The 72089-nt window shown below is 39.1% G+C and overlaps 2 protein-coding genes across 7 annotated transcripts in view; one reads left to right on the top strand and one right to left on the bottom strand.

Annotated features, from left to right (window-relative positions):
• Nucleotides 1-1588: 1588 nt before the first annotated feature.
• tnrc6c1 (trinucleotide repeat containing adaptor 6C1) lies at nt 1589-52347 on the bottom strand. Of its 6 annotated transcripts, none has more exons than XM_079618840.1 (22): nt 51679-52347; nt 42198-42300; nt 41459-41480; nt 24079-24399; nt 12754-15141; nt 11883-12068; nt 11388-11551; nt 9810-9887; nt 9530-9587; nt 9298-9446; nt 9057-9188; nt 8808-8951; nt 7751-7870; nt 7526-7609; nt 7132-7378; nt 6539-6703; nt 6252-6437; nt 5534-5683; nt 4395-4610; nt 3141-3211; nt 2904-3043; nt 1589-2776 (listed from the first exon to the last, which is right to left on the bottom strand). In XM_079618840.1, the coding sequence occupies exons 2-22, from the start codon at nt 42258-42260 to the stop codon at nt 2401-2403; spliced, it is 5460 nt and encodes a 1819-aa protein (XP_079474966.1). In that variant the 5' UTR covers nt 42261-42300; nt 51679-52347; the 3' UTR covers nt 1589-2400. The 6 variants fall into 6 exon arrangements, with proteins under 6 accessions (XP_079474966.1, XP_079474964.1, XP_079474965.1 ...); XM_079618838.1 differs by having other exon boundaries at nt 3141-3214; XM_079618839.1 differs by lacking the exon at nt 51679-52347 and adding an exon at nt 51172-51190 and having other exon boundaries at nt 3141-3214.
• A 16783-nt stretch (nt 52348-69130) lies between these two features.
• The window catches only part of LOC306995396 (uncharacterized protein), a 6283-nt gene continuing 3324 nt past the window's right edge, over nt 69131-72089 (top strand). The window contains exons 1-3 of the mRNA XM_079606973.1: nt 69131-69295; nt 70846-71055; nt 72047-72089. The exon at nt 72047-72089 is cut by the window's right edge and continues 123 nt beyond it. Of these exons, the coding sequence (XP_079463099.1) occupies nt 69170-69295; nt 70846-71055; nt 72047-72089 (379 nt within the window). The 5' untranslated portion in view covers nt 69131-69169. The remainder of the gene's footprint in view (nt 69296-70845; nt 71056-72046) is intronic.

A 72089-nucleotide genomic window follows, 5' to 3' on the forward strand; every position in this document is an offset into this window, starting at 1 on the left:
CAGTGTGTGGCCTGGCAGGGCTCTGATGCCGAAGCGGAGGAAAGTGCAGAGGAGAGGCAGAAGACAAACTGAGCACCATCAACCTACTCTTCGTTACGCCAACTACGTGCGCGACCGAAAACAATCCGTATTCCGTATTTCAAAAGCCATGGCGACATTAGCGGCCGCCATTTACGCTGAGGTGTGCCTCTTAATCAGAGTGTTTTCTGCATATGCGCAGCAAGAGGGGCTGGTGAGAGCAGCTACCGTAGAGACCACTGCATTGAGACACACACACACACACACACAGACCAAAAAAGCGCAAAATAACGATATAACATCAACAACAGCAATGACGATAACAACAGCAATGTTGACACACAAAAAAAAAAACACTGGCAATTCCAGAAGGGAAAAACCCAATTGATCATAAAAAGTACATGAAACGAACCTGTCCACTTCCAGCTAAAGTGATCTTTGCATGAGAGGGAGAAAGAGAGTCTATGAGAGTGAAGTTGAGACGAGGTCGAGTGCTGGCGCAGTAGTAGTACGTACTGATTGGCCAGGTCTGAAGGAGCCACTGCTCCGGCCCAGGCAGGTCTGTTCTGGCATCTGGTGCGCCGGCCTGGCACAGCGGGTCAAAAGTCAGAGCGTGGGCACCTGAGGCGCCACAGCAGATAGGCACTCAATGGCCACACTTATCATACAGGTAGGCAGGGCCACCAGGCCAGGGGGCCCCACAGAATCCATTAGAAACATTACAACACGTCTAGCATCTCCAGACAAAAAGGCTAATGATTTTGGAGTACTTTAACAGTGATATTTACTTTGATATATATCATCTGGGAAAACAAAACAAAACACGAGAACACTTCAGTCTTGTTGTGGTGTTTTTCCCCCTCATCAGACATCCCTTCGTTTTGCTACCATTTTCGAAATGTCTGATTTCAAAGTCGAAAGGCTGTGGAAAGACGAAGATGAAGAAGAAATGAAACGGCAAAATCCGTTTAGAGTTCAAAAAGGAGCATGGAGGAGAAGTTCGGTAGATTGCTTTTCATCGTTGCTTTTTGTCAGTTTCACACGTACACGTGTAATTTGTTGGCATTAAAGTCGGAGCTTTACGCTCTTGCTAAGTGCTATGAAGAAACCACGCCGCCTTTGTTCCATACTTTTGTACCAAATACAACAACAAGGAAAAAAAAAATGCACTTTGTCTACTGGGTTACAAGAAACACCTCTTATTTGGTTTGAAGCCCCTGTTGCCCCTGTAGTCACACTTGTCCTTGAGTGTGTAGAGGAAGTGCTAGTGAATGTTTCATCACCATGGGCTTACACACTGACAGAGTCCTCTTCTGTTCAGTCCCATGCTTGGTGGTGGAGCTGGAGACGAGTCTTTGATCCCTCCCGTCCCCAGATGAGCGCCGACCGTTTCGCCAGCAAAAAAAGCACTGCGTAAAGGACGGAAAAGTCTGTGGCATATATTGCACGTCAGACGAACGACAATGAGGACTTGTGTTTTTCGAGAGACCGAGGTCATTTAGGAAATTTAAAGAAAAAAAAAAGAAAGTAGTCCATCTGAAAAAGTATTTCCAGTACAGTTTTTTTTTTTGTGATAAGTGGTTAATATATTCCTCAGCTGTCCACGTGTCCTCTCAGTTTAAGAATAAATACCTCAAATGTGCAGACGGGTCATATACATGTCCATCCTTTTGAGAGTAATGAGGACAGGATGGCAACCGAGGGAAACAAGGAGGACGAATGCGCGTATGCTGCGGCTGACATCCAACCCATGACAGTCTTGGCTCAGAAATGAGAAAATGTGCAATTCTCAAGATGTTTCTTCAGAGTACAAGTGGAGTGGGACTGATCAGCAGTTAAGGCTAAAGTTTAGTGCTGTTAATTAATCCGAACAATCCAAAAGGACAATTGAAAGAAAAGAAAAAAGCCAGTCCAAAACACAGGGAGTGGGGAGAGTTGGTTTGGAATGATGCATATTTCTTCGGGGGGAGGGCATTATGCTGTGATTGGGCTGACAGGATGTGCTCGAGCCAGAGGAATTTAAAACAAATGGCAGCTTGTCTCATCGGTTTGTAGTAAAATACACTTTTCACACTGGTATCAGATAATAGAGAAAAGTTTCTGTAAAGGTTCACTTCTCTTTTAGTCACGGTTCTTCATAAGAAGTCTATAGAATACTGTAACCCACTCCTAATGATCAAAATAACACATATGACAAGACGCAAAACCAAACAAAAAAGTAGATGAAGAAGGTCAGCAGCCTCTATGCAAGTGTGGCCTCAGCCTCCTGTCTCTTGGTTTTTCACAGTTCCACTGACGCTGATTATCGCCAAATGATTTGCTTGGTTTTTGCTCTTGAAGTTTCATATTTCGCTGCGGTAGGGGGTTGAGCGCTTGGCGCTCTCACATGGACTCTCCGCTCAGCAGGTCTCCAGGAAGCAGCGTATTGATTGGGGTGGGGCTCCCGACCACTCGACCGTCCTCGCCGCTGGGCGGCCCCCACAGGCTGGAGTACTGCGGTACACCCCCCCACAGCAGCTCGTTGCTTGCCTTACCGCCGGACCCCGTCCCACCTGTTCCTCCTCCCAGACCGCTGCTGTTCCAGTGGCCGATGGGGTGTGTGGCCGCCGTCCCTCCGCCTCCCAGCCGAGTTTGATTGGTGCCGGGGTTGGCCTGCCAGCTGGTGGTGTGCGTGAGGGACTGACCCTGTGCAAAGAAGCGGTTCACCTCCTCTTCTCCAGCAAACTCTGCCAGTATAGTGGTGTTTCCCAGAACACACCTGAAACGCAAGTATTTAGAGAAAGAACAGACGTGTGAATGTGAAGAATGTGATCATATTGTTGAGGTTGATTCCCCCCACCCAAAAAAAAGAGAGAGAAAAAAAGAAAGGTGAAAAATGTATGTACATGTGTAGGGACTTCTGGGCCTTGGCAGCCTCCTCTTTAGAACTGTAGCGCACCACGGCATTGCCCTGCGTCAGGTTGAGATGGAATGTGATAAGCGGGCCGTGCTGCAGGCACAGTGTCCGCAGTGTTGAACCATCAATCTAAATATCACATAACAGAAAGAGCAGATTTATAACACTGCAGACAATTCACCAATACATTTTAGGGCAATGAACATAACAGTAGCCACAAGAATACCTGTGGTGTGAGGTTTCTCAAAACCAACCAGCTAGTGCTCCTGCTGGAGCTGTCTGTACTCCATGTGGTGCCTACTAAGAGAGAAATTAATACTTTAAGGCCAAACATTTAACAATAGTCCATTAATATAACCATTACAACATAGTCTAAGAATAAAGTAACAAATTAAAGTTTGGGACAAGCAAGAATAAAAAAAGAAACAAATATTTTTATTTAGCAAGGATGCATTAAATTGATGAAAAAGTGACAGTAAAGACATTTATAATGTTACAAAATATTTATTTAAAATAAATCCAGTTATTTTGAACATTATATTCATTAAAAAATCCTGGAAATAAAATATATCACAGTTTCCACAACAATAATATATAAGGTCACCTCTGTAAACATTTGCTTTTATTAAAAATGTATCAAATATTATTTATATTATATATACATATTATTTCTATTTTATTCTATATTTTTCCATTACTTTTATTTAGATTACTATAATTGCCATCATCTAACGTACACTAATTTTGAATAACATTGTAAATGTAATTCTTAGCATATCTCAAAATTAATAAACATTGTTAATGCTGTATATGAATGTAATGCCTTAATCCACTAGTAAAATTGTAACCGTTTTCATGGTTTTCATTTTATTTAGACAAAATAGTATTGAGTTTATCATTGGCCATAACCTGAAAACAATTAACAGATTATCGTTATTGACCAAAACATTCACCCCTATGTCATGATGCACAACCCGAGGTCAACCCTTCACTTTAATTGTACGAAAAGAGAGTGTGAACATTATGCTGAACATCATAATATGAAAGCCATATGGGTTTAGAATTACATGAGAGTAATTAATAAAACATTTATTTTTGGTTGAATTGCCCCTTTTTAATGTTTCGGCATAACATTTTTTTCCTACAGCATAAAATGCACTGTAAACAACTGCTTCAGTTAAAAGTCAAGGAAGTGTGATAAGCAACAACATGTGAATGTTGACTAACACAAAATATATGCGAAACCACAAAAGAAAAAAGAGCCTGTGCTTGCAACCGCTCCAATCCTCACCACATTTAACCCCCAACGTTTTGACTAACATTCACACCCACATAAAACAGTCAACTGACAAAATTCAACTGCTGTTTCAATATGCCCACACCTTCGCCTACGAATAGCTGTGCAAATACACATCCGCCTGGGATTAAATTGCGCCTTTCACATACACATACACAGAGACACACACACACACACACACACCTGAGGAGTAGGAGCCGCTCCAGCCAGCCACGAGGCCCAGGGTGTTTCCGCCCCACGTGGACGAGGACTTGGTGTTGGTCAGGCCCGGAGGTGGCCGTGTGGGAGCCGTTGTGTTCCGGGGTCCTTGTGGGACTTTCCAAAGCTCGTGAGAGAGAGAAGGCTGGGTGTGTGAGATGGGCCCTGGGGACCAAGTGGACTTCATGTCAGACAGCTTGCCTGTAGATCAGAGGTGTGAATGTGTGAAAAGGTCAGAAGAAGAAACAGATATGCTGACAGACATCTTATTTCCTGTTCCTAATTCTGTGCACCCCAGAATTAGATATACTGTGGTGAAATGTGTTCTCACAGCAGTCAATAGTCATTGAGGCACCACCGCAAACAGGAAAGAGAGGGTCCAGGCCCATGTGTGACATCATAAGAGTAGATGCCTCACAAAAAAACAAAAAAAACAAACAGTGGTGGGTGGTGCCCTCTCACCACTTCCACCTCACAAAAATCACAGACAGCAGGTGACCATGCTGCACAAAGAGACAGTGTGTGACTAACACCACCGAAGGGATGTACGGATGAATGTAGGCGGGACAGAGCTCTCTAAGGGGTAAAGGGCCACTCTTGAGTCGGATGCACTTGATATACAGGAATGCGGCCACCGTTTTGGGGCCACATGCTAGGTTGAACGGTAAGAAAAGGCTATGATGGGGAGGATTGAGGGCAGGAAGGGGATTCTGGGAGTTGTACCTGTGCTGTCTGCCTCGGGGGAGGACAGACTGAAAGAGATAGTGACTGGCCAATCGCTGGAGGGAGGCAGAGCCTCACCCTGTGAGGAAGTTGGGGTGGAACCTACAACGTGTCCCGAACAAAGCAGGCAAGAATTCAAAGTGGAAATCAGAAAAATAATACATGTGAGAAAAAAACAAAACAAAAAAAAACTTAGTGGTTGCTTTATGTAAAAAAACGTAATAATTCTAAACAAAACAATACTGCAATACGCAATACCTTTTATCTAAATAAATACTATTTTTACTAGAGATAAGATAGGATAATGGGATTTGTTCAGGCTTTGTGGCTCCAGTGTCATCTGAAAGCAAGTTCACTGAAAGATCATTTCTTTGAGGAGAAAAGGTGATTGGTCCTCTTACCTCCACTCCTGTCTCTCAGCAGGTAGCGGTTAACATCCTGAATGGTGGTGTTGATGGTGGGCCCACTGGGAACACTCCCTGGGGTCATATTGGGGTCAGTCTCAGGGTCAATGTTCTGCAGTCCTTTCCATGGCACTCCTGGACAAAACTCTGAGGGATTTCATACAAATCAGATCATGACAGATATGATACATTGTCTGATACATAGTATTTGAACACAATTAAAAATGTGGGATTATCTTTGCCTTATATAAACATTTCTCATCAGCTGAATCATCCTTTATGATTTAATTAATTTTTAGCTAGTTTTGAAAACCCCAGTTTGGGACACTTAGATCGAATCAATAGCATTTATTAAAAGAAATATAGCACAAACACACAAAAACAAAGTAAAGTTTGTTAACTTTTAAATTATAAAATAATAGATGTATTGTTCAACAAAGTATTTCACTATTTTACGGTTATCAAACGTTAGTGGATGGTTAATGTGAAGACCTACGCCTGTAGTTATTCTGCTGGACACCTAGGCATAAGTCAGTTGAAAAATGGCTAATTATTCATGTATTTATTTTTTGGCAGAGGCTACATGGTTTGGTATTTTGTAATCCAGTGTAATGACATTCAGTTCTTTTAAGTATGACCTAATGTCCAATGTCCAAGAGTCCTTTCATAATACTATAACTAGTCCAAAGAGATTTAAGAGATGCCAGTTAGTCACCTGGAGGCCAGTTGATATTGGTCCCGTTGGAGATCTTGTCATTGGTGTTCTTTCCCTGGCCCCAGCTATCATGAGGTGCCAGAGGGCTGGCAGGAGACTCGGAGCTGGGAATCAGATTGTAGGGACTGTAGGAGTCATCCAGCTGGGGCTTACTAGGGTGACCCAGACTGGGTCCAGCAGAGTGCCCTATATAAAATAGGTGGTATGGAATATCATCAGTAGCAGGCCTGAAATTAACCACTATGCCACATATTTACAATACTGATAACTGTAACAGCGATGCATACCATGCTTACTGTAGTTGGACTCCATTGGAGAGGAGTTCCCAGATAGGTTCTCCATGGAGTTAGGGTGTGTCCACTGTGACAGGCGTGACTGAGGCTGAGGAGAGTCCTTAATGGACAGGCCACCCAGCTCCATGCAGTTTACATTCATGTTGGGATTTAATCCAGCTGAAAAAAAAATTCCCATGACTTTTTGATGACCTTTCTAGTCATTTGTTACTGAATAGGAGTTTTTAAAAATCATTGTGATTTGGACCTATTGGCCAATTTATCATTCAGGTCAATCATTGTGAACCGGTGTGACTGATTCAAAATAATGGATAATAAAAAAAAGAAGATTTGCTCACATGTTGAACCATCAATATGGCTTGCAAACAAATTGATCTGTAACAAATAGCACTATCTAGCTAATGAACCAGTTTAAAGCAGAAAAAAAATATTTAAATATTGAAATTCCCATGATTTTTCTAGGACTTTAAAAATCCCATGGCAATTCCAGGGTTTCTAGGACTGTGGGAACCTTGTATAGAATAACATTTGGATCTTTACTTGTCTAAACACAAAGAATACAATAGCAGACAGTGTTGGCAACTCACAAATAGGGTAGGGTGAGAAAGAATTTGGAGAAGACTGTGGCTCTTTGGTCTGAAGGTCGGAAACAGAGAGGCTGGAGATCTGGGGATGGGATGGAAATGTGTCCAGAGCTGATTTGCCTGCGCTGGGATGCAGGCCCGGGTGTGAGGGGGGTGGCTGCTGCTGCTGTTGTTTCATCAGCAGAGCCTGAGCCAGCTGCCGCTGGTGCTGCTGGATCTGTTGCTGCATGTTATTGATTGTACGTGCAACCTGCAAGAGGACATGCTTGTGAACAAAGAGCAGGCTGTACTTTATAGGCGGCTGAGATTTAAAACAAAAACTACAAACAAATCAGTATTGAGAATCATGAGATTCTAATGGTATCATGATGACATTAGTTGGAAGAGAACTGCTCACTTGCTGCTCTTGCTGTCGGATGGGGCCAGAAACACTGCGCTGTGCCTGCAACATCTGCTGCTGAATTTGTAAACGCTGGTACGCCTGCAAAATCATCGAGACAAATTTACATTACGATGAGACATTATGAGTGAAATTTAAGATTATATGCTGACAAATAAAAATACATTCTTTAAATTACAGATGAAAGTATCAACAATATGTAAAAAAAAAACTGGCACTTACCAGTTGCAGCTGATAAAGTTGGTTCAACAGGGTCATATGCTGAGGGTTTATTGGTGAGGTTAAAAGTGCAGGGTTGAGACCAATGTTTTTTGCTGCAAACTGTAAAAGCTGTGCTTGAACCTTTCAGTGAAAAAACAGTCAAGAGGTCAGCATGATTTCATCACTCCTACACAATACTCAAGTGGTGAAAAACTGTGTCACCAAATGAAATCAGTGTCACAGTAAGGCGCTAAATAGGGGTGGGAAAAAAATATTGATAGGGCAATATATAGTGTTTACCAGCTTCCTTAAAATAAACCTGGAGAGGAATAGTGTTGTCAAAGGAAACAACTTTTTACATAGCATTGACACTAGCATTTCCCCCTTGCATTTTGAGCGCTGTTGAGCAGATTCTTAAACACCTCTGATTAGCCTTTGTGTTCACGCGCTCAACATATGTCTGTGCATATATGCATCTATTATTTTACTCGCACTGCTGTCCGCCATCCCGTTAAAAAACTTTTTCTTAGGCTAGTTAACTTAAGTTCACTTTTCCTTCATTCATGTGTTGAGCGCCAACTCGAGGAGCCATGAATTAGCGACGCTGGGAGCAGGGAAATCTATTTAGAGCACCTTATTTTATTAATTAAAATATCAATATTTGGTGCCAGCGTATTGGTCAATTTTTGAAATGTACCAGGTTTATATAAAACAAGTTGATGAGCAGTTAAATGTGTCAGTTTACACACAAAGAAAAGTTGAAGCTTTTCAAAAATATAAGCATAACATGTTTCATTCACTTAAAATGGTAAATTTAATTTACAGACTGAAAAACATTTTGTGCTGTTTTCTAACAATTTGGAAATATGCACTTAACCTTTTCACAGGCATTTTGTTTTCATAATTAGACATATGTATCATTATAGGATTGTCTAGCAATATACTGATTATTGCAGAATTGCTGTATTGTGATGATATCGGTATCGTGAGCCATGTATTGCGTGTCGTATCGTTTCGTGAGGTACCCTGTGATTCCCACCCCTAGTGCGAAACCAATTGTGTCCATGTCTGTGCACACCTGAGGGCTGAGAAACTGAGGCACTTGAGCGCGAAGACTAGGCTGGGACGAGTTGAGAGGTGGCACTGACGGCTGGGGAGGAGGCTGCTGCTGCAGGGCCCGGGCTTGTGCTGCTCCGCTACTACCAAACACTCCACTCTGCATCTACACAAATGCACACAAAACTACTCATCCGGAATCTGACTTCATACAACATAAAAAACAGACAGACTTTAAAAAAAGAATAGATATGGATCCTAATAGACCCACCTGTCTGTTGTTCAAGTTTTGCATTGCAACTCCAAGGCTCTGGCCAGGGAGTGAAGCACTACCCAATGGGAGCTTCAGGCTCGGAGAAGGCATAAACGGTGAGGTTTGGGCATCATCTGCTAGCCCAGCATCCTAAGGAGGAAAGAACGAAAAAACAAGTCAAACAATATCCACCACAATGTAAAGTCTTCTTGATGTAATAACCACAATGTGCTGATTTTTAATTGTGAGAAGCACAAACCTTGTCCAAGAAGGGGGGGCGATCTGAAGAGGATTCTTTGGAGATGACTGAAGGCCTGCAGCCCATTGGTTTATTGACTAGGCCGTTGTTATAGTCAGAGATTGCCATCCCCCGTTTATCTAGTTCGGTCTTCTTCTCCAAAAGGGCGCCTACAATACAACTAATGTTTAAATACAATATTCTAGCAAATAAACTCTGAAGGAATTGAAGATTTTGAAGGTATAACACCTACTCATGGCCTGATCCAAGTTCATGTTGTTGCTCTTGAGAGCCTCTTCTGCAGGGTCTCTCTGCAAAGGCAAACACAAACACAGTAAAAAAACCATATATTAACCATTTGCATGAATAAATATTCATTTTAAAAAGCCAATACATTTGTAACTAGACATTTATAGCTATATGTAAGGGATAACCTACAACTAGCCAGTCAGTATCACAAAATAAACCCCAGGCACAACAGTCAAATATACAGAGAATTATTTGGGATATTTACAGAGATAAACAGCACTTACAGGGAAGCCCATGTCAGTCAGCTGCTTGATGAGACGATTCATTATCCAGGTATCATCCGGTTTGTTTGGGACTTTTCCCTTTAAACAAAAACAGAGATCAATGAGCTCAATCTGCAGCATGTAATGTGACTAACACCTACCATATTTTCCGGACTATAAGTCACACTTTTTTCATAGTTTTGCTGGTCCTGCGTCTTATAGTCAGATGCGACTTATATATCAAAATTAATTCATACTGACTGAGATGAACCAAGAGAAAACATTACCGTCTACAGCCACGAGAGGGCACTCTAGCTAGCGGAGTTGTTCAGAAGCGACACCGAGGAAGAATTCAATGGATTCAGTGTTGTGGACTGAGATCGCAGTCTTGGTGAACTTACTGACCGGTAACTTGTTGGACTCGCTGGCTTATTCAGCCTGACAGGTATATGTTCTTTAAGCTATTGTGTAGGGTTTCCCGCAGAAAATTAACTTTGTGTTAGCCTACGTGTCGCCACAATACACATCAGCATAAATGCTCCTGATAAATGATTAGTTATTAAAGCATTAACATTCACAAACCACTGTTCATTTAACATAAAAGCAAGCAGGCTGCGTGCATGGTTTGCCATGACTGAATCCGCGCTACCCGAATAATTCTTAAAAAGCTGACATCAGTTCATCACGATCTCATACATCTATGTTATTATCAATGAAGCTGAGTGCACAATGAATCTTTCATGATCAGAGGATTTGTCAGCATGCAGAATTCAGCACTGAACAAAAAGTCAGTTTTGAGCGGTGAGGGGATTCTATCTTAAATTCTTCTGATTGGCCATTGCGTTCAAGAAATCAACACGTATGTCTGTGATTGGCTACATCGCTCAACGCTGCAAACATGTTACAAATAGAAACTCTCACCTGTAAATCATTTCTATTTTGTTTTAGTTGTTCTTGTTGCTTTTCTGCAACAGATGAATAACAATTTATTCGTTTGTATATGTTTTATTCATAGATATTTATATTAAATCATTTTATTCTCCCACAGCCCGCACACACAGAGTGAGTGCATTAGGCTAACGCCCGCGCTCACACTCGGCCATCAAATCTAGTCCCACGCCGCACGTCTCTAGATCACGGGCCCGGCCCGAGTATAGCCGCGCGTAAATATCGGGCTCGGGCAGAGAATCTAAGATCTAAACAGGACAGAGTAACAACGGATATCGATCATATACATTTTTTTGATGGCGTAGTTAAGGCGACAGGCGTGTTGCTTAGGCGGCCGCCTTTAGTTCCATAGTGCTGCGGGAAACCCTGTGTTACGTTAACATGCCGGACACCTATTCAGCCTGTTGTCCTGTGTGCTATTGTGTAGCTGAATAACTTGCCTTTCCAGATTAAATGTCTGTTCTTGGTCTTGGATTTTGTGAAATAAATTTCTAAATAAATGCGACTCATAGTCCAGTGCGACTTATATATGTTTTTTTTCCTCTTCGTGATGCAGTTTTTGACTGATGCGACTTATACTATGGAGCGACTTATAGTCCGGAAAATACGGTACATTAAACTCATGTAGGTTTTTTTTTTTTTTTTTTTTACCTTTGGTAGACTCTTTTTGGGTGGGTTGCCCCAGGAGTTGCAGGAGGAGTTGCTCTCCTGAGATGCAGTGCTGTTCCACATGTCACCATCATCCTGCTCCCATTGCCCTGCAGACATGCCCATGTCCTCACCACCTCCCCAGCCATCTTGCATAGATTTGGGGGCTGGAGGATGAAAAAGATAGATTTTTGGAAGCGTCCATAGTACAGATCAATATTTGGAAATGGTTAAGTTTACTATTAAAAGAAACAAACTAAATTGTCCTTGCTGACATAGCAAAACATGTACAATCCTGCAATGCATTATTTACAACAACAGGGGGCCCTGTTGTTGCACATTTCAAAGCTCTGATAACTAGCATCTGACCAACATCAATTTCCAACACTGTTAATTTGCAACTGGATAATTGCACGTGTTTTTTTTTTAAATCACGCAAAATCATTTAAAGCCCAAAAAGTTCTTATATTCAAATACATGTAAACGAATAATACTAACCAGGTTTGCAGGGGGCAGGTCCAGGGGGTCCGTTGCCTCGACCATAGACCTCAGGGCCATTATCACCCCAGCCACCTTGGGGTTTGCCCCATGCAGAAGTGCCATTGTCCACACTTGCTGCAGGGGCAGCTGGCTCCCCCCATGAGGGCTCAGGTTTTGAATGGACATTTGTCATCTCACCCCATCCTGCAGAGAAATATTGCAAACTTTAGAACAAGTGCACCTTAAGTTAAGAGTAATGCATGCACTAAATGCTTTAAAGGTTGGCACCATGTAGTACATAGTACAAGTTTTTGAAAAAGTGCATTTTTTCCCCCTCTACAAATTATATTACCAGCATAACACATGGAGTAGGAAGTTGAAAAAAAAAACCCTGCACAAATATATTACTTTTAAAACATATATTGTAATTAAAGCTTTTATTTAAAGCTGTTTTATAAAAAAAAAAATGTAACTTGGTAAGCTCCACTGTCTTAAAATTGAATAATAAGTTACAATATTAAATGTCTGTTTAGTTCTTGGCACATTGGAGAACTGAGGATGCCATGTTAAATACAGCTTTGGCACAGGGAGTGTAAAGCTACAAACAAACAGCAGAGGGCGTCGGGTCTGTTTCCAAGTATCCTGCTGAGGAACAGTGATACTCCTCACAGATGGCAACCCAACTAATTACACACTTCCTCCTGGCTCAAACACTATGTTGAACTTCACTCATAGACTGAATGTAAACACTATTCTGTTAGCATGAACTGTTACTCAAATTTTTTGTATCTTGATTTGTATGGCATTATAATCAAAAGTATAGTGATACAGCTTTACTAATTAAAGGTCATTGACAATAAATGCCAAAGTAAAGAGTCTTGTTTCTTACCTGGATTCATGTGGGTTGTTCTACTGTGAGGCGGTCCCGTTTGATGTGGGCCAGCATTATCAGGGGAAATGTTATTATTGTTTGAGTTTGGCCCTCCATGGCTGTGAGCCTGCATGGGAGGTTGGTTATGGTGGGGATGATGATGATGATGGTTGTTGGGTACATTGTTGCCATTGCCAGGTCCTGGTTTGCCTTGGTTCCCAGGGTTATTCCTGTCCCAGAGATTGACTGTCTTGTTGTAAGTGGTTGGGTCCCCCCAAGCTGAGGTACCGTCATCGATCTCCATCTTACGGCGGATGGAGGGTGGAGAGGGTTCTTCCCATCCAGTGGGGTCTCCAGTATGGTCAGGTTTAGAACCTCCACCATTGCCTCCACTCCATCCAGAGCCACTCTGCTTTACAGAGCTAGAACCTCCCCAAGAACCCATGCTTCCACTGCCACTATTGCCATTGTTGACCTCTTGAGGCTTGTTATTCCATCCTTGTGGTGGTACACTGGGGCGTTGTGCATCTCCCCAGTTTCCCCCTACTCCCGGGGCAGGCTTTCCCCATCCCCTGGATCCCTCATTCCAGCTGGGACCCTCTCCCTCCCAGGTAGAGCTGGAGGGACCATTTTTCTTTCCATCTCCAGGTTCACCCCATTCTCCTCCAGACCCACTTTCTCCACCAGGTCCATTGCCCCATCCGTGAGATTGTTTGTGCCCCTCAGACCAGCCCTGTGGTTTGGCTTTAGAGTGACTGTCTTCCCAGGTAGGAGACTTCTCCTCTGGACCCCAAGTCTGACCACTTTTTTGCAGGTTGCCACCTGGGCCTCCGGCTGGGGTATTGCTCCAACTTCCAGGACCACTGGAAGGTTTCTTGTTGCTGGTTGGTTCAGCCCAACCAGAGCTAGCTTGAGGTGATGGCTTGGCTGTGGCCCATCCAGGTGCAGCTCCAGTACTAGGACAGGGGCCCTCATTCTTGCCTCCAGAGTCAGGTCTGGATGTAGTGCCAGAGTTTGGGTTGGCACTGCCAGAAGTTGGTGTTGGTCCTACTTTGACTGCATTTGATGACGAGCACCAGGCTTCAGTTCCAATGTCATTCTTGCGCTTGGAGCGTGCAGCTTCTTCAATCTCCCAAGCTGTGTGCTGCCGCACTGGTGTTTGTCCCCAGCCTGTGTTGCAGAGAACCCGAGGGTCCATATCCTGGGCTGGCAGAATAGGTGGAGCCTCATCTCTTGATGAGTGGTCCCTCATGCGAGGATGGCATTCCATGCTGTCACTGCTTCCCTCACTAGCTGTAGCATTGGCCCCACGGGCCCAAGAATTGAGCTGCTGCTCTTGGGTGGGAGAGCATGAAGAATCCCATCCTTTGGCCTCACTGTTGGAATGCTTACTCCAGTCCCCAGTTGAGGCAGCTTGTCCCCAGCCAGAAGTGCCTGAGGCCCCTCCTTGTCCCCAGCTGCTCCCTGAGTCCCAACCAGAGTCTTTTGAGCCACCACCAGACTTGGCATCTCCATTACTCCAAACAGGTTCCCCATCTCCATTGACTTGCGAGGCTCCTCCTGGAGTTTGAATAAACGAGCCCATGCCTGCAGGGCCAACGCCCCAGTTAGACAGGCTGTGGCCTGGGCTTCTGGGCTCCTGCTTAGTGTGATTTGGTCCATCAGTGTTAAGGTTCTGAGGTTCGGAGATGAAAGACACATTCGTGGATGGGGTGGAGTGTGGCTCTGAGGAGTCACTGTGCACAATGCTACCCCATGTGGTACTGCCATTGCCATTGCCACCATTACCTGCAGAATTTCCATTGGCACCACCCATACTGCCACTGCTGCTAGAGCCCTGGCTGGGCAAAGTGCCCGGTGGGCTACAGAGATTAGGAGGAGGAGGGTTGCTTCCTCCTGAGCTGCCGCCACCCATGCCGGTCCCTTCATGTCCCAAAACTGGCCAGGCAGAGGGGTTGGCGTTGGGGTTTAAGTTCAAGTTAAAGTTGGAGGAGCCCCAACCCCTGGCTCCCACTGATGTGCTGGAGACTTCATTCTTCCCTTCTCCTCCACTGGCAGGAGAAGGGCCAGAGCCCCAGCCTCTGCTGGCCCCACCCTGACTAGAGAGCAGACCTCCTGAGTGGCTGGCATTGGCTTTGCTGGGGTGATTGGTGGAGAAATGGCCTTGCTGGCCAGCTCCTGTGGCCATGCTCATGCTGCTGATGTCACTGATACTTTCAGTGTCCAAGGGGCATCCTGCAGGTGCTCGGCTTTCTTTGCATGAAATGGAAGGCCACGCCTCCGTATCGCGCTCGTCAATAATCAGTGGATCCCAGCCGCTGCAGCTGCTGGTAGAGGCTGTAGTGGCACTGCGACTGAGGGATATATTCTCATACTGGGCAGCCAGGCCACTCTGTGGGGGCAGCTCTACAAAAATAATTGGAGAGAAAGAAACAAACTATTAAGATACTGTGACTAATATATATTAATTTAATTAGTTCATGAGATTATCACAACAAGGCATATTTTTCTTTATAGACTATGTGTTACTACAAAATACATTATACGTATAAAAGCAGTTATTAATACTGCATTCGATTATAATTAGATTTTGGAAAATCTATAATTTTTTTTATATAAAAACACTTTTCTTTACAAATACAAAGTACTCAGATAATGCATTTTTTTATTTGCATTCAAAAAATAAAAACACTTCAAATCATGACTGATCAAAACATTTTTTTTTCTTGGCTTCCTTTAAGACAAATTGGGTTTTACATCAGCACAGTAGCCATGGTCATAACCTACAAAAAGATAATAAAAATGCAGGTTCATATGCATGTGCTAGCCTGGAGTCATTATTTTTCACTGCTGTCACCACAAAACCTTCTACTAACCACAACCATCTCCCTCTGCTGGACTGACAGGTTACAACCGCAGACTTTGGTTTCAAAGATATTCATTCTAAATCTGATCTGACACATTGAGCTCAATATATTGAAAGCAGTGCAAATGCCCACATATGGATAATAGGATCCTGTTGTGTTCATTCGTTGGCAAATTCTGCCCAGCCTCCTGGCACTCACTCAACTCTGTTGTTGTTTTTGTGTGGCTTTGCATGTGCAGACAGCTCAGTCGGTGTCAGATCTGAGCAAAGCAGCAGCATCGTTCGTGCACACAAAGCTTTGTCTCGCCAATCACGCAAAAAACCCTTTCAACTAAAGATGAAGAAGAGGGAGTGTATAACAGAGAGGATAGTGCATTTCCAACACAAACGCTGTCCTTCTAAAGAGTCACTGCGTAGTAAAGGACGCCATTTTATCAAATCTGAACTGAAGCCAAAAAAGCTTAGAGCTGCCGTCACCATTCTAACAGTGTCTCGCTACAGAAAGCTTATTAGATGAGCACAGCAAACCTCTGCCCTGCATTAATCTCTAACAAGCAATGCAATAGCTTTAAGGATTTGCGTTTTATTTGCAGTTATTTGAATGGTACGCTTCCAAATCAAACAGCAGCAGAACAGCAGCGAGCAAAGCAAAGGAAATGCCTGTTATCAGCGCGTGGAGGATCGTACTATGAGGTTGGAGGGGGTGGGGTCGCAGAGAAGTGGAAAAGTACCTGAAGAGAGATGTCGCCCGACCATCCTGAGAGAAGCGCTAGGCTGCGTGCAGAGCACTGGCCATCCCTGTTACAATATGTCTGCTGCTCGAGAGGCTTCTGAGGCTCATATTTGAAATTCTGCCAAGGAGCTGCAGCTCAGTGCACGAGCGACCGCCCCGTTCGTCCCTCACAGCTTCGGCAGGATCCGATCTCTGTTCCCTCACCCGGGCTTTATTTATATCTACCTCTACTCCTGATTCGGAGAGGAGACTCTCGTGAGGGAGGGGAAAGGGGTTGCATGGGAGTTGAAGGTTAAAGCCAAAAGCATTCCGTTGTGCCATTAGGAGGAAGGAAAAACAAAACAAAAAAGAGAGATTCCTTTTCTTGTGCACCCTTCTCTTCTTTCATGCTTTCAAACTGTCACAAAACATTTAGCCGAGACCATTCAGACTGCAATTAGCACCGCTGCTCACAATAGAGCGAGCTGAATAGATGCACAAAAGCAAGCCAGCCTCAGAGCATAGGCTGCACTGCAAGGACTGCAAACACACACAGATCCCTGTCATAATGGCTAATTTTTAGTATAGTCTTCTTGTAATATGAAAAGTACAGTGGGTGTGTGAAGTTGTAGCTCTGCATACTAGAGGTGCGGTCCTAAGTTTAGAGGAAAACAACACTTCAATGGCTGAATGGGAAACAGGATAAACACACCAAATGAGGCTCACATGTAGGCGGGCAGGTGGCCAAGGGCTAAATGTCTGTGCAGAGTGTGCCCACGCTTTAATGATGCAGAGGAGACAAAAAGACGACCGGAAAGCATGCATGCTGGGAGAAAAGAAGGGATAGCTCCAGTACAGGAGAGATAGAAACACAGAAAATGAGATGAACACTTACAAAAGCACACTAGCTCTTGGCATCAAGGAGGGCATTGTTTACAAATGATCCCAGCGCCTCCTATATACACAAAACACCAAAGTCCGAAGAGAACAGACTCGTATTATACTCCAACTCAGAGCCAGCTTTTTCTAGCCAAATATGCAATGATGTAATCAAAGCCTCATTATTGATTATTCCCTTTTCTCCAAATGACCCTTTTATGAAAACCCTCACACAAGTAGATCTAAATGCTAGATTTTATTTAGGTTTTACTACCTAAATAGTTATTGGTTGGTTTTGTTAGTGTCTTTCTGTAGTAACTATTACAGTAAGAGTGCCGGAGTACTATCCAGGCAGCATGATGCAGCCGAGAAAAGGGGAAAGGAGTGAGTTTACCATCCTGTGTTGGAGACAAACTAGTCCAGTCAAACACTAGACAAACAGAAGAACAAATGCACACTTTCTGAACTCAAAATAGAATAACCTAAAAATGTATTGGCAACATTTATGAACACTTAAAAGTAAAACAAAGTGGATGTAATTTGTTACTATTAGAGGTTGTTATTTTTACATTTTGTGAATAATATACAATAAAAAAAGTCTGAACTTTGCCATTTCCTCAAATTGGAAGGAAGATTCCAGTGTATTAGCAACGTTAATCTTAAATTAAATTGAACACATCAGGAGTGTAAATGTGTAATTTACCTAAATATAAATTACCCATTACTATATTCATACCATGCTTAAAATGGCATCTTTGCTATAATTAAATGGTCTATATAAAAATGCACTAAATGTGTTTAAACCAGTGTTGTTTTAGTATTTTTTCTATACCTACATCTTGCTGTTTTTTTTTTTTTTATGGGATAAATCTAAATTCTCAGGACCTCTGCATTCGATTCCTTTCCACTGCAATCCATCTTACTGTTTTAACTAAAACAAATGTATCCCATGTTAATGGAAGCGTAAACTGTGTCATGCAGAACAGCACCATATGCATCCTTAACATTTTCTGCCCTGTGTTTGTATAATGCATTCATGTACAAATCAATAGCAGCGATACTGTGGGGCGAAGAACAGAGGGCTTTACTGATGTTGCCATTTGTCAGTTGTTGCAAAGATGCATAGTAGGAGAGAGGAGGGAGGGGCCAGCATGCATTAGGGTCTTATGCAACAACCATCCGTCTTGATCTACTATACCACACTCCCACTCATCCACGGCAGGAAGTGACATCAGGAATAGGCAGAAACTAGGCGACCACCAGCATTGGACAGCAGGGGGCGACTAGAACAGATGTTAGCAGAATAACACAGGAATGACAATAAGAACTCAGGACCAGGCAATACAATAGTACAGAGCAGCGTATTGGTATAGATTGCTGACAAATCCTTTTTTCTGGATCTCAATGCCACTATGTGCATGTGTTCTTTGTAAACCAAAGAAACAGAAAGCTAGCTGTACTGGCTTGAAGCAAACTACACTACCAGAATATTTTTTCAGCTCTTGATTACATTACTTTTAGGAAGATGAGAGGCTTCTCTCCATTTTACATTGGAAAGTTCTATTGATCATTTCCTAAGCTGGGCCTTCTCAACTTCACTTCCAGGTCACAACAGTGTTGGCGTTGGTAGGATGCATGCAAGTTGTATGGGTGTGACAGGAAAAAAGAGAAAGAGAGAAAGTTTGTATGGCCGGGAGCAGTGCCAGCGCTCAGGTCTGTTTGGTGGTTGGGGGAAGAGAACACAGGACTCAGTGAGGCAAACAGGCCCATAATGAGCTGATAATTCCTCTGCAACAGCAGGCCTGTAAGTTGTAATCCACTCCACAGAGCAGCCGGCCACACTGTGCAACATAAACCTCAAATATACATTCAGAAACAAATACACTAGGCCTTAGAGGCACATCAATTACACACTTCACCTTTAACAACGACAAACCCTACTGCTAAATAATGACTCAAGACCCTGGCATTGTGTTTTATTCAGTTGTGCTCTGACTAGCTGTTACCCATTCACACCATTACAGGCGTGATTGTGTACACAGACACATGAAAATGGGGCATGAGGCCACACAAAAGTAAAAATGCATCGACTTCTACAATTTCTGAGGATAGAAGGCAAAGCGTTTCTGACCCTTGGGCTGTTTTACATTAGATATCCATGTGACGACTGTAGGAAAGCAAAAGAGACAAGCTAAATGAATACAGCCTCTGTGCTGCTGCTGCTTCTGGCTTAAAGCAGAGCTGTGGGCCATTCGGCTGCATTCCAGCGGCTTCCTGTAAAAACACACACACAGAGAGAAAGCTGGGAGCTCCTATTACTTGCTAGGCTCCCAATGACCGTTAAGTAACATTCAGCGGAACCACAGCTCAGTGCACGTGTCGACTCAAAACAACCCAAAAGCAAACTCAACAAATAGAGACAGAAGCAAGCAGGAAAAGAAATGCAAGTGTAGGTTTTTAAAAAACATCACAATGCATTTCTGGAACATCCAAACAGGCAATGCACACACAGTCATGCTTGTTGATCTCTTGAACACAATGGCCAATCAGAGGTGTTTAATTTAGTCAGAATCCACTCACCACTTAAAGGAACACTCCGACTTTTTGGGACTTTAGCCTATTCACCTTATCCCCCAGAGTTAGATAAGTCCATACATACCTTTTTCATCTCCGTGCGTGCTATAAGTCTGTTTGACGCACTCACCGCTAGCCTAGCTTAGCACAAAGACTGGATGTGAATGGTTGCAGCTAGCATACTAATCCAAATAAGTGACAAAATAAAACAAACATTTTCCTATTTACATGTTGTGATTTGTATAGTCACAGACTGTACAAAAAACAAAGTCACATGAGACACAGACATATTTTAACCGTATAAATACTGGGAACTATATTCTCTGAAGGCGAAGCACTGCTACTTGGGCGGAGTGATAACCGCAGCACCTGAGACGCGCCGTTGTTTCTTCTGTCAACAAAACCAACGTGACTATACCTGAGTGACTCTAGCTCCGCTCAAGTGTTACTGGGACGACAGAGCGCGTTCGAGGCAACAATACTAACATTACAGGGGATACATGGAGCCCGTAAACAACTGCAATAGTAGTTACCACCCTATTCATATAATATCCCAGATAGCAGACCGATGTCGATTCAACGTTGATTTTTAGTTGTAAAGGTTAGTATCAATCATCAATTAAATTTCAACGTTGAATCAACTTCAGAACGTTATTACACCGAAAATAAAACATCGATTCAACATTGAAATGCGGTTGAATGGCGTGTCTGACGTTGATTCAACGTTAATTCGATGAGCAAAACGATGTTGTTTCAATGTCACGAGAAACGTTGTTTCCACATTGATTCGATGTCAGTTTGCTATCTGGGAGTGTCACTAACGTTACATTAGATCTAAGTTAGCTAATGGCACTGTTACAGTAACGTTAGGCTAAACATTTAAAAATATAACGGAACACTTACCGCAGCCGCTCCACTTTGTCCTGTAACGTTATGTGATATCGATGGGATGGCCGTATCCTTCAGCACACGTTTCATGGTCCTTGTGGCAAATAAAATTCCATTTTTTTAAAATAGTCGTCCTCATTGAAATGTACCGAGCAAACATAATGTCCCTTGATAATCTCATTAGGTGTGTTTTGATCAATATCCAGAGCAAGTAGCCATTTCTTCATCCGGTCAGCGTTTTTAGTTGGAATTCTATGAAACAACATGATATTACCTGGTCTCCCCTGTTTATTGTCACAGCTCTTTACAATACAGCGAAAATCCATGATTGTAAACTACGCTTTTACTATTTATAAATTGCTGACTCTGTTACCCAAACTCTGAACGAACTCTCTGCTCCTCACCACGGCGCGTCTCAGGTGCTGCGGTTATCACTCCGCCCAAGTAGCAGTGCTTCGCCTTCAGAGAATATAGTTCCCAGTATTTATACGGTTAAAATATGTCTGTGTCTCATGTGACTTTGTTTTTTGTACACTCTGTGACTATACAAATCACAACATGTAAATAGGAAAATGTTTGCGTTATTTTGTCACTTATTTGGATTAGTATGCTAGCTGCAACCATTCACATCCAGTCTTTGTGCTAAGCTAGGCTAGCGGTGGGTGCGTCAAACAGACTTATAGCACGCACGGAGATGAAAAAGGTATGTATGGACTTATCTAACTCTGGGGGATAAGGTGAATAGGCTAAAGTCCCAAAAAGTCGGAGTGTTCCTTTAAAACGCCAGAAATCTGCATGCTTATGAATCGAATCCTCTCATTATGCAGTGTAGATATCTATTGATTTTAAATGGAAGTTTGTAAGATCGCCAACAGAGATAAATGACAGCTTTTTAGTGGTTGTAAATGAAGCGGTCTGTACATGCTTTCGAGGCTATATATAATTAATTGAATAAAAGTTTTGTTTTTCATGCTGCTAAGAGGACCGACGACTAAGTACACGCTGCAAAATTTCAGATGCGACATCTACATACAAATGCGGGATTCACTCTCGAAATTGCAATTGGCATTGATAACTAGCACAGGGGAAAAAAAAAAAACATGCCATGTCAAAAAAGATATGTGCAATATAAATGCAGGATAATAGATTAATAGAAAAATATGGTGTATGTTGCCTAGTATGCTTACACATTACATCTGCACTTTACTGGAGAACCCTCACTAAATTCAGATGCACAGTGATTTGATTCTTAATTGTCCATCACACAGCAAAATTACAATTTGAAGTTTTAGTGGACTTTAATCTAAAGTTCAGGTAAATGTTTAATTGTCCATCTGACTAGTAAGATTAAAATGCTCTGCAAATCTATGAAAATAATTTACAATAACTGTGACCAAAAAAATTAATTGTTATTTTTATCGCAACATGTATGCTTGTTATGATGCATACATCTAAATTTGAACAAAAAAAGTAATATATAGACAATGATGCATGTGCAACAACAATAAAACTCAGTTTTAATCTACCGTCTTAGCATAATATAACTTGTAGGCTATATCATAATATGGTTGATTTCTAATAATATCGAAGACTTAGACTATATAGAATAGAATAGAATGAGGCATTTATATAGCGCTTTCATAGAATAGAATAGAATAGAATGAGGCATTTATATAGCGCTTTCATACAGTATGTACTACTGTACACCCAAAGCGCTTTACAATGATATCAGGGATTCTCTCCTCAACCACCACCAGTGTGCAGAATCCACTTGGATGGTGCGACGGCAGCCACAATGCTCATAGGCTTAATATGTAGCTCTGTTAGATGTAAACAGATGTAGCTCTGTTTGACATTTTGTATCAGGGTCCCTGCTCCATGTCTCTATCAACAAAGGGGTCCTTGCCCTGAAAAGCGTTGAAGACCCCTGCTTCAGACCAGAGCCAATCAATACTCTGGCATGGCACATATATATACACCGGCACATGGACAGTTCTTGTCTCCTCCCAATCAAAGGAGACTCCTTTAAAATCACGCGCATTTACTGTAAGCTGTGAATCACCCCTGCCCACAGAGCTGATCGTCTGCCATCTCTCCTTTCTCCTCTCAAACTCATTCTTTCACTCCGCCACAGCAATCGAGAAGCCACAGAAACAGCTGAAGACTGCCAAGTCCACGTACAAACTACAACACTCTTGGCACACCCACACGCCTCCAAACTCAGGAAGTAGCAAATAACAGCTCAGCATGACTGTTTCTCTCCACCTAACTTTCTTTGCCTGCAAAACAGAGACAGCGAAAAAAACAGCATCCACTACTGCCTACTGCACATGCACACATGAATGAGTTCAAACAACACTATATAACAAAAAGACCATGATTCAATGTCAAAAGGAGATTTTAACAAGACCCTGTCTGTGTGATGAATAAATTAGACCATTTTACTGCCTATTGAACCACATATTTTGTGCCTCATTAGGGGCTGCTCACACATAATGTACTTTTCATTCCACTGTGCAATTTTTACATTGTTTGTCTACGTAAACATCCGCTAGACCATCATTTCTGACAGTTGTGCTCCGTGTATCGTTTCTCCTGCGGTGTCTCGCACAACACGGCATTGTAAAAATGCGGCACTCAAAATAAGTTAAACTAAAAAAAACATCTAATGTCTCCTGCACGCGTCTAAAGCAAAAATGTGTTATGTGAATGGCCCCTTAGATTAAAAAATAGCTTCACAACACGGTGGAGTGGAAGAAGAGGAAATGTTTTAGCCCGTTATAACTTACAAGTTGTATTTTGAATTAAAATATAATATTATGCCTGAATATAGTTACAGATTTCCCTATTTGTTTCCGTTCCGATTCAATTCAATTAAAATCCAATTTGATTCTTGGGTATATTGTTGGGTACATTAAGAGTACATCCTTTTTTAACCAGCCCTATCCATTATACCATTAAATTCCAAAAAGTGTATTCCATAAAAAAATAAGAATGGTCAATTGATTTTCTTTTCAATTATTTTCTTGACTTTTCTTTTCAGCTTAGAGTACAGGTATGCAGAGTGAAACTTGGCAGCTGCTTCTCATCGTCTAGTTTGTCTTTTCTCTGCCTATTTGTAATTTGTTTTGTCGTCAAGTATCCATTTATCACCTTGCTGGTAGATCGATTATTAAGAACACAGTTTTGTATTATAATTTTACACTATGTGCTGTATGACCAAGGGTTCACCACAGCCTGTACAAACCAGCATCCAAATTACCTCCGCCACAATCAGCTCTTCCACTTTGCTTCAACATTTTATAAAACGACAACAACAAAAAAAAGACCACATGGTCACCAACTTTGGCCGACACAAAGGCCGTGACACCCTGGTCCCTGACTCAGCATGCTGTCCCGTGTGCATCATGGAGGAGAGGCTGACCTGGGTGGGTCTGGCAGGAGAACGGCTGAGGTGTAAGGCTGGCGGACGCTGGCTGCGCAAGAGCCGTGCTCCCGGCGGGCAGAGGTTGGCCCCGCTTCAGTAGCTGCTTGTGTTCGTGTTGACGGAAACGAGGGGGCACCTCTCTGGGCGGGTAGCGAGGGGCTGCCGGCTGCTGCTGTTGTTGTTGCTGTTGGTTGCTGGAGGGTGCACGCTTGCCATTGCCGCCAGTGCTGCTGCTGGCTGAGGGCACGGACGGGTTGATGGCGGTGCTGGGGTTGGTGGGGGGAGGAGGGGTGGGGCTGGGCTTGGCAGAGTCTGGCACTGTGGACACAGAAATGAGAGAGAGAGAGAGAGAGAGAGAGAGAGAGAGAGAGATAGAGAGAGATAGAGAGAGATAGAGAGAGATAGAGAGAGAGATAGAGAGAGAGATAGAGAGAGAGATAGATAGAGAGAGAGAGAGAGAGAGAGAGAGAGAGAGAGAGAGAGAGAGAGAGAGAGAGAGAGAGAGAGAGAGAGAGAGAGAGAGAGAGAGGGAAGCATAAAGTTAATTTTAGCACATGCCATAATGAAAGCAAACAGGAAGTGTCTTTAGAGGGATGACTATGAGAGGATTCGGCAGGGATGAGCGGGTGCGAGACCATTGAGGATGTCGGTTTCCCTTTCTCTACCAATCACAGACACAGAAAGGCACTTGGGGAGGGAGACGAAAAGAAACGGAAGTGCCGTTTATCTTAATACCTCAGTGTTGTGGAGGAGGTAGAAACAGTTACAAAATTAGCCATCAGAGAGACTGATCCAGGCAGATCTCCGCCTGAGGCAGAGGCAAAGATGAAGCAGTGGGAGCACAAACATCTGTGTGAATGAGTGCCGGACTTACGTAACGCACTCCTATCTCACATACGGGGGGAGATGCATATACTGCTGGGGGATAAACCACTGTCTGGAGGAGCAGAAGCTTGGAGGAAAAAAATAACAAAAACTATTTGATAATTCTACTTCGTTGATTTTTTTTTATTATTATTGATTTTAAGAGCTTCTGATTTTGTTTAGGCAGAGTGACAGAGGGGGAAATATCAAACAGACCACAAAACCTCAAAAAACAGCTCCGCAACTAAGTATTAAGTATGCATTTTAAAGTGTACGTATAAATATCAGTAAAAAGAGAAAGGTACAAGACTGCATACTTTATGGGGGAATTAGCTAGTCATCTGATAAACAAGTACTGCAAATTACATAACTGTTAAATGACTACTGAAGCTGTTTGAGAGTGTAGGGAGAATGCTCGATGACAAAATTAACTAGTATAGTCTGTTCAATGGTCGATCAACACATTGAAAATACACCAAAACAAAGGTTTTTGCTGCTTGTTGAAAATCTTTTGAGATGTTGTCATTTTAATTTCATCATGTTCAACCACTTAATCCATTAGAGCTGGGGCTACATGAATGATTTTATTGTATTAAAGTAGCATTGCATAAACTGTTAACAGGATTTCCACAACCCATCGTGCTTTACATGGGACTGGATAAGAAGAGTAAATGTTTACAATGTTATTTTATGCATTTTTTTTTACCAAGCTGAGAAAAGGGGAGGCCTCATTCATGCTTAGTGTTCTGTTATGTTGGTGTTTTTGGGGTGTTACCATTGCGGTGATGTGTAGAACATGTGTTTGGGTTGAAGACCTGCTAACAACAATTCAAGGTGCTTTAATAAATAAGCAAATACTTATTTTGGACTACACTTGGGAATGCAATGGATGTAACCAGTTTCATATTTTGGCTGCCAACACCTAACATCAAATGTGTAAAGGACGGTATTTAGCTTGCTAATGTGTGTAATTGTTAGCTAATTGTTTATTTCAAAATAACTTGATTCAATTGTTATTTTGGCACATCTAAGTTTAGTTGGGTTTACTTCAGTTCAGTTTCTTTAAAGGGGCTGTGTGGAGTTTTCAGCTGCATCTAGTGGTGATGTTTCCGATTGCAACCAATACGTTTACAAGCGAGTGCTCGTGCGCATGCTATTTTAGTTTTTTATTATTATGTGAAGTTTGTGTTGGAGTCTGTGTTGTGCTTGTCATTTCTTAGTATTAGCAGACTCCATGTCATAAAGTTGCAGTGTCGTCGCTGTTGAGTGCAAAGTCAGTAGACGAGGCGAGAGGCTCGGGAGCGCGCATGCAGGTCTCAGTCACGTCACTGGATTTCGCGGCAAATCCGACCCGGACACATCACATAGAAATAGGAATACTTGCTTTCAGAGGTAATAGCAAAACCCGCCAAGTGGATAATTTTATTGTGAGATTACAACCCCTTCACACACAGGCAATAAAAAATGGATTCATTTTAGTAGAAAAACTCCACATAGCACATAGCAGAATTGGATCAGAGATAACAAAATAAAGAGTTTTAAAAAAAAAGTATGCAATGAAGAGTGAAACTGGACTTGACATAAGAACTCATCTCTCCCTCACAGCCTCTTTCACATTTGTGTAAGTATAAATTTGGCGTTTTCTGTTCGGTCTTTAAAACACTCACTAAAGTCACTCATTAAAGAAGGTTTGTGGTAATCAGGTGAACTACATTCTCCAGCATCCACTGGTTCTTTCCAATAGGCTGGAAAGAGGCTCACATACACTATAGATAATGCACTGGAGAGGCCCAGTGTGACAGCCTGAATGCTACATGAAAACATGAATCCTGAGCTAGTGTGAACATGTCCTTTCAATTTCTCCCTTTCTCTCTCCTTCACATGCAAGTCCCTCCCCCAGTCCCCCCTCCCCCCTTGCTCTCTTTTATGGCATGTTAGCAGCACAGGCGCTTTCCAGTGGCGCAGTCGCAGTGCTAAACTGGAATCGGTGACGCCAATCCCCCATTAAGTCCAGCTCAGCCTGCCTGCCAGGAGCTGGCCGACCAATCGCTATAGATTCCTCCACTCCTCTCACATACGTGTCTGAGGCCCATTGTTACAGCCGATTATGAACGTGTTACGGGAAGCATACGGACTGCCAAACGCATGGCTAATTTCTCTTGATTATTCTGGGAGTACCTGCACATTCACACTTTTACTGAAAAATTGCTGCAGTCAGGGCCCTTTGATGAAGGGTATTCTAGAAGCTTCTGGAAACTGTCAGCACTCATCCAATCACAACGCAGCACCGGCGAGGGGTGGTTTGAGAGTGGAAGAGGGAGGGAGATGCAATGAGTCCTCGAATGGGAGACGAGGGGGAAAAAAAAGGAGTCTCTGTGTGTATGCATCTAAATCCAGCTCTCTGAACACTGGATACATGGACACACAACACAAATCCTCAAACATTTACACCGTTGGGAGATTTATGTGAACTGAAATGCTTTAACTGCTAACCAGTTTACTGAGACTTATTTTAAAGCTTTGACGCTCTGATACACACTCTCACGTGTAAAAGCATGAAGGCAACTCGCAAGACCATTGACACCGAGATCAGTTTTATGGCTACATTATAGGTCAATAATAACAAATAATAATTTAATAATAATAATAATAAACTAATAAAATAAATAACAATATAATAATAATGACAACAATAATAAAACAATATGATAATATAATATAACATTTACTTTGCTAAAAAAATTATGTTTTTTGTTGTTGTTGTTGTTGTTTTGAAGCAAGCATGTACACAAACAAAAAACAACTCGCATGATATGCCAGTGGATACAAGACAACATGGTAACACTTTACAATAAGGTTCATTAGTTAATGTATTAACTAACATGAACTAACCATGAGCAATACATTTGTAACTGTATTTGTTAATCTTTGTTAACGTTATTTAATATAAATACAGCTGTTCATGTTAGTTCACAGTGCATGAACTAATGTGCACAATATTTTAATAAAGTATTAGTAAATGTTGAAATTAACATTAACAAAGATTAATAAATGATGTATACGTGCAATTCATTATTAGTTCATGTTAACTAATGTAGTTAACTAATGTTAACTAACGAACCTTATTGTAAAGTGTTAGCCACAACATTTTATATGCATTACAGTGATGAATAACTAGTTCAGGATAAGTAAGTAAGGTAAGGTAAGGTAAGGTAAGGTAAGGTAAGGTAAGGTAAGGTAAGGTAGGAAGGAAGGAAGGAAGGAAGGAAGGAAGGAAGGAAGGAAGGAAGGAAGGAAGGAAGGAAGAAAGAAAAGAAAGAAAGAAAGAAAGAAAGAAAGAAAAAAGAAAGAAAAAAAGAAAGAAAGAAAGAAAGAAAGAAAAAAAGAAAGAAAGAACATGTCTGTGGTAATGGACATTATGCCATTAATGCTGTCGATATACATTACCTTATTGATCCAAGAAAATTAATTTAATTACCATTGTTCGATCTACTGTTCGGAAACAAACACTGCTTGTGCAGAAATGCAAAAGCTTTTTCATATAGAATTTATCAAACAAACAAACAAAAAAAGGTGCTCAGATAAATCCTAAAGCAATGGCTCTAAAGAGAAAAGAAAAGACTGACAGGAAAAAGCAGACATCAGCTTTTGGGAAAACCGCATTAGATATTAAAGATGTCTGTTTGGAAAACAGCTCAAATGCACTCTGAATTCTCAGAGAATTAAGCAGCATTTCATTTTCAAAGAAAAAAAAAAAAAGCATATTGGCCCGAGGGAGTATTTTCCATCTTACGGCGTGCTACAGATCTCTCTCACTTTCACGTAGACCATTTCATTTACTGTCTGATGAGAAATTAAATCCTACATTAAACGTTCAATTGTTCGACTTCACAGGACAGATGAAAGCACTAAAGGTACGGGAATGGTGTAACATGTCTTGGTAGGATGAAATTACAGGACCTGAGCCCAGTCTAAATACAGAGGAGACACCTTAACTGCGCCTCCTACTACAGACACACACTCCGCACATGCTGCTAACGTGTAATGACAGGCTTTCCAATATGAGCAGTGACTTCAAACGGAGGCCAAAAAGCGCTGAGTGGGTTTATTTTGATCAAAAGCGCTTTCCAGCACAGATTTCAGACTGTACGTGAGTTATGAGACAAGACAAAGGCATTGGGCTGTGGAGATGTGAATCAGACCTCACAGAGTGAACAGGTTTTTGAGGTCAATATAATTGAACGTCACTCTCTCTCTCAATGGCACGTGAGTGGCTGTCTGTGGAGAGAACAGGCATATGTTGTGCTACCAAATCATTATCTGTCATCACTTTGACAGACTGTTGTAAATGTTTTGCCATGCTCTATTTTAAACCGTCCTTGTTTTCCCAAACATTATATAGAGTTTGTAAAACATAGGCTACAATGATAGTTAAGGAACTAAAATCATGACCAGTACAACTGACAAGAAAGTTCGAAGAAAACAATAATAAAAAACAATAAATAAAAAAAACCTTGATTTTATTTTTCGGAAACATTTAAATGATTTGGCACAAGGCTGTCATAGTTCCCACACTTTCTGACCAGTGGATTTCCATGTTTTTTCCATGACTTTCATTCAATTTTGGGCAGACAGGGTTTTTTTTTTTTAAAACATCTAAGAGAGATAGCACTTCACAAATATAAATTTCTTCTCAAACGTTTTGCCTCATAGTTTGAATTTGCCTTTGAGACTTTGCCTCATGCATTGCAATAAGGATTAGAAACTTTAAAAATAGTTTTCACTCAATTTCTACCTGATAAAATATTTCAGAGATTAGCATAACTAGAAAAATGTATATTCATAAAATGTATTAAAAGATTTGATTAATTTACATGATTTTTTTCAGGTCTACAGTGTAGGCTTCCTTATACATGCAGGTTTTCCTGTTCTTAAAAGAACAACAACAAAAACAAACGCTGAGAGGGTGAATTAAAAAAAGAAACACCTTGATTTTTTACTGCTCGTTTTGCCTTATTTCTAATAATTTTAAGTCATCTTAAGGCCCCATAGAAGTTTGCTGAGGCCCTTGGTTGAGAACCACTAATCTCTAACACCTAGAAATGTATGACTTTTCAAGGCCTGAAAAAACACACTTGTAAAATCGCCTGTTAGCTCTAGGTTTTGCAGGACTGGTGAAACTCCATCCTGTGGCAAGAGCTCTACCCTTTTTATTTATTTATTTATTTACTTGCTCTCAAAATGTAAAAGACAACAGAAACTTAACATTGGTCAATCTATTGCTCCCCATAATTTCTAACCCCTATTTACATTCCTTACTGAGAGAATATTTCTGAAGCAGTAAAACATCTGATATCTCATTTTGTTTTATCTGTAAAAAAAATTTGGATTGTCCATGGACATTTTTTCAATTCAGTAAATGAGAGATAATTGTCAGAGTGCAGAGGGTATCCTCTGTTTGTGCACATCCTCAGGAGCCAGACACACGGAGCATTTCTCCTTAGGGTGGCACTTACACGGACACCTTGTGATGCCTTGTGCATCCCCGGGTCCCAGACTAAGCTTGTTGCTATGGAGATACACACCTTGCAGTTGTTTTTTTCTCTCCGCCTCTCCCAGATCTCATCACAGCAGAGCATCTGTCACTTCCTCACAACACAAACAAACCTCACACAGGCTGCTACAGGACGCACAAAATGTAATAAACTGACAGGTCAAAATGAGTGAGCAGATGTTAACAGATAATATAGTTTTAAGTGAGGCAGCTTTATGTGCAGTTAACCAAGCAGCTGGCTCAGGAAATGATGGGTAATACTTTTCATTATAACTGCTATGTAAGGAACCATGCAATTTGAACAATATGGGGACTGGGGAGGACACTGCATGTTTGTGCTTTGTCAGCAAGAGCAGATGCAATAACCAAAAGCATCCTTCTTCACGTTTATAGAGCAACAATAAAAGAAAAATGGATTCAATAACGGTGAATTCAGTTGAAAAACTGGAAACAATAACTGTGAATTTTTTTTCATAATTCAGCTAATAAAACACTTTACACAAATACCATACAAAAGTATGGGGGGTCAGTATGCTTTTAAAAAAAGAAAAAGAAAATGAATACTTTTATTAATTATTTTGAAGACATGTTTATGCCTAAAGACATACTTATATTTCTTAAGCATCAAATCATATGATTTCTGAAGGATTATGTGACTTCAAGTGCAGTACTGCATATCACAGGAATAAATAAAATGTTACAATTTATTAACATAAAAAACTATTACATATTTTACAATATGTTACATAATGTTATATTACAATTATAATTATAATAACAAATATTACAATTTTACTCTCTTTTTGATCAAATAAATGCAGCATTGGTTAGTAGTACACTTTATATCAGTTGATTATTTTCATTTTTTTAATTGGAAATTGACTGACATAAATTAACAAAATTTATTTATAACAAATTAAAGATAAGTGTACTATTAATGTGTGGCATGGTGGCTCAATGGGTAGCACTGTCGCTTCACAACAAGAAAGTTGGCATGTTCTCCCCGTGTCACAGTCCAAAGACATGCAGGTTAGGTGGATTGGACAAGCCAAATTGGCCATTGGTGTGAGTGTGTGTGAGTCACAAGCCAAGTAATAGGGAGGGTTGGGGAAAGACCTAACAACAACCTACCTGGGAAAAAAACATTGCCATTAAAATTCATGGACGGCCTCTTGCCCATATAATCACAAGTTGGATGCGTCTAAAATTGTAATATAGCTAGATAGTATTAATACAGATTCATATTATGTTAAAATCAAAAGACTCAAAATGATAATAAACGAAGTATGACTAGCCATCGTAAAATAGCCTATAAGAGCAAACCGATTTGTATGTTTGGGTGTCATAAAAAGCATCATAAAAAATGGCTTGAAATCTGTATGTGTGCTTTGTCAACGTTGACTATCGCTCCATTAGCTCAAGCAAATAATCTTTTGTTTTTACAGTATCAAACTCTAGATGTCAAACAAAATAGCCAGCTCGTGGTCAGAGTTCAATACCCTGCCGCAGTGAGATTAGCTCTAATACGATCTACACAGCCGAGAGTGACGCGTGACTCGACCCTGCCAATGGACACGTTTCAAAAGCTTCAAACATAAGATCATTAATCAGAGGAAGACATTGCAGGGAAATAATCGCAACGCTCGCCTATCATGCTAATCTCATCGCTTTCCATGTTTAACCTTGCACGAATGAGTCCGGAGATCTTAATTAGCAGCGTTTAAATATGTAGCTGTATTTAAGGCCTGCGGTTTCTCACAGAGAGATGAAAAGACCCACACGAGGAGGAGACTGGGAGCTGCTCTATATGAAAACTGGGGACGTGTCTCATGGGACGAGCACAGAGCCGAGAGGAATCCTTACCATAGTCACCCTCAATTAACCGCACTTCAAATGAACACCCTCCCCTCCTCTCTAGCACATGCATTAACAAAGAGTAATAAAATGATCGGATCGTCATAACACTGACACTGTACAAAAGCATTAATAATGTGTGTTTAATTAATTGTACAATTAAACTATTCACTTAAAAAATGACTTGTTTCAATAACAACAAGGTTAAATTCCTTATGTTATGCAACTTTAATAGCATGACCGCAGATCAGCTGATTTCAAAATGTTGTAGTTGTTCTGGTAAAAAGTAGCAGTATAACGTAACAATGTCAAATATCACTTTGTATTACATACCAGCAAACTGAATCAATACTCAAAGGGACTTTCCTACAGTGGCCTTCATCATCTCTCTAAAGAAATGTTGGGAAGTCCAAATCATTTTAGTGAAATTATTAATCCAGGTGGCTATTTTTAACGAACTGGTTCATAAAAAGATTGACTCATTTAAATCATCACACTGGGCAGGAACTTCTGAAAGGAGAATATTAATATCTACCGCTCAAAGGCTTTGGGAAATAACTTTTTTTAAAGAAATACTTTTATTCAGCAAGCATGCATTAAACTGATCAAAAGCGATAGTTAACATTTATAATGTTACATACAATTTCTATTTCAAATAAATGCCATTCGTTTGAAATTTCTATTCATCAAATCAGCATATTAGGAAGATTTTTGAAGGATCATGTGACTGGAATAATGGCTGCTAAATTTTGCATCACAGGAATTAATTACATTTTAAATATTTATTAAAATAGAAAACATTAATTAAAAAATAATAATAATTTTACTAGCTGTATTTAAAGGTGACATATTATGCCCCTTTTCACAAGATGTAATATAAATCTATGGTGTCCCCCAGAATGTGTCTGAAATTTCAGCTCAAAATACCCCAAGATCATTTTTTTATAGCTTGTCAAATTTGCCCCTTTTTTGGGTGTGAACAAAAACACGCCGTTTTTGTTGGTGTCCCTTTAAATATCCTTTACACGAGCTTCGGATACTCCGGCAATAACAAAACACGTGATTTCTCACTCATCCAAAATCTCAGAAATAACCAGTAGCGGAGTGCAGCCTTACGGAGAGACTCAGGAGCACCTCGTGACCTGGACGTTTCTGAATAGTTAGTGGATGCATTTATGAAGTTGTTGTGGAGCTACATTGATTCATCTCATCGACTTGCATGTACAGTCATGTTTAACTTTATCACAAGTTGACACAGTTCCCTGAAGTCTTTATAAGACATACATTTTTGGGTCAAAATACCATAAGGATGTAGCCTAGCCTGAGCGAGAGATTGCATGCTTTTCTAGAACTTTTGCCATTATAACTGGTTACACTGTTGTCGCTTGCGAAAACCAAATTAGCGGTGCCGTGGGGGGAGACGCGCAGATTAAGAGGCGGTAATATTATAAGATCCCCTTCCTATTTCCGAAGGGGAGCGAAAATTTGACCGGCTTATTTGTTGACATGCTTGCAGAGAAAGGCTTACCAAAACAAAGTTACTGGGTTATCACTTTTCACGTTTTCTGGGTTGGTAGATGACCCAGCGACCCGATTATGACACAAAAAGTCAGATTTTCATGATCTGTCCCCTTTTTAGTTGCTCATTGCTTTCGTGCCAAAAAAATGGATTGCTCTCTTAAACAGCTTAAATTAGCAAAAAGTAGTTAGAAGATTGAAGTGTAGCTAGCTACTTCATAAAGTTTATTACTTCATATATAGTTTAAATACTTTAAATTATGATTGCTTAGCCTCAAAGTAACTTTCCCAACATTGTGTCATAACAATTCAAGCCACAAATTTCACTTGGGAATCTGCTGTCTTTGGACATAGACCACTTCCTAAACCACTAATCTGGAATTGAGCACCACTAACTGCTAAACACTGAGGAACCACACAGTAACCTGCCGTGTCTGACTCCCTAGGCTGGAATTGGTCCAGGCCGGGTCTTATGAGCGAGAGCTTTATGATTAAAGGAACGTGCGTGAAGACGAGCAGATTCCAGAGGTTGGCTCACCTGACCTGTGCTACCGGTACGCATCTGCCTACGTTCTTTCGCTCCACATTTTACCAAATTGTTTGACATTCGGACAAATATGTTATGAAGACCGACAGCTCTATTATAAACCATTATGTGCGTCTCCCACCATCACTTTATTCTACTATAACACACTATGGTGGGCCTTTTTACGCAGAAAGTGATGTACCACAAATCAAAACACACACTCAAGCACAGCACTTTTATAAAACAGAGTCGTTTTTAAAAGGAGATGGAGCTAGTGTGAATACACATACACGGCTGGCAAAAAGACAAGATGGCGGTAGGCTGCACTGCCTAAGGGAGGCTATAAATACTGACCCAGTCAGAGAATGTTTCGGTCTCCCCACACACACGCACACCACCATCTTCAGCGCTTCAAACACACTCTCGCTCCAAATCAGCAAAACCATCAAAGCCTTTTTCGAGAAATTCACACTAACACAGTGTCCTCACCAGGCACAAGCACAACACGATAAAACAACATCAACATGCGATAAAATGTTCTTCTGTGTTGACCTGTGTGCGACAAGCCACACAGCATTTTGTTGAACGCTTGCTTTCCATTCCTGTGTTGTTGCACTGCCCCTCACCCATAGTGAAATCTCATTGGTCCAAAATCCAGCTCTACACAGCTGTTTATTAAACAACAAACATTCAGTACTTTTTGCAGTGCTGGATTCATTTACTTATTAGCCAGGCATCATGACATTTGACAAGAAAAGAAATGCACAAAGAATCTTTTTTTTTTTTTTGTACATAAATTTGTCAGATTGGTTAGTTGTTTAGTGGCTCTCTGGTACTCTCATTGTAGTAAGTGCAAGTCACTTTTGTTACAAAAAAGCATCTTAAAAAAAAAGCTACAATCAGTATATAGTATCCATTCTCACACAACACATGTAACACTGAATACAAGAAAGACTCGAAAAAGAAAGCAGGCTGGAATCAGCATATCGAAATGGATTTGCATCACCATTTGTAGGATGTTGTAAAAATAGTTACCCATGTAAAAGTGCACCAATTGAACCACAGCGTGTTTGGTTCTCAATGCAAATCAACAGGGCTTCTTTTGAGAGCCTGCTGCTCCTCAGAGAAATACTGACAGCTGACTAACATGCACGTGAATGTGGAGAGTTTCTTTATGAAATCCAAACTGTGCCTGCCATTACAAAGAAAAGACTTTGACGGTGACAAAAGTTGGCACGGCACACATTTTACAGGACTTCAACATGCTCTGCACATTTTTCATGATCTGAATTTTTCATGCACAAGAAAGCAAATATCTTCACAATCTCTCTATAGGAAGCCAAATAAAGGAATCAAGGAAAGCACAGAAAACTACATGTAATGAAGGTGAAGTTCAAATATACACTCAAATTTGACAGAATTTAAAGGAGAATATTAGATTTTCTCATGAAAATACATAATTTATATACAGGATTCCTACACACTTAAAAATTCCACTTTTCCAGTCTCAAGTTTGGCGTCTGTGTTACTGCCAAGAGACGTTTTAGTAACAACAAAAGTGAATTTCTACAAAGCAAGTTCAGAGCTTAAAACAATGAAACATCCAAAAAAGCATGCTCCACTAAGCCATGAGTCATCCTTCTGCTCGCTGCCCTGCATGCTCACAGTGGGTAGCGGCTGCCCTCTCAGATAGGCTGTCTGGGTAAGGACTCATGCCTGTACTCTGCTCATACAGCGAATGCCAAGGTCTCAGGGGATCAAACTCCTTACGAACTGAGGAACTCAAGGACGAACAGCCAGACTGAGTCATTAGCAGTAATTAACGAGGTCCTAACTCTGCAAATATGGCATAGGAAGGAGCTGTAATGAGCAGGTTCTTAAAGTAGGAGGTTTTAACCGACAAACAACCTGTGTGAGCTATTCAGCCTGACATAGACCCCTCTACAACTGCCCCTGACCACCATATCAAACAGACTTAAGGATTGTTTACACCAAGAATGATTACAATTAGGGCTGCGCGATATGAGGAAAAGCTGCGATGTGCAATAACATTGTTTAATATTGCGATGACGATATGACTTGCGATAAATTTGATTGTTAACTATACTGTTCCCATGTCTTAGTGCTTTAATAGGTTCTTTGCGTGATAGGTCAAACGTTTATTACCGGTCTGGTTCAGAATACACGATTTTAGCGCGATTTTGACGTAACGTTTGACGTAACGTTATGGGTGTCGTGGAGATTCGTAATAACGACAACGGGCGTCGGGACGCAAGATTCGATCGTTTTATCTCGTATAGTGTGTCATAGTGGGCGACAACATACGTCGCGTCTGCGATGCTTCACGACAGAAAGACTATATCATGTTTAATTCTTTAACGGTCCTCCACGACGGGTTGAATACGTGAGCGAGGCGAGACGTGAGTGAGTGCAACAGTGAGTGTGTGTGTGCGCCAGTGAGCGTGCGTGTGTGTGTGTGTGTGTGTGTGTGCGCGTGAGTGAGTGAGTGAGCGAGGGACAGTGAGTGTGTGTGTTTGTGTGTCTGTGCGTGCGAGTGAATGTGTGTGTGTGACGGCACGCGATGACTGGTCGGAAAACAACGTGTAGTCTGACATGTTTCTTGTCCACGACAAGATTTTAGGAGTCAAAAAGGTGTAGTGCTAATCTGAAATGCCCTCGATCCTTAAAGTCAGGTGGATTCTGATTGACTGTTAATGTTTTTATCGTTCATAAGCTGGAAAATAAATCATTCTGACAGCAATTCTAACAATATTGTTCCTCTGTGTCATTATCAATATTTACAATTTTATAGTTACAGTAATCTTAACAGTTCTTGGTACGAAAGGGCCTTAAGATAAGCAGGGCTGTCTGAACAACAGTTTCAGATCAAGCTTTCCAGAAGTTTAGAAACAAGACAATCTAAAATCACTACAAAAAAAATGCAGCAGGAGTCTCAGTGAAATATTATAAATAATATTTGACAAAATGACATTTAATTGGCAACTCTCAATTAATAATTAATTGAGATTAATTATTATATATATCGTTATACCGCGGTAACGATATATATCACCGTACTGCCCAAACCTAATTGCCATGCATCTCAATATTACTTTTGAATTTAAACTGAAACTGACCTATGAAGCGGGCCAGACCACACTCAAAATAGAAATCTCAGAGTTTATGCACAGATTAATATACAAAAATATTGACACCAGAATCAAAATAATCCATGCAATATAATGGGGAAAAGTATATGATTGTTTCGGCAGAATTTGGCACAGTCGTAACTGGAACTATTGAATGCAATAACTAGTCATTATTTTTCTACATGCAATACGCAATACAAAGTTAAATGGGTCATAGACATTCTACCTGGGGTTGAAACTATCTTAAGGGCAACTGGACCAAAAGTATATGATAAGTGAGCAAAACAGAAAGTCCCTGTGGCTGAGGGGGAGAAAAGGTGCCTGAACTGAAACAAGAGCAGAAACGACAGGAATCTGGTTTAGCACATTAACAATCAGCAGCAAATCAGATTAGTCCTTGAGGTATGCGTCTATGTGTGCGCATATGCAAATTAAGTTTAAGAGAATGAGTTAGAAAGAGAAAGAAAGAGATTTGGAAGGGGGGGAAAGGGGGATGGTTGTTTTTTCAGTTGTCTAAAAACCTTCAGAGGCCTTTGAGCTTCTCTGCGGCCAAAACCAAAAGACTTGAGCTGACAGGAAACTTAAGCAGGTTCTCACACTTTCTTTCACACAGTTCCACTGCTCCCTTCCTCCATTGACACAGACAACTACAGCGCTTTCCAACTTTTTTTCTGTACTTCTTTTTCTCTCTCTCTTTCCTCATTCCACAAAAATACTCTGTTGGTTTGGCAAAAGCACTTCCTTGTGAATCTCTCCAGGTTGTGTGCATGTGTGTGTAGGCCCCTGCTGGGCCTCTCTTGAAAAGAGAAAGATGGTCTTGAAGTCATCACTTCTCACTCAGTACCAGAGCAAAGCGCTGCTTCCTCCACGAGTCTCTTTAGAGACTCATGCCTCAGAGCTCACCTTCACCTTTCTCTAATGATACAAATGATCTTTAGGTGGCATTGTGCTAAATTTAAAATGTCCTTTCAGAATTCACAGAACATTGTTGGCATAGGAACATATTCAACATACTTGTTACTATGGCAAGGCACGGCAAGCTCAAATCATTCTGAGTGAAGTGTTGAGGTCAAATAGAAGGGGTCAGTGGGGTCAACTCCTTTTTTCTTTTATTTAGCTTTAATATTTTTAGTGGGAGGGCTTTAAAGGGGACACAGTGAGCACTTTCTCAGAGAGCATTCTTGCATGCTGAAAGAATAACAGAAGTTGTGTCGAGCCATCAAACTTCAGAACTCAAGACAATAATTGCCAGTCTTCAAATCGCTTGCTGTTATTTATGCGTAGGTCTCTGTTTTTATAATGACTGACAATTTTCTGCACCACAGGTTACATCATTTAGTCATTTTGTTGGATGAATACCTGTCAGTTACCACACTGAACAACTGCGATTAGCATCTAAACATTGCTAAAAACACATCTGGCATTTGATGGACATGCCCTAAACCAGCCTAGTTATAAATGGCTTCCTTAAAGTGACAGTACACTCCCCAAAAAATAAAATTCTGTCATCATTCACTCACTCATGTCGTTACAAACCTGTATGACTGACTTTCTTCTGTGGAACATAAGTGAAAATATAGTGAAGAATGTTGGCAACCAAATAGTTTTGGTGACCATTGACTTCCATTGTGTGGACAAAAAAAAACTGACTTTAAAAAAAAAAAAAAAAAAATGTAAAAGTTTTTCGAACAACATAAGTGACTAAATGACAGAATTTTCATTTTTGGGTGAAATATTCCTTTAAGACCAACTAGTTGTTCAAACAACCCACTAAATTGTGCACATCCTTACCATAAACATACAACTTAATCAACAAAAGCCAAATTACAAGGAAAATATGTTGGGGTGGTACAAACATCACTTTATCTACTTGTTTGTATCACATTTGTCAGACTATAAAAGATCTGTCACGCAGACAGTATCTTGGGTAAAGCATTTAGAAGGCTTAAGCATAAAAAGGTCAACATCGATCCAGGAGAGTTATACTACACTATTACCTTCGACAAACTCTTTTTTTTCCACAAACAAGCACTTTGGTTTATCTTACTTAAGTTTACACAGAATAAATCTAACACACATGTCGAGCCACCCAGAAACAGGTCAGCCAAATTCAAGAAGATCTAAAGGCGGAAGGAACAGACATATCCTTATCAGCTGCAGATAATGTGTGTCCTTAGGTACCATGGCGCAAGAGGGGATAAAGAAAGATGTGAAACAAAGCAAAATCAGATTAGATCTAATTAGCAAAGCTCCACGAATGCCCCTAGTGTACTCCGATTAAAGAAACAAGAGATTCTAAACACTGACTCACGCAGTGATACAGAAATTCGGGGGATGAAAGAGGAGAAGAAATAGCTTTCCGACTTAATTTTCCAGAATATTTTGCAACGGAAGTTTCCTGTGCGCACGAAACCAGCATTCCCTCCTGCGTTAAGTCTGATGTTTGAGAGTTCTAGCATTAGCAGATGCTCTAATGAGATTTATGACTGTCTATCCCTCACATGACATAAGCCCCTCTCCCATCTGCCCCATGACAACCCTGAAAAAGCCCTTTCTGCCGTCTAAAATTTACTGCCTCATACCTCACCCCTCTCAATGAAGGCGGCGTGACCTGGCCTATGAGGCGAGGAGACCAGAACCAAACATGTCAGCACATAACCTCTCCCACTGCTCCCACTGTCTCTCTTGCAGTGCTGTCCCTCTCACTTATCCTGTCAATCCAAGATCTGCTGCTTAACACGGATTTAACCAGGACCTACGAACAACCAGACTAACATAGAACAGATCCCTTTGAACGAATGGGTGTTTCTTCACCTACAAGCACTTTTTTTTTCCAGCTTGTTTCTTTTTGTAAAATTGTTAGGCTTTTCTCCATATCTCCATTTATTTGGCTACTTTGCAAACACCATTTATGCACATATTCTATTGTTTTATACTGGTCCCCAGACACAGATATAAAACAAGATTTGATCTAAAAGTATGAAAATTCATAATTTGATAATCTACTATGATACGCCACAAAAGGAGCAAAATAAACAGTAAAGATTTTAATATTTACTATGTGAAAAAACTATTTAAATCTTTACACAAACTACTCAGTTGTCATACATAAATACTAAAATTAATAATATAAAGTTTTAAAACATAAAACCGTATAAAAATATAATTTGATTATGTGCATTTAGAACTAATCTAATGCTAGTCTTAGCAAGATAAAGTCAACCATTTTAAATGTAATTTTCATTAAAAAAAAACTTTAAATGTAATTTCCATCACATAATTCAATCAAACATAATACATTATTTGAGATATGATGGCAATAACAAAAATGACCAAAAGGAATTATTCACTGATGAACACAAAGTCCACAGGGTCAAAAGTGACCACAGATGAAAAAACACTTCGTATGATGCCGCCTGTTTACAATCTTGCCAGATTTCCAAAAAAAAAAAAAAAAAATTTGAACAATGTATGTAAAATGTTTTATGCTCAGCACCTTATTTGTGAATAATTCATTATATATTACATTAAGGACAATCCTGATTTACTAACATTCAAATGTTTAAAGTGCAAACGTCTGAGTCTCTCTGCAGTCACCAGTCGTGGTTGATTTGTCTCTACCAACTGTTGTGCCGTCTTGTGCCAGTCATTCAATTCACCCACATAAATAACTGCGCAGATTCTTATCAAATGTACTGCAGTCCCACACTACCGTTATAGCAAATGGTATTATGTTTGTGTTCATTCTGACAATAGCATTAAAAAATTTCTGCAGCACATGCAACGTAGGATTTGCCACTCTAGAGGTGTTTGACAAGATGGTATGAACATATGAATGGAAAAGATCCTTAAAAAAGTAACACTTTTAACTTCATGCTTTAGTGCAGCACTGCAAAGAGAATCATAACTGACCTTTGGTTTTCTGTTCAGCAGCCTGTAAAGAAAGAACAAAGGTAGACTGAGAGATGAACACTTTCACAGGTATAGTGTACAAAAGCTTTATAACAAACAACGTGTCGCTTCTGGAACAAAAAAAACAACAACAACAAAAAACAGTACAAAGTGGACCATAAATATTGGAGCATGTAAGATGGATTATAATGGATATCTTCAGTATTATGCTAAATAGAAATCAAGCTGGATGTGCTAAATCAGGGATGTTCAACTTCGGTCCTGGAGGGCCACTGTCCTACATAGTTTAGCTTCAACCCTGACAAAAGCTCTTTTCTAGTAATCCTGAAAACATTGATTAGCTTGTTCAGGTGTGTTTAATTAGGGTTGGAGCTAAACTCTGCAGGACAGTGGCCCTCCAGGACTGAAGTTGAACATCCCTGTGCTAAATCAATCCAAAGAGCAGCAGGATGTGAATGATACATTAGTAAATGTACACATACTTTGTAACTCCATGATGTCTAAGAAGTGATACACCATAATATCTATCCGTGTTTGAATAGAGTTTCACAGGCAGACATTAAAACAGGTTGTTGTGAGCTCTAAGTCTTCAGGTTGGTACCTGTGCTTTACGTTGCTAAAGACGTCTCAGAAGCTTATGGCAGACTCAGTAAGGTGTCCGCTAAGCAGCTTTCATAAGGAGGACGCAAGCAAAAGATTCTTGGTGAAAGCTTGTAGGTCATAGGAAAGAAGCCCTCACCTTTTTCTGAGCAGCTTCCTTCTTTTTCTTTTCCTCTTGCTTTTTCTTTTTCTTTTCTTCCATCAAATGGTTCTCCTTTTGTGTGACGTGTTTTGTCCCAAGGCTGTGAAAAGGATCAGTTGTGAGTTATTTTGGTCCTAATCTTTACAACAAATAGAGACAATTGACAAAGTAAAGAAAACAATATTTTTCTAATTTATTACTATAATATTACTACCCACAAAACCAAGGACAGTACTAATTTGAATATGATCTAAAATCTAAAATAACTTAGGTACGCAACTTTATACAGTAGCTGATTTAAAAAAAAGAAGAAAAAAAAAGAAAGAACAAACAAAATATTCCATGTCTGTTAATGAAGAAAGTGAACCTACAAATGTAATAAACTTAGTGTGGCTTTTTAGACTAAAACAAAGTCTGGTTTACCACCAATAATAAGTCTGAGCCACAAAAGAAGACAAGACTTAAACAAGACATTCTCTAGTATTGAGAAAAATACCAAAATAAGTTTCAGTGGCTGCTCCCAGACTGTAGAATGCGTTACCTTTTAATATTAGATTTGCTCCATCCATGTCTGTTTTTAAATCTAGGCTAAAAACTTATTTTTTTTAACTAGCATATGGTCAAGGATGAAATGTATTGCATTGTGTTTTGTTTGTGTGTTTTTATTGCCTCTTGTATTGTTGTAAAGCACACTGGTCAACTGGTATTGTGTTTAGTAGTACTATAGAAATAAAAATTGACAAGTATTGACAAAATAAAGCAGAAATTGCTGATTTAAACTAGATTTGCACAAATAAATGAAAGCAGCTGCATCAAGTAAAACAATTCTAGTTAAATAAAATAAAAAATCCATCTGTGAACAAAGCTCAAAGGTATTAGACCTGGTCTGAATGTTTGCGCTTATGTTAACAATAGTCAGAAAAGAATGTTAACAAGAAATTCACAGGAAAAAGGATGTGCTTGGGACTTAGAGGAACATTTCTTTTAGGAATAAAAACATTGACTATGAACTTTCTTCGTTGTATACCAGCTGTTTTCAGTAAACTCTGCCTGAGTGGATGAATCGCAGATAAACAAATGTGACATGAACCAGATGCACCAAAACAAGATTGATGGAAGCCTATGAATGGCTCTTCTTTAATAATCACTAAATAAATATTTGAAACGAGAGATGCACGGTATATTGGCACGGTGGTCGTCATATCAACTGATACACTACCGTTCAAACTTCATAATCTTCTAAAATATTTTTGAAAGAAGTCTCTTATGTTTAACTAGGCAGCATTTATTTGATCAAAAGTAAAAGTGACATATTACAATTTAATATAACAGACTTGTATTTCAATATATTTAAAAAATAATAATTATTCCTGTGACGGCAGAGGTGAATTTTCATGCATCATTACTCCATTTTTTTATAGAAATAAAAAACATTTAGGCTAGATCAGTTGGACAATGGACACTACTATTATAAACTGAAAGTGTCTTACACCAGTCAGATTTCACTTGTGATGAGAGTAGGGAAAGATGACTGACAAGACAATTGCGGAGGGATTCAAGTATTCGTTTTGTATAAATAAAGGGAAAGTTGTAAAGATCTAGGCCTAATGTTAAAGATCAAAATAAATGCAACAGATCCTGAGCGTCACTGACAAATATCTTATCTTGTCACCGTGCAAATTCAAATAATAAAGCAATTAAATGCTTTATAAAAAAGACTGATCATTTAATACCACTTAAATCTAAAAATGAAAAACTACATTTTTCATTCAGCACATTATATCTGTGTCATGCCTAAATTCACTTGTAGTAGCATTTGAAAACATCAGTTTTAGAGATTTATTTTTAATTATATATTTAAATGTAATAGTATAGCATAGAATTTAATACCATCTATTTATTGGTTATCAGCCAAAATAGCCTACCGAAAACAATTATAAGTCTATAATCATGTGTGAGATTATGGAAAGAATTAATGAGATGAATACACATCCCACAACATAACTGCCTACATTGTTGGTCTCTTCTGTATTTATGATGCGGTCCAAGTCAAAGTCAGAATGAAGTACTGTAGGAAAAAGCGGTAGGTGGAGGAAGGAGGGGAAATGAGCGAGTTGAAGAGACGGTGGAGATGAGGTGGTAGGAGGGTGGGGGGGAATAGCTAGACGCTCTCTGGGCACAGAGCCAAAAAATGTCAGCGCTGCAAGACAAACAAGAGAGCTGAGAGCCCTCGGGAACCTGCTGGCTAGCAACAGCAGCCTACAGAGGAAGAAATCTGCAGCCTCTCCATCAGACACAAACAGGCATTAGAAACCCATAACTTCCGAGCCATTTGAGAAGACCAGACCTGACATGCTAGTAAACCCCTGGATAACACGAAAAACTCCTTTAGTCACCCAGCCGCACTCAACAAATAACAGACAAAAGACGGGGTGAAAGAACCTTTAGAGTCTGATTTTATTTCTACAGGCAACTATACAGTGGTGAAAGTGCGGCGTGAAATCCCGTTTTATGAATTCCAGACCATGTGAGAACCTTTTTAAATTCAGCAGAAGAAAACTTCCTAGCAGCCTGAATGCCAATAAAAAAAAACAGCGAAAGGTGATTTTTCATACGTTCAGCTCCTGGCGGGCAAACAGACGCTAAAAATAGCTTTTTGGTGGATTGACTCGCAGTCATAGCAGTCCGATGACTTTCATCTTCCTCCAAAGTCACTAATGAAAGCACTTTCACAAGCTCTACTGACAATTTATTGCCCTAATAGATCACACAAATGCCTTCCATAAAGACCCCTGTCATTATACTCAAATCACGTAGGTCTTTCAGCGACTGCACATTTGTCTCAATAAAATGCAAAACATCCAACAGTTCAGCACACTAATGGACTTAGCATAAGAGGAAACTCATGTAACGAAGGACTAAATTGAGAGTGATCAGTTCTGAGTTTATTAGTGATGCATCAAGGGGGAAAAAAGTTGTCAAACGAATTTTAGTGAGATTAGTACAAACCCTGTACTCAGCCATGGCTTTTCATTCTTCATTCTTCCGGGAGCTTCAGAGTACGTTTACATGACAATGTATTAACAATGGAAACGTTTTTCCTTTTCAATTTACGCATACAGCCGACACCATTGTCAAAACGATCCCCGTCCACACGGCGAAAAAACTATTACGAATGCTGTATTCTGCTGCCAGGCCAGTAGTTGGCGAGGTCACATTGTAAAGAAACACTACACACCTATCTGCACATGACGTCACCGTTTTCAAATATTTGTGTTTTTGTAGTTTACACGGAGATAATTATGGTACATGTTTCAAAAGGTTGTACATTGAAACCCGTTTTCAAAAGTTAGCATTTTTAGTCCCCCAAAACGCATTGTTGTGTAAATGATTGGCCCCAAAACTCATTCAAAAGTTTTAGTTGAAAACGGTGACGTGTAAAAACACCCTCTTACACTGGACCTATGAAACCTTGAAGGGATAGTTCACCCAAATTTTTTTATTGTCATTATTTAGGCCCTGTTTACACGAGAACGCTCGCGGGTGAAAACGTAAAAATATTTTAGCGGATGTGCCTTTCGTTTACATGGCGACGGTGTTTTTGGGGCTTAAAAACGCAAAAAAGTGAAACCACCGTCCAGAGTGGAAATCTTAAAAACGCTCCACCATCGCGTTCCCGTCTAAAGGGTAAAAACGCAAAAGTCTGCTAGACAGTGAAGGCGTCGCGTACGCGTTTAAGTCACAGGCATGCGCCAGTAGAGGAAAATAACAAAATATTATTAAAAAAATATAGCATTAATTTCATTGACAAAAAAAACACAAAAATTCTGTCATTTTTGAGAGACACGCGAAGAGCACTGAGGGTTAAAGCAGCAGCTTTACCGTATTAAACATGAAAAACAGTGTCAGCGTCTCGTTCACTTTCAGTGCTTCACATTTCCACCTAGCCGCCTGGAGTGCATACATCGATTTTCACACACTTTTGCGTCACCATATGCACGCAGATTCCCCCCCCATAACGCTCGTCTAAATGCAGAATAAAAAGTGATAACACAACGCCACTTTTGCGTTTTCTCTTCAGATCGTTTCCGTGTAAACATAGCCTTAGGCTACTCACCCTCATGTCTGTTTTTTTTTTGGTCTATTAAATGAAAGTCAACAGGGTCCAATGTTGTTTGAACTTTCTTCAAAATATCTCAAAGATCGAACTAGCCCTTTAAGGCTTAAAGGCCCCAATATACTCACGGCAAAGTTCTTTTTCGTGACACTCCCTTGCCATGAGTATATTGGGGACATGCCCACGAACTTCCCCACAATACATTCACTGACCATCTATTGCATACTGCACACAAAACTGGTGAAAATCATAAGCGCCAATAAGACCGGAGACTGCTATGCAGTATACTTTTTTGTTTAAACAAATTAATACATATCAAGAATGCATTATTATTGATCAAAGGTGACAGTAAAGACGTGTAGCCTACATTATTACAAAAACAATTATATAGCTAATTTCAAATAAATTCTATTCATAGAACAAACCCTGAACAAAATGTATCATTGTTTAAATAAAAACATCAAGTAGTGTTTTCAACGTTGATAATAAGAAGAAATATTTCTTGACCACCAAATCAGCATTTTGGAATGATTTCTGAAAGATCATTTGACTAAAAACTGGAGTAATAATGCTGAAGATTCAGCTTCGACACATCACAGGAATTAATTACATGTTTAAATATATTAACATATTACTTTTTGATCAAATAAATGCAAATAAATGCATTATGGTGAGCATAAGATACTTCTTTCAAAAAAACAACAACCCAAACCTCTGTAAGGTAGTGTATGAAACCACAAGATATTTAGAGTTTTGTTTAAGGCACTTTATAGCAAGCAAACTATAGGCTAGCCCATCGCTTTGTTTTCTGCCTGTGAAATAATCAATATTAACTACTATCGGGGAAACAAAAACACTGATCGTGAAAGTCAAAACACATTTCAACAGTTCAGGGAGACTGTCATCATGGCTTATTCTAGAGATGTATCTGTGCCAGTCTATTGTGGTATCCATCCATTTCAGATTTACTCACCCCTAAACACCACAAACTGTAGCTCGCTTTACAAGTCGGTCAGAGGGTCTCTTCCTGTCTAGGTGGGCGGCTCTTAGCCAGAAAAAGCCACAAATATTCTGAATACCATGAAACATGAATTTCAGATAAACTATCAAATAACTGAACTTTCAGCACCTCACAATTGGTCTAGAGCAGTGTACAGAGTTATAGACAACATTGCTGAGCCCTATGTGTGATTAAAATGTATGATAAGACATCCTAATAGGCTAGATGAAGAGGAAAGACTAAACACCTTTACTGTAACTGAAGGCTGCCATATTGCAGTCAACCAAGCAGGTGAAATGTGGCATTATACGAATAAAACATGCCTTTCAAAAGGTTAATGAATTCAGATAACTGCTACAGTGTGTCTCAGAGTGGCAAACTTGCCCTTGAAAGACTGAGCTGCCCTTTGCCCTGCGGTTTTCAACCAATCAAAAAAAGAATGTAAAGCTCATGCCATGGCATGCCAGAAACGCATCCTGAAGATTAAAAAAACTCAAGCTACTCACATCAGACCTGTGTGAATGGAGAAAAATCGCATAGCATGCAAAACATTCATAACATTGATAAAGTCTCAACAAACGTAATAATCTAAATTCTAGAGGCTTAGCCTGCATGAAGATTTCAAAGAAATATCTCTACATCAATATCATCTATTATGATGAACAAGTTCTATGAGGGTCAGTGGGACACAGATCCGGTCACAATCTCCAGAGATCAGCATAAATCTAACTTTAGAAATGACAGCTGTTGGTTAGTGTCTTCTGACCAAAAAAATTTAATTATTGTGATATTGATGACCCAGGTTGATTCGAGGCATTAAAGGATTAGTTCACTTTCAAAACATATTTTTGCTGATAATTTACTCACCCCGATGTCATCCAAGATGTCCGTGTCTGTCTGTCTTCAGTCAAAAATAAATTTAGGTTTTTGAGGAAAACATTCCAGGATTGTTTTACACAGAATGGACTTCAATGGCAAGCATCTATCCCAATGTTCAAAAGAAGGTTCAAATGTCCGTCTCAATGCAGCTTCAAAGTCTCTACACGATCCCAGTCGAGAAATAAGGGTCTTATCTAGTGAAACGATCGGTCATTTTCTACAAAAAAAAAAAATGTATATACTTTTTAACCACAACAGTTCGTCTTGTGCTGATCTGCAACGCGCCACGCATTACGTAATCACGTTGGAAAGGTCACATATTTTAAAAAAATAATAATTATACGTAATTAAAACAAAGATGTCGGACGATTTTGAAGTTGGAGGAGAAAATAAGATGGAGTTTTTCGCCCTTCCCTACTTTTTTGAACCGGAGTACACAGACAAATAGCTTAGATAGATGACGTGAACGTGACCTTTCCAACGTGATGGCGTAATATGTGGCACGTTGCAGACCAGCACAAGACGAACAATTGTGGTAATAAGTATATCAATTTGAATTTATCTTTTGAACATTGGGATAGATGGTTGCCATTGAAGTCCATTCTGTGTAGAAAAATCCTGGAATGTTTTCCTCAAAAACCTTAATTTCTTTTTGACTGAAGAAAGAAAGACATGGACATCTTGGATGACATCGGAGTGAGTAAATTATCAGCAAAAATTAGTTTGAAAGTGAACTAATCCTTAAATGTCAAAGTTTTACTAGACACCAAGATCTGCACAGCACATAGCAAAATACAAGTGTTTCAAAGTTAAAGGACTGTGGGCAATAATGGGACATAGGCTAATCGCTCAGCTATAAAACCTTACTAGTCTGATACCAGTGACTGTGAGGAGCTCAGATGGGAGCCTCTATTTTAGATTAGAATACAGATGCTAAACTGATACATGTGCCAAATCACCAAGTGTAGAAAATATCAACACAGTTGCATGCAGATGTAAAATGTGTATACCAGAAAATAAAACACCCACACAAAACAGTTGTTCGCAGGATACGCAAAGAGATAAACACCTGCATGTAATGCAGCCATCACAGTAATTTGTTTGAAGGAATAAAAACTGGTTATGATTTTACTTCAAAAGTAGATAGTTTTATTGAAGTTGTTGAATCAAATATTTTATTTGTATTATTTACAATTAGTAGGCTATTAGGCCTATAATTTCATTCTATTCTTTTTTTTTTGTAACAAATCGTGATTTTTGTTTTTTACAGAAACCAGTTAACCCTAATTGACCTTACTATAGAAATATCAAGAAATCCATGGTTTTATCTGTGGTTATGGTCTTGCTCAAAATGCCACAGTAAAGGAACTAAGTTTCACATGGGAATCATGCACCAGACTCAGCAACAATGATTCCACTTCAATAACCAACAGCGACAAATGACCAAACATGAAGCCACATGGTGCAAATCCCAAGCCACAGTAATGCTGGTAAGGCTTTATTAGAACAAGCTGAGAGGGGCAATGTGACCTAAGCTTTATGGTAATCTGAGCATTAAGTGGCCTCTTTTTGTCTGACCCTTTTTCACTCCTGGAGAACACACAGCCCTTTTCAAAGGTCTGGCTCTGACAGGGGGACCCTGACCCTGTGAGGGGAGCTGAAACTTCCCTGCCAAATTAGCAACTGCACCACCACAGGAACAGTATAGAGCTGGTAAGTCCCGCCCCTCCGTAAAACCCCGCTGGACCTCAAAGTTGAAAAAGCGTCAATGCAAGTGAATGGGAGAAAATAATTATTTTCTGGTCCCGTTCGATTTGTGCCATGAATGTGAACATATGTTGTCTGTGAATTTTTTATATAATCTTTCGTGTGAAGAATGCGACAATTTAGCGGGTAGAAGTTTGATACGGGTAGACTTTGTGTGAGAGCACTTTGTGGACTACAACTCTTCGCTGCTTTCGACGCGTTTGAAACGTCAACACCACTAGCTCACGGCTCTAGCTCACGGATCCCGCTAGACATGGCTGTGTCTTTGGTGCACTTCACCGCCTTCTTTCAGGGAGAGGACAAAATCGTTGAGGTTGGCGAAAACCACGGGTAAGTCAACTTTATGCGGTGACGTCACATAGGCGACATGTAGTCTTTCTCGTTATGTCTTTTCCACAACTGATAGCCGACGAATCATACCATATACTGTCAAACTTGTAACATGAAAGATTATATAAAAAATTCACAGACAACATATGTTCACATTCATGGCACAATTCGAACGGGACCAGAAAATAATTATTTTCTCCCATTCACTTGCATTGACGGTTTTTCAACTTTGAGGTCCAGCGGGGTTTTACGGAGGGGGCGGGACTTACCAGCTCTATATGGTTATGTTTGACATGAGTGCTGTCCTAGTAGCGTTATCATGACAAAAACAGTAATCCGTGCGCTTGCGAAATTTTACCATGGTAACCACAGTATCAGTCTCTAAATCAGTAATCGCCACCAAAACAAAAAGATGGTAATTTTGTAGTTATCTTGTAAAAAAAGAAAAAAAAAGAAAAGTAAAATAGTGACAGGAAGATTCTAGCAGCTTGTGCATTTACTTATTTCAAAGTAGTAACAACAAACGCAAGAACTGACATTTTGACGGAAACTAGCCTATTACCAATTTTGTAAACAAGTTTACTCTAATAGCTAAAACCTCTCTAATTCTCACCAGAAAATAAAAGAAAACAGAAACCCCAAACCTAGAAGCTTCAATGAACTTGAGGAATCTGAATACCAGAAATAACAGTAGCTTCTTCGTGAGATATTTCTAATCCAAACCCCATGAAAATATAAACACCACAGCAGTTATTTCTCTATCGTCCATCGTCCAGGGTTAACGTCATTGCAGAAAGACTGTAACATGATTCTCCATAACAATATCCTAATGTAAAAACAAAAACTAGAGAGTTGCCTTAGCTTAGATAACATTTTACCATCAAAACGACGTGACAGGACTCCCCGCAAATCCTGGACACATATTTACACAACACACAATTCGAGCGTCAAACTCTAGCGTTAAGTAAACGCAACAACGGGGGGAAAAAAATCATAAAATTGATCACATTGCCAGATACGCGCGCGTATATTTCTAAAAAATGACTGGGATCCGATAAGAAATAAGGCTTATCTCGCATCTGTTTAGAAAATGGGCCAATGTTGATGTTCGGGGGAGTAAACATTTGCACACGAAAGCTATTTAACCATCACAACAGAAAAGACCGTGCATGTTAAATACCCTTATCTGCGAGCGTTTGAACACAGTATGTCTGGTTTTAGTGATTTCACTAATTCTGCGTCCCTCTCAATGTCACTGTCTGTCTGTCAGAAACAAAACAGCTCAAAAGAAATTCCTAAAATGACGCAATATCACTGTATACCAAAAAATATCACACCCCGCCCACCTAAAATATTATAACCGTTTTAAAAATGTCTCGTCTTACCTTTATTTTGCAGACGGAGCAACTGCGGTCTGCTATTCAGATGTGATGCATGATCTGCATGGTGAAGGAGGCTGTTGTCGATACCCGTACTGGCACAGATCAGATATTATTCAGTCAGTCAGGACAGTCACAGGACACTCGCTCCTGCAGTGAGCTGCAATGGCGAGCCTGGCTTTCCAGTTGAGGAATTCACCTCTCAAAATGCAGGGGAATTTATCCAGATGCGGAAAAAAATGCCAGTGCAAACAGTGAAAAGACAATTTTGCACGTCAGCAAGACAGCTTAAGGTTGATCAGCTTTAACATTACGACGATTTTAGGAGCAGCTACACAAGCGCGCACCCACACAGACGCGCGCACACTGGCAGTTTGAGCTTTTGTATTTTTTTGGGGTGTATATAAAGTGCGTAAAGGGAAATATTTCAGCATGCCTTCAGTTCGTTAATGCGTATGTAAACGAGTCCACACGAGTAAATGTCCCGATGCTCAGAAGGTAGGGAAATTCCAATGCATCCATTTAAAATGATACTGCACTGACGTGAAGCGTTCACTGGATTTTCGTTAGTGGCGCTCCAGCAGCCATTTTGTTGAAACTGACAACAGCGGCTCAAGTCTCAGTAGAGTCAAACAGGAAGTGCCCCCATTCCCCAGCGCCACGTCACGTGACTTCAACTAACAAACAATCCAACCCCTATGTTAAAATTTCGCTCCACCTTAATTGTTGCTATGACAACGAGGGTCGAGAAACTACCTCTTACCTCCCCCAACAACACAAACTCGTGTATACCCAGCCAGAGTACCCAGCCATCAGATCCCTTGTGTTTCTCTCATTTGAATCATTAATCGGGCTTTCTCACCAATACCTAAAATATATAAAAACCATAGTTGTTCTAGAGAGCTCTTGCATCCATTTTAGTAACAAGGTTTAACGTACCACATTAAATGTTTTTTTATTTCTTTTTTTTATAGACATCGTTCTAACGGCAGGGGGCGCTATTTCGACAAACCACTAGACATCACTTGGCATAGTTGGCAATCCTCTCTTAATAATGAGCTAACTTCCCAGATAGCAGACCGATGTCGATTCAACGTTGATTTTTAGTTGTAAAGGTTAGTATCAATCATCAATCAAATTTCAACGTTGAATCAACTTCAGAACGTTATTACACCGAAAATAAAGCATCGATTCAACATTGAAATGCGGTTGAATGGCGTGTCTGACGTTGATTCAACGTTAATTCGATGAGCAAAACGATGTTGTTTCAATGTCACGAGAAACGTCGTTTCCACATTGATTCGATGTCAGTTTGCTATCTGGGTTGTCAATGTCAACTGAAAACTAAAAACAAATGAACAGACAATCATTCAATGTATTATCCCTCACTGACAGAGGGTGACTTTTAGACATTCCTGTTTTTGTGGCTGCTAAAATACCCTCTGGATTGACACATCTTGACTGGCTCACCAGAGTGCACTTTTTTCTCCAAAACAATTACTGTTTTAAAAAGAGGTGTTTTAGTTTATTTACACTACTTGAATTTATTTTAATCTTATTGAGATTAATAAGAAGCTGTGATTCCACAATTTGGGACACATGCCTGGTGGTGTTATCAAGCATGGCGTTCATAAGGGAACAACTCAGCCTATATTTCATACTGAAATATAGGCTTAAAAATATAGGCTTGAAAAAGTAGGCATAAGTGGTCTCCACCCAGGGGGACATTTTCACATTGCAACACTGATCCACCTCTGTCCCATTCCAGCTCACAGCTTTATCGCATAGTCTGGGAAAGACAAATATGATCAGAGAGCTGGCCAAACATTTCGCTGAGCAATGAGCCAAAACCCAATCTCACTAAGGACTCATCTTTCTTGCTCTCATTAGCATTCATCCACCCAATGACAGCCAGAGCACTTCTGTTGGCCAGATGAATCTGAGAGGATGGCTGGGTCGCTTGAGGTAGTTAAAAGACAAGGGCTCGCCGATAAAGACCTGCTGACAGACCTTCAAGGGGCCAATTAAATAACAATCCGCCCTAATGTCATCTGCATATGGATTACGGCTGAGATATGTAATGCGGTGGCAGAGGAGAAACGTGATTACTGAGTGTGTTTAATGATGAAGTATGTATAGAGGCATAAAAGATCAGCTTGGCAGGGAGGGCTAATCACAGCTTATGGCAATTAATCTTGCTTGTCGTGATAATTCAGATTCATTATTCACCGCGTCACCTCTTCAGCACAGGAGCAACATCTCGGAGTTGCAAAGGAGGCAACCCACCCAGGCACTGAAAAGTCATGTCTTATGGGAGCAACTTAAGACAATAATATAATTACTTTTAGGGTGCAAATGCATCGGGAATGTGTGTTGATTTACAGACCACTGTTCAGGTTGCCACAGTTATGGGCAAGGCATTTCTGAGTTTTATTAATTTCCCTTGAGATAATGGATAATGGCAGGAGATGGAGCAGGATCAGGCTTTGCTGCATCACAAATTACAATGTCCAAGTGAAATGTTGAAATTAGAGCATTCTAGCGGTCACATTCAAGAATATTGTTAAATTGTGTTCAAAGAAGCCAGATAAATGATACAAAACAGTGGTAACAAGCCATTTAGAAAATGTATTAACCATAACCAGGTCAAAATGGAATAACAGGGTTAGTATTATTTATATATTATAATTTTTTTATAATTATATATATAATTATAATTCATTTTTATTATTTAATTTCATTTATTTTTAGTTACATTTTAGTTTAGTATTTTTTAGCACTTTATTCTAAAAAATGTAAATGTTGTCAACTAAATGAAATACGTTTAAGTTTTCCATATAACATTTATATTTTATTTTATTTCAGCTTTGTTTGAGTTAACGATTTTTTTAGTTTTATTTAAAAATAACAACACTAATTTGTTTGTATTCTAATTTAAATGTCCATAATTCAAAAAGTTCACATCCTTTGCACCTGTTTTTTTCCTTCTTAATTTAAATATGTCCAATAAAAGTTAGGAATTTGCAGCTCTGTTTAGCATTTACCCTGTTTACATCTATTATGTATAATTACATAGATAAAATACATATTATTATACATAAAAGTTATACAATCATAAAGTTATAAAATAATAATATAATTATAAAATTATACTTATATTATTAAAGATTTAACTCCATTTAGGCCTGTCCATAACTGTCCAGCGACCAAAAAATCCTTCTCAGCTCTTCAGCTCATATGCTGATGTTTATTTTAGATACATCAGCACTGGTTAGCTTTACTTGTGTTATAATCACGCACGCTTGTTGAACAAGCATTAGACCTTTGTGGTCTCCATGGCATTAGGGGAGCAGCGTAGAAAGGTTAATCAGATTTACAACACACATACCCATAATTGGCTTCTTTTATAGATTTAAATGAGCAATTAACTATGCCGCATGTGTTGCACTTTCATTGGAAACCTGAGAATGTGCTGCCATAATAGTTTTGTGAAGAAGCCCACAGAGGCAATCAGAGCTTCAAACACTACCCATGGCTATTTGGAATACTTCATTCTGATTGCTCCATAGCATTTAGCATTTTCAAATATGGCAAGGCAATGGTATTTATCAGACAGGTCATTGTACATTGTACTTGCGCTACTTTCGATATAAAACCACAATGCCATGCTCTGCAGATCAATACATGTTCTAAAAGTAAATTCTAAGAAGCATTAAGTTTCTCTAAAAGAAAAAAAATGCATCAGTACTCAAAACAAATCTGTTCATCTTAACTAATATTTGGTCCTAGACCATAAATGGCAGAAACAAACCCTCTGGTCACATTCGTCAATAAAACGATGAAAAGCTCTGGCCAACATGGTAAAGACCTCAGCCGTGCTCTGACATGAGCTGTAGTGACAGCTGTCATGCTTTGTTTATGATACATACATGTGTCAAGGAAAACTTCATTCAGATACATGTAGCTCGATCGCATTACTGTTTCCATGAGACTGGAGTCTGCCATAAGAGCATGTTGACTGAAATCAGCACAAGCTTTCAGGAAGGAAACAGTCTACAAAGAGAGCAAAGATTAACCACAATAACTCTTCAAACATAAAGTGAACCACAGTGAAAATAAATCTTTGAATGCATTTTGTTGATGGACACTTTGCTCAGCAATGGGAACAATTGGTTATTTTGATCTCATAATTCCTCATACTATCTTCGCCATTATCTCTTATTCAGTTGTTGTTTTTATGTACAACAGAGTATGAGATCTTTGAGCTCAAAAGGTAGACGATAAACAGAGAAAGAGCATGACCTTAGCTCTTCCTGATCAATACTCTGTCTGATATAGTAAAAGGGGAGAGATCAACCTCTTTGCCATTTCTTATTCATTACACTTTATTGATGGAGATAGATGGAGGATAGTATTATGTGTAATGTGATGCAGAGCGAGGTATGCTGATGGCGTAAACAGTGTGTTCAAAATAAATGCAACCTATCATTACAAATGATACAATATTGGAATTATACAATATTTAGATACAATGAGTGAAAAGTTAATTTGGTCTATTCCTCTTTTGCTTTAATGATTTCAAGTTAAAAAATTCAGAATTTCAAGTTAAAAGCTGATGATCATGTTCTCGAACAAGATTTGAAAATTATATTTTAAACGTATCTTGAGCTTCAATGGAAGTACAAACATCTGGACTCAGTATCACAACTTCACATTCAGCTAGGTTCATCATCCATAACTCCATCAAGGCCAGCCAGGAACCTTAGAGTTGTGATTGATGATCAATTGAACTTCACAGACCACATTGCTAGAACTGCCGGTCCTGCAGATTTGCCTCATACAACATCAGGAGGATCAGGCCCTTCCTATCAGAACATGCTACACAACTTCTTGTCCAAGCGCTTGTTCTATCCAGACTGGAGTATTGTAATGCTCTTTTGGCAGGTCTTGCACTGTCAAACCTCTGCAACTGATCCAGAATGCTGCAACTGGTGGTCTTTAATGAGATTGGAGAGAGCACACGTCACTCCTCTCCTTACAAAATTGCACTGGTTGCCAGTTGCTAGTTGCCGCTCGCATCAAATTCAAGTCACTGATGCTTGCCTACAGAACTACCACTGGCTCACTGCCCCCTTTTACCTAAACTCATTACTCCAGACTTACGTGCCATCCAGAAACTTGCGTTCTGCAAATGAACGTTGTCTCGTGGTGCCATCTCAAAGAGGCACAAAATCCCTTTCATGGACCTTTACCTGGTCTGTTCCCTGCTGGTGGAATGATCTGCCTAACTCAACCCGAGCTGCTGAGTCCGTGGCCATTTTCAAGACATGGCTGAAGACACATCTTTTTCGGCAACACTTGATCTATTAATACTAACCATTTATTTTCTCTTCTCTTCTATTCTACACTATATCTATAGATTAGAAAAATCTAATATTAAATATTATGAACATACTAACCTGAAATAATTAAATTAATAATTTTAACCTGCAAATGAACAGATGCACACTATAATTTTACATTCCATTTTAGAAAATACAGAACAGACCATTTTATGTTATTTGATAAATAAATACAATTTCTTGTGAAGTCCCAAAGATCTATAAGACAATCGTCCGTCCAGAGTGTTAGGCACGAACAGTGCCCTTCATGTAATGGAGATGCGGATGCTTAGGTGGACGCTAGGGCTGACCCGATGGGACAAAGTAATGAATGAGGATGTTAGAAAGACAATGGGAGTAGCACCAATTACGGAGAAGATGAGGGAAGCGTGACTTTGATGGTATGGCCACGTAGTCAGGAGCGACGAAGAGTCAATAGCGAAGAGGGCCCTGCGTCTCAACCCTGAAGGAAAACGACCCAGAGGAAGACCAAAGAAATGATGGATGGATCGGATAAAGGAAGACTTGAAACATGACAGTGCCGTCCCCCGAAGATGCCCTCGATCGGAAGAAATGGAGAGCAACCTACCGAAAAGCGGACCCCGCATTAAGACGGGACAAACTAGGAGAGAGAGAAAAACATTGTATTTATTTCCAGACTTTGAATCCCATCTGGAATTTTTAACCTCACTTTTTCTGATCTAAAGTGATATTTAAAGTAATATCCAAAAAATATTTTAAATGGATTTTTGAAGTGGTTGTGGGGCCATAGGAAGCTTGTGTAATTATTGTGGTAAATAAATCAATTAATCAATAAAATCACTAAACCAGTAACAAAGGCTAATATAAAACAAATTGTCGATAAATAGACACACTTGCAGATATTCACAGAGAGAGCGCTAAATGTAGGTTAGTAATGAGCATGCCAAAGTTGCAAGCCTACAGCTTCCCTTTTCTCCCTTCCCCCATCCCACAGCATCACAGTGATGAATGCATCCCTCCGGTCAATGCCCCCCAAGGTCACAGGAACAGAGTAGTGGAGAGCCTCTGCACCGAACGACTTGCTCCCAACCCACTCAGGTAACAACAGCATAACTCACTCTGACAGACAAACATCAGGCTCACACCAATTTAATCTGAAATGTAATCAAACTGGTAATGTGCACAAGAATGGACAGTGCATAGTAAACATATACAGAATACCCAAAAGTCTGAGATTAGATGTCTGGGATGTTTTCATAAACCTTGAAATGAACAGAAAGTTGTAGGCAATTAGACATTTTAATACCAATAAATGTTATACAGTCCTTTTATATTTACCCGCAATGTAAATACATAAGTCACAATGTTACGTCACAAATATTATTTAATTCTGCATCAACCTAAATATTTTACGTTACACCATTAAAAACTAAATTTAAGGCTAGGATAAGTTCATTAAGGTAACAACCGCAAACAAATGGCCATTAAAAAAAACTAAAATCAATCAGCCACTGCTATGTAGGCAACATGCAAGCAAAATAACACACTCAAAGGCACATTGGTATGCAAGCGTGCAAAAAACGACTACCAATTTGATCATTAATGAGAGCAGTGGAAACAATATCGTACTAATGCAATCTGACAGCCATCTGAATGAAAACAAGCTTGTCAGCTCATGTCATTAGCAGTTTCCATATGCCAAGCTGTATTGTTCTCAGACCTTCTGCAGCCTTATTACAGAGGTCTGCCATTCAAAAGCATTCCACGCGTGTCAGGCTGCAGGCCAAGCAATCTCACATGCCACACTGCAGAGTGACACTACATTTATTAAACTTCTCCACTGGGCACACAAGGGGACACAAACACTCTCTCTCTCTCTCTTCAAAGCCAGTGGCCAGGGAAATGGAACCGGGGGGAGGGGTGATATGAATCTGATTTCCCATTTGAAAAACCAAAGGTAAAATTGTCTGACCTTGACTTATGGAAGTGGAGGAGGGTGGGATGGATGGGAGGAGAAAGGGGAAGGCTGGCAAGAGAACAGAAGTGTATATTAATGAGCTGAAAACAGGAGCACAATAGCATGACTGACCGTGATGGGAAGAAAATGGGCCAGGCAGGAAACAACGGATGATGCTACCCTGGTCTTGTGCTCCAACAACCAGCAAGGATTCGCAATAATTCTCATATCGCCATTTAAATGAACCTTATACTTCTGCTCTGGGGGATTGAATTGAACTCTTTATAGATGCTTGTCATAAATCTGACGGTTCATGATTGTCACAAACAACATGTCAGTAGCAGCTTAATCAAAGTCCGTTTTCTTTGTGCTGCTGTATTCTTTCCAAACTGCTGTTGACGGATGTTGCATTCTGTTTGTTATCGGTTGCATAATTAGTTGACTGATATGGAAACTATTCAAACTAACAAAGGCAGGGTTGTGGAAACTTATTATTGAGTTAGACTTGAGAACTTGAGAGAATTGAGAGGATCCAAACAGTACAGTGTACAGTATCTCAGCATTTAAAACCTGCTTTATTAACCAGCTGAAATGTGCTGAAATAGTCCTGCACTGCATCTACACTATTGTTTGAAAATTTGGTGTCTTTTCTTTTTTTTAAATAAATAAATATTTTTATTCTGCAAGGCCACATTAATTTGATCAAAAGTGACAGTAGCTAATTTATAATGTTACAAAAGATTTCTATTTCAAATAAATGCTGTTTTGTTGAACTTTCCATTCAAAGAATCCTGAGAGAATGTATCATGGTTTCCACAAAAATATTAAGCAGCACAACGTTTTCAACATCAATAGTAAATGTTTATTGAGTATTAAATCATATATTAATAATTTCTGAAGGATCATGTGACACTGAAGACTAGAGCACCGATGCTGAAAATTCAGCTTTGCATCACATGAATAAATTACATTTTAAAATATACTCAAATAGAAAGTTATTTTTCATCATAATGATATTTCAGAATATTAGTGTTTTACTGTATAAAAAAAATCAAATAAATGCAACCTTGTGCATTAAAGACTGTTATATAAAAAATATATCAGATAGTGTAAATAAAACAACTCTTTTTAGTGTAAACACACCTCCTTTCTTTGCAAATTGGGCTTGCTCTAGATTGCAAAAACTCATCACTTCTTGACTGATGCAATTACTATTAAAAACACCAAAAACAGGTGCTAAACAGTTTTAAGTATTTTATATTTTATATTGAACATAGTAGCAATAATTCATTAAATCAAGGAGAAGACCATTATAGACCATTACATTAAACTTTTTATGGTTTTGCTCGGTCATTTACAGGACATGAAAACGCAAACTTTTGAAAACGGGTTTCAAAGTGCAAGTGTGTGAAAACAAAGTATTGCGTGTTCAGCCTATAGCCGCGTAGTGGTTCTTTACAAAGTGACATCGCCAACCACTGGCCTGGCATGTATAATACAGCGTCTTATTTTAAGTATAAGAACGGGGATCGTTTTGACATTGTTGTTGTCTGTACGCGAAAAATATAAAAGGAAAAACGTTTCCATATCCTAAGAGATGAAGGAGAGTACATTTTTTGAGAAGAGTATTATGAGAGCTGCAAATATAATGAGCCTAATTAGCTCATACAATACATGTGTTTGCAATGACGAGTGAAAATGACAGTGCTTAAATATGCTTAAATATGCCTGGTGCAGTGCTATACCAGCACAGACAGCACCTGCATGATTCACCTGTCTGCCTCGCTGTGACTGCTGCTGCGAGTTGGTTTGTGGCTGTAAGCTTCTTCTAAGCCTTGTATTAGCTTCGTATTTCTTTCTGTTTTGAACCATTATTTACTATCATTTCTAGTTGTTTATACTACTAAATACAGCTTACCAAACATCACACATTAACCTGACATTGCTAGCTTCCGTTACTAGCACAACACGCTAGTAATTCGCTAGCCTGTTAACGCGCCGTCTGTGCGCTCAGTTATTTATCAAATTTTATTTATATTATATTTAAAATTCTGAAAAAATAGAGATTCTAATTATTGGACAAAAAACTTCCACACGTAATAACCTAGAATACTGTCTAATACTTGATGGCTGCTCTGTTAAGTCTTCGTCGTCGGTTAGGAACCTGGGTGTGCTCTTTGATAACAATCTTTCATTTGAAAGTCATGTGTCTAGTATCTGTAAAACCGCATTTTTCCATCTTAAAAATGTTATCTAAATTACACCATATGCTCTCATTGACAATGTGGAACAATTAGTTCATGCGTTCGTGACCTCAAGGCTAGATTATTGTAATGCTCTACTGGGTGGTTGCCCTGCACGCTTAATAAACAAATTACAGCTAGTTCTACTGTCAGTATTACAGTAGAGTACAGCTCGAGTTCTTACCAGAACCAGGAAGTATGACTAAATTAGCCCCGTTCTGGCAACAATGTATTGGCTCCCTATTAAACATCGTACATTTTAAAATATTGCTGATTACTTACAAAGCACTAAATGGTTTAGCTCCGCAGTACTTGAGCGAGCTCTTAACGCATTATAGTCCTTCACGTCTATTGCGATCTCAAAATTCCGGCCAGTTAATAATACTTAGAATATCAAAATCGACTGCTGGCGGTAGATCCTTTTCCTCTCTAGCACTAAAACTTTGGAACAGTCTTCCTACCATTGTCTGGGAAGCAGACACACTCTGTCAGTTCAAAGCTAGATTAAAGACACATCTCTTCGGCCTAGCATTCACATAACTCATTGTAGACTTCTATAATTCAATGTTAGGCTGCATAGTTTAGATCAGCCGGAACTGGGAACACTTCCCTTATATCCTGATGTACTCGTTACATCATAAGAAGAATGGCATCTACGCTAATTTTAGTGTCTTTGTTTATACCGAGATTTTCCCGCTGCCTGCCGGATCCAGGCCGTATTCAGATCTGACTAAGGACCTTCGCCTGGACCCGATGACAACGCAGTGCTGAAGTGCCAACTTGTCTCTCCCCTGTGAAAGATCCCTTTACCACTCTATAGATAAAGCGTTGTCGGGATAATTTCGGTTTCGCGTATCTACCCTGAAGTGATAAAATTCTGATAAAAATCCAGACAAGTAGTTTAAGGCTTGGTTTGTAGGTAATTACAAACCTACGCACATATATTCAAACGCGCATAACTATAGAATTAATTCTTAATGCGCACGTGAGCCCAATCAGCGTTTCTCACAGGTTCGTGTTTAAAGTCTGTGTAGAGAGAACGATGTCGTCTTAGCGGTCTCTAATTTAATAACTAATTGATCCTTGCGACGGAAGTGAATCAATCAAAACTAACTTTAGCTGGAAAATATATTTATTCAAGAACCGCTTTAAAGCCAAAACAATCTTAAATTATTTTGGCTACCTTAAATTATCCGTTTATTACAGTAAAGCCGCTTTGAAACAATCTACATTGTTAAAAGCGCTATATAAATGATGATAACTTGACTTGACTTCAACAGGTATGTGGGTACTTAAATCAGGTTTGTGCCATAAACTACCTCTCCAAAGTGGCAAAACTGTTTTGTCTCCCCACAAGTACACAATACCAGTGTAAAGGTCTTCTTCACTCGCTCTCACCCACTGTCTTTCTCCTCTCCCCTTTTCTAGCCAAGACATATATTCTACAGAGAGTAATGAATAATTTAAAGGGGTCCAGTGGGTCCACAACCTCTAGACGTGCTTTCTTACAATCCGCCAAATAAATTTTTTTTACTCTCCTTTATTACAAGTCTTTGGGATTTTTGAAACCTTGTTTTATTATATGCCGGGGGATCAAAAAAATGTAATCATCAGCCTAATCATTTACATAAGTAATAGCAAACCTCTCCTTAACAAACCGCATGATTTGAGGTATCACCAATGTCTATAGCACGAAAAGGCGGAATAAACCGTTTAGCTTTGTCAAGTGCAGTTTAGCACTATCATTAGCACCTTCGCAAACACCACTACTGACAAAAGCTGCTATGTAACTATCAAATCGTGAAAAGAGATTTTATTTGAATAAAATGAGAGATTGAGACCCAGAACGAATCCATTTCCAGTGTTATTGTTGTATGTGTGTTTGTACTGTCGGTGTGTGTTCGGCTAGCTGCGTTGACCTGCAGAGTTCTGCCAAATCAGCGCAGCATGTCTCAGACAAACACTCTGTTTTTCAGCCTCCTCCCAATGAGCCGCTACAGTGAGTTAGTCAAACATAAGGCAGAACAACTCACGGCTGCAGTCTTCCTCTGAAAACAGACTGCCGACCTCCATACACGCACACACATACACACAGAAACACTATTGCAGCATCTGTTCTACTAACCATTACTGCTACAAATCTCACTCTCGCACCAGCACGCATTTCCTTCCTACTAATTAACGATTCTCATAGAGTCCTTGAATCACAGAGTTTGAGGACTGTCACTTCAGTTTCAAATCATAGCACAGTCTGCAATTGAGAGGATGTTCTTGGCAAAACTAAAACAAATGACTTCCAGCTGTGGTGACCTAACACGCAGTGTACTTCATGATGTGTGTCTTTAGCATCAGAGCATTGGACTTCCAGTGAATCTATATCAGATGGTACACCCAAAAATGAAAGTTCTATCATCACTTACCCTCATGTCGTTTCCAAACCTGAATGACTCTTTCTTCTGTGGAACACATAAGAAGAAAAATGTTGGATATAAAATGGAAGATATTTCAAATAACTGTTTTTGTGCATACAATGAAAGTCAATGGGGTCCAAAAACAAAATTGTATCAAATTGACTTTCATTGACAAAAACAGTTCTTTGAAATATCTTCCAAATAAGAAAGACATTGGAACACGTTTGAGTTCTGATTTAGCAATGTAACAAGTATCTGACTAAGCAGTCTGATGTATAATGTGAATTCTCGGTAAATTCTGAATTGTCCTGTCCTTTGTTGTCTTTGCGGAATAAAATATACCCTTTGTGAGTCTGGTGCTTTCCACTTCATTCCCTGCAGTTGAACTGTTACATGCCATTAGTGTCTTGATGTAATAAACCACACATTTGTTACGTTTCACTGAGTCCAAACATCTCCAATAGACCTAAACTGTGTTCTTTGGCAAGATAGAAATTATATGACAAAATGCCAGGTCACGACTCTTGTGTGTATGTGCTATTCAGCCAGGGGACACTTTAAGTCTAACAATTAGCAAACGTGATTACATCTTCTCTGTGTTAAATGCTGTTCAGCTCAAAATGTCAAGCGTGGGGCTGTGCATTTCCTCTAATGAGTATTCAATGACTGCATAATTCAAATTGCATTGCAGGATCAGGACAGAATTTTAATGTGTGACGGCTTTTGGACTGTGGCATTTGCAGTCTTGAGGTTGCTTTTTCCTGCAGCCAATGAGGAATAAGTGGATTGATTTCATACAGCACAGAAATTAATGTACTCCCTTCAAATCATGCTGGAGAAACATGATCATCAGGTTTAACACCATCTTATTGAGTTCATGCAGCTCGAGTGCTGCTGTCATTAACCCAAAATGGGAATACTGAATATATATGGTATACTTGTAGCAGTATTGTACAGTAGCAGATGTCTAGCAACGAGGTGATGGAGATGAAAGTGGGAAACAGAAGACTGAAACAGTGAAGTGACAGGTCAGAGATCTTAATCTTTGAGCTCTCGATTGGCCTTTATCTGAGCTAATAATACATTGCAAGTGGAAGGAATAGTCTTTTTATCAGACTTTACTTCCCTTCCTTTCTATATTCTCTTTCTTTCTCTCACTTTAATGCTTATAGCCTGATAGTTACTCATTTGAATGTTTACTGAGCTCCCTCACATAATTTGTTTATTCTCCCTTTCCCTCTTTTACAGTAAATTATAAATTAAATTTAGGGTGTCAGCCAATATATAAACATCAGCTATAACCATGCTTATCGCAAATTAGCATACATCTGTATGTTTTCCATTCCTTGTGAGAGAAAATGTGCATAAAGCGAGAAGTTTAAGAGTATGGGTAAGAAGTGTATGTATGTGCATTGAGGGAGGGTTAAGAGAGAGGCAAAAAAGTGTATGTCAGAGAGAGAGAGAGAGAAGAAAAATGAATTACTGAGCTGGAGTGTTGGCCATTGCTCTGGCCCTCAGTGCTTGTAGATATGAATCACTATCACCAGAGAAACTGCACTCACATCCCCTCTCCTCCTGCACATCCACCTCTCCACATCCATCAACGCATGGGAACTCAATGTCATTTATTCACCTGCAATTATAACAGACTCACATCTTTTATGCTCAGAGGTGAAGTGTGTATTTTCCTGCCACTAACAGCACCAAACAGAATCGCAAAAATATTAATGCAATAATAATACAGGCTATGTGTTTATTGTCTTATATTAGGTTATTTTATATGTAGGTCCTATATGTGTAAGCCCTGTTTAAATCATTTACTTTACTTGTTTTTCACAAATTTGATCTTCTATTCACTTTTGCACTACAATAACTGCTTTTGTTGAAATGAAATACATTATTTAAGATTACTGATCATAACTGAATTTGACTAACCTGAAAAAAAAAAACTCAAGGTTTTCACACAAACCTTTTCTTTTTCTTTGTCCTTCAGAGCAGATGTTCTGTATCTGACAAGAGTCACGACTTCTGCCCTCTATAAGTATGGTGCAGTTGTAGTGTGCATATGTCCAATGTGTTCATCCTGAGCTTTATTGAAAAGTGTATATTGGGTCAATGTAACTCAATTAAGTTAAGCATTCCCTTGTTTTATGCTACATAAACCTGATTGAATTAGGTTACAACAACAAAATTAGAAGGTATAATCAGGTAGAAATACCTCCTTAAAGAAACTACTGCACTACAGTGTAGTTCTGTCCCACTTTTTGTGTACACACTTTTTATGTACATTTTGCTGCACTCAATAATTGCAGCAAAATGTCCGGCATACGTCACCACAATTATAATGTTGCCTTCAAATCTAATAGACATGAGCTAAAGCCACAAAACATTTACATTTTAATTTCATGGGGTTTGTAATGAAAAGCACAATATGAATAGCAGCCCTTTGACAAAGCAATTATACTTTAATGAAGGCCTCTATGAGTTTGATTACAGTGGCGTGGCAACACTATCCCCCTCCTCCCCTCGTTCAGTTAATAACGCTCTTGAAGAGCCGTGCTGAGTACAGGATCCTGGTCTGGCTCTGTGATACTGGGGTCCGTGCACCGCTCAGTGACACAAGGGAGGTTTAACCACTTAAAAACAATGTAATTACAGAGACGCTGGATAAAATCAATTAACTCCAATGCCGATTTGATTTAATGTGCGTCTAATTAGCATGGCACTGTATGGGGGGGGGGGGGGGGGGGGGTCCAGAGGTGTGCATTCTGTGGAGCCATTGTATTCCTCTGTGCTCTTTTAAATAAGGGAGAATATATGTGTGGGGGTATCACTTTAACAAGTGAAGGGCTATGATGTGTATTTCTTGTAGGTCTGCACGAAAACTGTGATACAGCTTAGTGTGATTATCAAAACGCGAAGACTGTAATTTAATTATATAAATATATGTGCAGCGTGTTTTATAGAGTTAAATATTTCCCATGCTAAATATATATATTTTTTTACAGTGAAATATTACAATAGGAATAATGTTATAATACTAGTATTAATATTTTTATTTAGTAATAAAAATAATTATTATATTATTTTATATAGATATTTAAAACATAAAATTGCACAATTTTACACCAAATTGTGCAACCCTTCAAACAAGCACAAAAAAAAGATCAAGTTATCCCAAATAGTTCTTAATTTTTTTAATTAGTCATTTGATTGATTTTGCAGTTTCAAAGCATAAAACATCGAACATTGATTAATTGAAACACTGAGTACCGGTAATTGCCTTGGATAGTGGAATGTGATTACGAAACAAACACAGACATCAAGCATCAACCTCAGTACAATCTTTCACAAGGATTTATGATTGGACGAGAGACTGACCTTGAAGGCATAGTTCACACAAAAAATAAAGATTATGTCATCATTTACTAACCCTCATACTGATTCACACTTGCATGACTTTCTTCTGCAAAACACAAAAAAGATTTTTAAGTATAATCAACAAATTTGAGAATAGGGGTGGGCAAAATGACCACAATCTTATATCACAATATAATTTTTTTTTATTTTTTTTGAAATTTCATAATCACAAAAACAACTATTACTAACTAAAAAAATAAAAACCGAATTTCAGTACTCGCGCTGTATGAGCAGCGACTTTTTCTGGGACAAAAAAGTCTCCGACAGCTCTTGCATATACCAAAATGAGTTCTCTTTTCACTCCCTTTTAAACCGCAAGACTTATAAACCCTTCCAAATGATACGCTAACTTGACGGCGCAGCCCGGCAACGTCACGTAAGCGTATCCACGATAGAGACCATAGAAATCTTGACAAATCTCTACCGGTTTATCTTGTCTTCCGGTATATGGCCCACAGTAGAGAATATTCATTTTTGGGTGAACTATCCCTTTAAGCACTCACAGGAACCCACTCCCAAAGGCAAGAGTGCTGAGGACAAATAATTCACATCAACCTTTCCAGAAGTGAAAATGTCAGCCAATTTCACCCTCTCCTCATAAAAGTAAAGGCTGTCCTCCTTACACTCAGAAAACCTCTGCATATTTCTCTATTTGTCCATCCTTCCATCTTTGATGTCTCTATTTGAAGGGGGAGTACTGAATAAAGAAATGTATCCTATTAAAATGGGCAGCAGAAAGGCAGAGCATGTGAGCATGTCTTTGTGTGGCTGATGAGCACTCCAGCTCGTAATTGCACATCAACACAGAGGACGATGAGGGACAGGACGGCCTCCTCTGCGTGTTTCATACACAGAGGCAGAGAGAAGAGCTCAACCTCCAAAAAAAGCACTGTGCTAATGAGGAGCCTCTTTCACCACTAGTCCCCTGTAAAGCATTTCAACTCGCTTGTCTCCTTCTCTCTCCCTCTCTTCTCTTCCCTTCATGCCTCGACAGTTACTCGCTATGTTAACCAATTACTGTAACCAAACTAGTTGGCGAAAGATGTGCAAAAGTGAGGATGACCGCAAGGACACGCTATCGGCCTGAATACATGAATACTTTAAACCTCAATACTTCAACTACAGAGGTTTGAAACTCTTTTGCATAAGAGTTGCCATATAATTAATTATAATGTTAAAGAGTTGTTGCAAAGCCATTATATATGTGGTAAAAATACCTGTATCCATTCCATTGCAATGACACAATTATATATATCTGTATTCAGACAAAAGTAGATGTGGGTCAGTCTTGTTACTGTTAACCTAAACTAGATTTGAAATAAAGCAGAAATAATATAAAACATAAATATTAGATGAAAACCGTAAGCTTAAATGCTGCATTGGCAACTATAACTGAAATAAGCTAAAATTATTCAATTCAATAAAGCTAGAAATATTAAGAAATTACTCATAAGAATGACAAACGCACATAACAAAATTACTTAAAATAAAATGAACACTGCAAATATATAAAATAAAAAGCTAATTTAAATTATTAATAAATACTATAATAAAAAACAGCTAAATACAAATCCCACTTTTAGATGTAACTATTTATAGTCTCAAAATAGCAAATATGTCTTGTATAATTCATACAATTATTTATCAGACATGCATGTTCAGTTTTACACCCACCCTTAATAGAAACCAGTCAGTTTCTATTAAGAAATCTACTCAAATAAATACAAATAAATAAATAAATAAAAGTACATATCTTTGCAAATACCAGCTTTAGAAATGCCCATTTACATGATGGAAATGTACTATAGTTTATTATTAAATTATAGAGTCTCCAGCATGAGGTGCAAAGAAACTGTGGTAATTATTGCATTAGCAGTCCGGAGGTCTTTTAATCTCAGGTCATTTTAGGTCACAGGAGCGTTTAGCTGGCCATATGCTGACAGAGATGGGGCCGCCTGTGCCCCTCCCAGGCCTCAGGCTCTCTCTGTGTGGGACTCCGCTTGAACAGCTCTCCCTACTGGATAATCAGACGGCAAATGAGGCTTAGGGCAGGGGTATTGTATTTCAACCCATTCTCACTCCCAGGGCGTCAAAAACTGAAGCATGGTCAAGTGCCTTCCGCGTCACCTAGAAGACGTCGAAGGTGCCCCTAGGCGTCACTATATTGACGAACAAGGAATTCCATTGATTTCAACGGTTTGCCTTATGCGTCAGATTAAGACGCAAAAGGTAAATTAGCCTAGTATAATAGACCCTACGTCATCGCAATTTTCTAAAGCTCTGGTAAGAAATAAATAGGCCTATTAAATTTATATATTTTTTATAGCTAAGTTTCTATAGCTACATAAATGTATTTAATGTCTATAAATCCCCCTTTTAACATTATCTGTAAAGACTTTTATCTGGGCTTGGCTACCTCCAGCAACTGGAAAGCTTTAAAATCCATAACACATGTGTGTATACATATATATTTATATATATATATATATGCGTTTTTATAATTCATAACTAAATTATTGTGTAGGCCTACTGTGTATACTTCTGGCCTGTTTCTTATTGTACAAAAAAAAAAAAAAAAACATTTATATTTATAGATTTGAGATCTTTAGGCTATGTTTACATTTGATGCCAGGGACATTAATATATTAATTATCAGCTCGCTATTAATGTTATCTGTAGAATCTGCGATATTACGTGCTTTTACTTTTGTGGTTCTTATGTTGGCCAATCAAAACATAACAAACTCTTACACATAATCAACCGGGTATTTTTACGGAGTAAACTTTTAATTGGTGGTTTATAATGAATAAATGTAAAATATTGTAATATATATATATATATATATATATATATATATATATATATATATATATATATATATATATATATATATATATATATATATATATATATATTGTAATATATAATAAAAGCAATGCCACCAATAAAGTTTTTTTTTTTTTTTTTTTTTTTTTTTTTTTTCATTCTCGCGATAAATCCTGCCGCGCTTTCCAATGCTATACCTCGTCTTTGCACGGTAGGTTCTGGTACATACATTACATAATTTAGATAAAGAATTTCAGATTCTGGTATCATTGTACTTTTTTGTGCACCATGTTAACACGTCTATCAGGGTTGTTATATATATATATTTCATTTATTTTATTTTTTATTAAGAATAAAAGCCATACTTAAAACCTATTGATGGGTGCTAATGATACCTGATGTAATGTTGCTATGTATAATGTGCTAATGGTACCAATAGGCCTACGTCCATTTCAAGTGTTAGCATGTTAGCTAATACTTTATAATTTGGGGTTTATCAGATACTTTATGACCTGGGATTTGTGTTAGACTGCCATAATAGACTAATTAAATAATGGATGGTTTACTTTTTATTATTTACATAGAATATCGACTTGGTCTATGTCCATGCACAGACATATAATTTCTACAAGTGTGTGTACATTTGTTATACATAATGTGCTTATATGTTATTTGCATTAATACACATACTGTAATGATAAGTCCAAAAATAACTTGTTTGAATTCATTTTCATTAAAAGTATTTCTTTCACATAATCTACATTCAGTCATGCATTCAAAAAAATATTATCTAATTATTATCAAATTTTCTGTCCACACCACTACACCTTCTACTATACAGTATACTGTTGCTTCCAAACAGAAAACGTCAGTCATCAGGTAGAAAACTCCAATTGTGGCAGTTGCCTGCACTTGCTTTGTTTGCATTGTATTTGTTCTTTGTTTTCTTTTAGAGCAAAATGACAAAACCAAAACAGAAACCATGTACCCACTGCCAGGCACTCAACAATGCCAGCTGCAAAACATGTAAAACATGTTTTGCTAGTTTAACCATCAGACAGAGAGTTAAAATCAAGCAAAAGAATATCGAGGAGAGTGCATGGAAGTCCAGCACAAAAAAACACAGAAATGCTGCTCGTGTGGTGGATTCTGCCCGCATTGCTGTAAGTCTTGTTCTGCAAAAGTATAAATTATATTATGTTCATAGTAGCCTATACTACATAATATTCAACATAATATAAGCATACGTATATATAACTGTGAATAATTAAATAGTCAAAATCTGTTATTTAAAAAAGAAATGTTATATATATATATATATATATATATATATATATATATATATATAATTATAATAATAATTTGTTACATTTTCGCTTTTCTGGGTACTCAAAGCGCACTATTACACTATATATATATATATATTTCTTTTTAAAATAACAGATTTTTACTGTTTAATTATATATATATTTATATTAGTCTTACTTGTAGCAACTCATAATGGTAATACAATTTTCATACTGTAATAATTTTCTCAAAACGTAAAAAAAATACTGAGCTCATGATGTAATAACAATTTTTACATTTTGAGAAATGTATTACATTAGAAACTTACCAAAACATATCATATTTACATTACTGTAATAGCTTTTAAAATGGAATACCAATGTTTTTTGTGAAATTAATATATATGTAATATTAATTGCATAAATATTTTATATATTTGCAGGTAGTTTAAGACTGGATTTTTATTTTTATTTTATTTTTTCAATGTATTGTAATTTAAAAGCTATTACAGTAATGAAAATGTTTTGTTTTATATGTTATGTTTTGACATATGTTTTGGTAAGTTTCTAATGTAATACATTTCTCAAAATGTAAAAATTGTTATTACATTATGACCTCAAGATCTGATTACATTTTGAGAAAATTATTACATCATTAACATTTTATTTCAATAATAATGTAATACTTATTTCATTATGTGCAGTTATTACATTATGAGTTGCTACATTTCTCAATTAAACATTTAGACATCTTTATTTTTTATTTTGATAATCCAGTTGATTTGCAACAGAATTGTCTGGTAAGTCCCTGCTTACCATTATGAATACATCGATACTTATCTGTGCTGTCTGTGCATTTGTTTTACAGGTTAAGAAATTGGAGGTTCTTGGCTATAAGCCAATTCTCTTCA

Source organism: Phoxinus phoxinus, assembly GCF_949152265.1.
Source record: "Phoxinus phoxinus genome assembly, chromosome: 1".
Taxonomy (NCBI): domain Eukaryota; kingdom Metazoa; phylum Chordata; class Actinopteri; order Cypriniformes; family Leuciscidae; genus Phoxinus; species Phoxinus phoxinus.

Bases quoted from the DNA above. Each gene is read 5' to 3' on its own strand.
- tnrc6c1 (XM_079618838.1), bottom strand. From the start codon at position 42,260: ATGGAAGAAAAGAAAAAGAAAAAGCAAGAGGAAAAGAAAAAGAAGGAA. The intron at 9,888-11,387 runs GTAAAAAAAAAA...TTTTGTTTAAAG, and splicing joins CCAAAAAGAGTCTACCAAAG to GGAAAAGTCCCAAACAAACC. The intron at 9,447-9,529 runs GTAGGTGTTATA...GTTGTATTGTAG, and splicing joins GAACTTGGATCAGGCCATGA to GCGCCCTTTTGGAGAAGAAG.